This window comes from Pituophis catenifer, unplaced genomic scaffold (assembly GCF_029215685.1).
Source record: "Pituophis catenifer annectens isolate HBS135680 unplaced genomic scaffold, rPitCat1.0.hap2 SCAF_9, whole genome shotgun sequence".
NCBI classification, from domain to species: Eukaryota; Metazoa; Chordata; class Lepidosauria; order Squamata; family Colubridae; genus Pituophis; species Pituophis catenifer.
In genome coordinates, this window is record NW_027256889.1 from 6381102 (window position 1) to 6451791 (window position 70690).

The 70690-nt window shown below is 44.4% G+C and overlaps 4 protein-coding genes across 4 annotated transcripts in view; 3 read left to right on the forward strand and 1 right to left on the reverse strand.

The window, feature by feature from the left end:
• Positions 1-21859: 21859 nt before the first annotated feature.
• On the reverse strand, positions 21860-38420 carry LOC139321435 (heat shock cognate 71 kDa protein-like). Its single transcript, XM_070950142.1, has 9 exons — positions 38263-38420; positions 32068-32277; positions 28864-29069; positions 27495-27647; positions 25146-25701; positions 24030-24232; positions 23042-23240; positions 22662-22894; positions 21860-22383 (listed from the first exon to the last, which is right to left on the reverse strand). Exons 2-9 carry the CDS (start codon positions 32270-32272, stop codon positions 22192-22194), a joined length of 1947 nt encoding a protein of 648 aa, XP_070806243.1. The 5' UTR covers positions 32273-32277; positions 38263-38420; the 3' UTR covers positions 21860-22191.
• Positions 38421-51174: 12754 nt separating this feature from the next.
• Positions 51175-52623, forward strand: LOC139321182 (interferon-inducible GTPase 5-like). The gene has a single exon (XM_070949826.1). The coding sequence runs from the start codon at positions 51175-51177 to the stop codon at positions 52393-52395; it is 1221 nt and encodes a 406-aa protein (XP_070805927.1). The 3' UTR covers positions 52396-52623.
• Positions 52624-61280: 8657 nt separating this feature from the next.
• Positions 61281-66210, forward strand: LOC139321096 (phospholipase A2 inhibitor and Ly6/PLAUR domain-containing protein-like). The gene is made up of 5 exons (XM_070949713.1): positions 61281-61335; positions 62780-62884; positions 63509-63667; positions 64571-64711; positions 65996-66210. The coding sequence occupies exons 1-5, from the start codon at positions 61281-61283 to the stop codon at positions 66208-66210; spliced, it is 675 nt and encodes a 224-aa protein (XP_070805814.1).
• Positions 66211-70350: 4140 nt separating this feature from the next.
• LOC139321100 (phospholipase A2 inhibitor and Ly6/PLAUR domain-containing protein-like) overlaps positions 70351-70690 on the forward strand; it is a 4292-nt gene continuing 3952 nt past the window's right edge. The window contains exon 1 of the mRNA XM_070949716.1: positions 70351-70399. Within this exon, the coding sequence (XP_070805817.1) occupies positions 70351-70399 (49 nt within the window). The remainder of the gene's footprint in view (positions 70400-70690) is intronic.

Genomic DNA, 70690 nt, shown 5'->3' on the forward strand with positions numbered 1-70690 from the left:
TATATTTTCAATTTTCCAGTCAAGCCTACAGTTCTGGTATTTCTAAGTCAGGGGTGTCGAACTCACATCGTCACATGTATTGTGACTTTTCCCCCCCTTCACTAAACTGGGGGTGGGCGTGGCCAGAGTGTGATGCATCCGGCCCGCGGGCCATGAGTTTAACACTCCTGTTCTAGGTGGTTTCCTTTTCAAGTGCAAATCAGACCCAATCCTGCTTAGTTTCTGTAGTGGAATGTGTGAATGACCTTGGGGAGACAAGGGGAAGAAATGCAGCTGAGGAAACAATCAGTTAAGAGCCGGAGGAGCCCCCAGTGACTTAATGGTCAGAGAAAGAAAGAAGGAAGGACCTGCCCTTATAGATCAAGCAATTAAAAAGTCTGAAATACTTTCAGAAGTCAAGAACAAATTCTTCTTCCAACTCAGCTCCCCCAAATCTTGCAACAATACTGTTTTCCATCCCCACTCAATACAAAAAGAAAAAAGAAAAAAAGAAAGAAAAGGAAAAGGAAAGGAAAGTTAATTATCTGGTTCTTGTTAATTTCATCTTTTTTGCTTTCTTTCCTAGAAACTACTATTATTTATTTTATTTATTTATATTTAATAAGGGGAACTGCAAAGCTATGAAGGCGTCATTCCCCTTGTAAGACCTGAAGCGCAGAAGTTTGGAAAGACAAAGGGGAAGAGCTCCCTCTAATGGAGAAATGGAGCGACAGCCTCTTAAAAACAAAAATCCTCGCTTAGCAACAAACTAAAATGAAATTGAGTCAGAAAGCAATCAGTTTTGTTCTTCAGTTGTGGGGGAACAAAGCTGGAACACCAATATCTGAAGCTGCTTTCAAGCTGGCAGAGAATCTCCGTGGAATGCCAGCCAAGTTGAACTCAAACTAATATCTCATTTTCATACTTTCTACCCCCTAAGTCACAGTAGGGCAGGGGTGGGCAAATGTGGCTCTTTTACAACCTGTGGACTTCAACTCCCAGAATTCCTGAGACAGCTGTCTCAGGAATTCTGGGAGTTGAAGTCCACAGGTTGTAAAAGGGCCACATTTGCCCACCCCTGCAGTAGGGGAATAGAATTAGGTTTTTAGGTAAAAAAAGGAGCATAGAGCCCTTAGATGAGTTGAACAAATTGAGATAATACTAAAAATACCAACAATTAACATTTGCCTATCAAAGGTCCTTGGGAAGGACTTGATAGGATAAAAATGACAAATCCAGTTTAAATATCTGTCGACTGTGCGACGAACCCATAAGAATAAATAGTGCACAAAAGGAAGGCTGGACGAGCAGATACCAGATATCCCATAAATCAGACTTTCATAGGCATCTTTTAGAGGGGAGGAGGGGATAAATAAGGGCCTTGCAACATCACTCTGCAAACTATCTGACTTGAGAGTGAAAAAGTGAAAAAGCTGGAGATTTGGATTGTAACATTACCGCACAGGTTTGTCGTTTTCTCCAACATTGTGGTTTATACCAGATCCCTGTGTAGCCTTTCCCAATTTAATGCTCTTTGTACCTGAACTTCAATCCCCAGAATTCCTAGACAGCTCACTGAAAATTTGGGGAGTTGTACTTTAGTTCAAAACATCAGTTTGATCTAGTGGTAAAAGCACCAATCTAGAAATCAAGAGACTGGGAATTCTAGTCCTGCATTAGAAAGCTGGCTGGGTGACTTTGTGCCAATCACCAGGAGACGGTGAGTTCTAGTTCCACCTTAGGCATGAAAGCCGACTGGGTGACTTTGGGCCAATCACCAGGCGGCTGTGAGTTCTAGTCCCACTTTAGGCATAAAAGCTGGCTGATTGGCTTTGGGCCAAACACCAGGAGGCAGTGAGTTCTAGTCCGACCTTAGGTATGAAAGCTGACTGGGTGACTTTGGGCCAATCACCAGGAGGCAGTGAGTTCTAGTCCGACCTTAGGTATGAAAGCTGACTGGGTAACTTTCGGCCAAACACCAGGAGGCAGTGAGTTCTAGTTCCACCTTAGGCATGACAGCCGACTGGGTGACTTTGACCCAATCATCAGGCAGCTGTGAGTTCTAGTCCCACCTTAGGCATAAAAGCTGGCTGATTGGCTTTGGGCCAAACACTAGGAAGCAGTGAGTTCTAGTCCCACCTTAGGTATGAAAGCTGACTGGGTGACTTTGGCCAATCACCATTTCTACATCATCATTTCTACAATGTCCTGTGTCTTTCTTCTTTTGGGGAGAGGACCCCTCCCTGGCCCAGTTCGAAGGGTCACCCCTTCAGGACTCACCGAAGTAGGTCTCGTTGTTACAGCCATCCTCCGCACAAAAGTTTGCTTGGTATGAGAGAGTCACGAGATGCGAAGTCATGGAAAGAGATTTAAATGGATAGAGCTGTCGAGCGCAGCCTTTCCTCACAGTCTGGAATTCCAGAAAAGCTGAGGAAAAAAAAAAAAAGGAGGAGATGGAAAGATTATATTTTTTAGGCTGGGCAATCCACGACATGATCAGGATGAACAAAATTTGGGAGAGTGGAGGAGATATTCTCTAGATATACTGTTTTTTCCCCTCAATACTTCCTTCTGCCTCCCCACAACGTGAATGGGATTAGTTGGGTTTCCTTTTTTTATTTTGACAAATAGAACTCTTTTTTAAAAAAATGCTCTTCCTGTGTTTGGCTTTGGAAAACTGAATATCCTTTCCTGTAATGCAGAGGTCTCCAAACTTGAAGACTTGTGGACTTCAACTCCCAGAATTACCCAGCCAGCTGAGAGTTGAAGTCCACAAGTCTTCAAGTTGCCTGTGTCAATTCCAATGGATGCCCTAATTAAATCATGAGTCTTGAGCCAAACTTCAAAAGAAATCCAGTCATTTATTAGGAGATTCATGTCCGCAGTTCCCAAGTGAAGCCAGCTCTGACACTACATAATTTACGCTCCAATTATGACCGTTTTCCCCCTCCCCCCAGGGTGTGTCATCAATCACATTCCAACGGAGCAATTTCGCGGGTTGTAGAGGTCATTCCCATTCGACTACTGTAGGTATCCCTGGGATACAGCCTTGAGAGAGATAAGCATGGAATGTGCATTTGTTTTGGGCTGCTGTGCAGTTTCGCCAATTTCCCATCCCCCCCCTAGCCTATGGTAACTCGAGAGCAGGTCAGGGATGCTTTGCGAGTTGACAGCCAGGTTTGGAAATCCCTACTGTAATGGAATGTGAGAACGACCTTGGGAGACAGGCAAAGAGATGCTGCCAAGGGAACGGTCAGATAAGATACAGCATAGCCCACAACTGGACAGTGGGTGGGGCAAGAAGCTCAGAAAAGACCCTCCCTAATTCTAGGGCTGTAAAGGAAGCCGTGGGTGGAGGATTGTACTTTCAGACTTGACAGATTCTGCCAAGATAACTTTATAATAAAGTAGAACAAGCTTATCAGGTTGCGATTCCTGTCTGATATACCCTATGATGCCAAAGCAGTCTTGCCAGTCTGAAAATATAATTTACCCCCATGTACTGCTCAAGAAACTAGGGAGGGTTTCTTCTGAGCCACTTCCTCACCCACTATACAGCTGCAAGCTACGCTGTCTTTTATCTGACCATTCTCTTCCCTTTTCATTGCCCAGTCTCCCAAGGTCTTTCCCACATACCATTATACTTCCCTTGTTTCTTTGCTTCCTCTGTCCTCACTCCAGGAAATCCAAGGCTAAAACATTTGAAGAACAGTTGCAGGAACTGGGTATCTCTAGTTTAATGAAAAGAAGGACTAAAGGTGACATGATGGCAGTGTTACAATATTTCAGGGGCTGCCACAAAGAAGAGGGAGTCAACCTGTTCTCCAAAGCGCCTGAAGGCAGGACAAGAAGCAATGGGTGGATACTAATCAAGAAGAGAAGCAACCTAGAACGAATGAGGAATTTCCTAATAGAGAGAACAATTAATCAATGAAACGGCTTGCATTTAGAAGTTGTGGTTGCTCCATCCTTGGAGGCTTTTAAGAAGAGGCTGGACAGCCACTTGTCTGAAATGGTATAAGGTCTCCTGTTCGAGCAGGGGGGTGGACTAGAAGACCTCCAAGGTCCCTTCCAACTCTGTTACTCTGTATTCTGCACCACTGATTGCAGCATTTGCAAACAATGGATCCCACTAAAGTGACTTTTTCAACACAGCTGCCCATTGTTTCTCTATGTTCCATCCACCCATATTCTGACTTCCTTGCAGAAGACAAGAATTTTTTTTTTGTACAAAGAGAGGCACCTGCTGGTCAGGTCAAGAAGGTAGCCGTAACAGTACAATGTAAACTCTGCCTGTTTTGAAAAGCGGACAGAGTTTCGATCGTACCATTGTGGCCATCTTGATGTTTTTGGATCACACACTTCGGGCAATGCTTGTGACCAATGACACTTACACACATGTGCCTTTCGGACTGACGTTGTGCAGCTGGCTGAGGAGTCTTCGCAGGACACGTTCTCTCCAACACAATTGTATTCTCCGTGGCATGTGTTACACTGCAGGCAAAACACTGGGAAGAAAAGAAGAAAAATTAGTTACGACACCTTTAAGACTGTAGCACTTTACTCCCTTAAGACCTGTGTGGACTTCAACTCCCAGAATTCCCTAGCCAACTAGGGAATTCTGGGAGTTAAAGTCCACGTGTCTTGAAAGTTGCCAAGGTTGGACACTCCTTCCTTAAGATTTTTATAGCCCATCCAACTCAGAGAATATCCAAATCCTTAAATGAACCCAGGCACAGAGGCAACTGAAGGGAAGGGAGGGTAAAAAGCCTCTGTTATGCATTTATTTGACGCTGCAAAGAAAGAAATAATATGGATTGGATAAGAAAGAAGACAATAAATACAGAGTACAGTATATTAAAAATGTTCCATGTATTTTTAAATCTGTGCCCTGTGAGCTTGCGAGTCGCTTGACAGTAAGATGGGTGGCACATACATTTAATAAATAATATAAAAAAATAAATACAATTTCTATGCCTAAAGGGACTAGTTTTGCATGCACGATAAACCATGCAACAAAAGGATTTTAGAAAACCCAATTGCTATTAAAAGAACTTTTAACACCCAGTTTCAGGAGCCAGAAATGTGAAGCTGGATTCATCTTTACTTTCGCCTTTTCGATCTCTTCGGTATTCATCATCGTAGCTAATCATTCTGCTTCTGCAATTACATGGCACAGAACACTGAGGACTAGAAACTTCCTGTTGAGAGATTTTTAAATTTAAACCCAGAGTTTTAAGAGTCTTGGAAGGAGGGGGGCGAACCAAGAAGAAAGTCTGGTTTTGTGTCTAATTATTCTGTTTTCTTGTCAATTCCATGAGCTTGGAAGAAACTTCAGTGATGTTTACCTGAAATCTAAGGTAGCCTTTTGAAGGGTGGAGTTGTGTTGGGCTATTTATCTACTTTAGGCAGGTAGAAACATGTCTCCTCAGCTTCACTATTAGGCTATTTTATTATTGCCAATAAACCTATCCCTGTTCAGGGAACATACGAGACTGGATTGCATCTTGCAATAAACTGTTTATTGAGTTGTTGATTGAATAACTCCTAGTGTAAGTAACTTGCTAAGTCAGCAATCCAGGGTGAAATCCAGCAGGTTCTGACAGGTTCTGGAGAACCAGTAGCGGAAATTTTGAGCAGTTTGACGAACCGGCAAATACCACTCTGGCTGGCCCCAGAGTGAGGAGGGAATGGGGATTTTGCAATATCCTTTCCCCTGGAATGGGGTAGGAATGGAGATTTTGCAATATCCTTCCCCCAGGAGTGAGGAGGGAATGGGGATTTTGCAATATCCTTTCCCCTGGAGTGGGGTGGGAATGGAGATCTTGCAATATCCTTCCCCCAGGAGTGAGGAGGGAGTGGGGATTTTGCAATATCCTTCCCCCAGGAGTGAGGAGGGAGTGGGGATTTTGCAGTATCCTTCCCCCAGGAGTGAGGAGGGAATGAGGATTTTTGCAGTATCCTTTCCCCTGGAGTGGGGTGGGATTGGAGATCTTGCAATATCCTTCCCCTGCCACGCCCACCAAGCCACGCCCACAGAACCGGTAGTTTAAAAAAAAATGGATTTCACCACTGCTGCAATCCTGGATTTATATAATGCATTAATCCAAACTAATAAAGCGAGGTTACTGCAATACGTGAGTCTAATTTTTTTATTAAATGCAGAGAGGAGGTGACAAGAAAATACCAGGAAATCTCATAGAACTTGCTAACTCGCAAGCAAATAAAACATAGGAAGACTCAGCCCGATGGGCAACTCAGCCAATACAGGTAGTCCTCGACTTACGACCACAACTGAGCCCAACATTTCCATAGTTAAGCAAGAGAGTTCTTAAGTGACTTTTGCCCCATCTTACTTTCTTGCCACAGTTGTTAAGTGAGTCACTGCAGTTCTTAAGTCAGTAGCCCGGTTATTAAGTGAATCTAGTTTCCCCATTGACTTTGCTTGTCAGGAGGTCGCAAAAAAAGGATCAAGTGATCCCAGGACATGGCAACCGTCATAAATGTGAATCAGTTGCCAAGCATCCCAATTTTGATCATGCCACCATGGGGATGCGGAAAGGGTTGTAAGAGTGAAAAAACGGCTGTTAAATCAGGGTTTTTTTTCAGTCCCATTGTTGACTTTCAGTTCATCTTGACTTGGCTGCTTTCTATATTTGTTAGTTCCTGAGGCTGACCTGGATGTAACAGTTCCCACGTGCATTCAATTTTCCTATCAATTACTTTATTAAAAAACAGTTACTACCAACCTGCCTTCCACTGAGGACCTGTATACTGCATGAGTCAAAAAGAGGGCTGTGAAAATATCTACAGACCCCTCACATCCTGGACATAAACTGTCTCAACTCCTACCCTCAAAACGACGCTATAGAGCACTACACACCAGAATAACTAGACACAAGGACAGTTTTTTCCTGAACACCATCACTCTGCTTAACAACTAATTCCCTCAACACTGTCTTACTATTCACTAAGTCTGCATTACTACTACTATTAATCTTCTCATCGTTCCTATCACCCTTCTCCTCCCACTTATGACTGCATGACAGTTGCTTGTATCATTACGATTTATATTGATATTGATCGTTTCCTAGTATGATTCGACTGCTTATTTGTTCCCTATGACTATCATTAAGTGTTGTACCTTATGATTATTGATGAATGTATCTTGTCTTTTTATGTACACTGAGAGCATATGCACCAAAGATAAATTCCTTGTGTGTCCAATCACACTTGGCCAATAAAGAATTCTATTCTATTCTATTCTATTCTATTCTATTCTATTCTATTCTATTCTATTCTATTCTATTCTATTCTATTCTATTCTATTCTATTCTATTCTATTCTATTCTATTTCAATTCTACTCTACTCTACTCTACTCTACTCTACTCTACTCTACTCTACTCTACTCCATTCCATTCCATTCCACTCCACTCCACTCCACTCCACTCCACTCCACTCCACTCCACTCCACTTAATTCTAATTCTAATTCTAATTCTAATTCTAATTCTAATTCTAATTCTAATTCTGTCCAGCTGCCAGTGTTGACCACTAGCATGCAAATACAAGAAAACACCTTTATAAGGAAAGCTCATTTCCATTATAAATAAGGCGTGTTTTCTCACAAGTATGTCCCACTGAATTCAGCGGGGAATTGTCACAAGCTAGTGAACGGAGGTTGAGATCCGATATACACAAATAATCCCCGTTGGACCTTGACTGAACAGCCAATAATATATTCTATTATTTTGAGTAACATCAGAATGTTGTCCTATTTTTATTCCAGCTGTATTAAGTATTCTGAAACTCAACCGACTCTAGAAGCTACTTAACTTTTTAAAAAATTGGTCAAGGGCTTTTGAAAAAAAATGAAATATCTTACATATCAAGTTACTTATACGTTACAACTACCCTGAACTAAAACATATGGAAACTGTTTATAAAGGAATATAACTGTCTCTTCTCCCAATCACTTTCCAGATGACTTGTTCATTTTGCAACATAGATGGGAGGAAGCAGCTAAATTTATTTTTCACCTGTTAAAAGATAAAGATAGGTTTTCTTTATCTGCAGGCTGGACACAGTGTCTGACCACTGTTAGACAAGACAAAGCTTAATATTCATGTTAATATTAATAACATTAAAGGTAAAGGTTCCCTTCACACATATGTGCTAGTTATTTGCAACTTTAGGGGGCGGTGCTCATCTCTGTTTCTGAGCCAGCGCTGACCGAAGACGTCTCCGTGGTCATGTGGCTGGCATGACTAAATACCAAAGGCTCACGGAGCGCTCTTACCTTCCCACCAAAGGTGGTCCCTATTTTTCTACTTGCATTTTTTACATGCTTTCGAACTGCTAGGTTGGCAGAAGCTGGGACAAGTAACGGGAGCTCACCCCATTACGCAGCACTAGGGATTCGAACCGCTGAACTGCTGACCTTTTGATCGACAAGTTCAGCGTCTTAGCCACTGAGCCATCGTATCCCTAGTAATAACATTATTATATAATGATATGTTTTCTTTCAAACCTGTCAAACGTGTTGCAGATATTCTTGCCTTATTATTACAGTTTGCACGTGCTCAATAATTGCCCTGTTATTGTAACTGGATACAAGCAATGCATTGAGGTTTATCATGCTTCTTCCAAGTGTCCACAGATCTTGGGTTGGCCATCATCAACGGGGGGGTGGAACAGTCCTAACTGCTACAAACAATTATTAAGATGCAACGATCCATCAAATCTGTTGATTTTGCTTTGCACAATAAACACTTACCAGGTTTTATTTCTCAGTAAACTGAATTGGATTGCAGTCTACATTAGATGTCTATGGAGATTCTCAGTCATCCAGCTCATGGTCCAGTCTACAACACAGTCCCTTCAACAGTTCCAAGAAGGCTCCACACCCATTTACACCACTCAGGTGACCCTGAGGACACAGATAAACCTCCAGGTGGCCTTAACAGCTCACTAAAAGAATGCAAATGACCAGCTGTCTGCAAGGAGTATAAATCCTTCCATTCCCCACCATCGAGTCAGAGCTGAAGAAACTTCTTGAATGAGAAGTGAAACGTCTTCAAAGAAAAACCAGAAAGTCCCAGTTGCCTCTTGAAAAAGCACCTTTGGGATCTACACTAGGTGTTTCAACTGAAATATTCTCCAACAGTGGACTTCAGCCCTCAATACTCCAGAGCCAACTCAGCTGTCATTGTGAATTGAAATCTACATATGGAGGTTGGGAAAGAACGATCTATATCAATGCCTATGGAGATTCCCAGTCATCCAGGTCATGGTTGTCCCAAAGGTGCTTTTTCAAAATGCAATTGGGCTTTGTTTTTTCCTTGAAGATGTTTCACTTCAGCAGTTCCAAGAAGGCTCCACACCCATTGGCACTATTCAGGTTCTCTGGGGGCACAGATAAACCTCCAAGTGGCCGCAATGACTCCCAGAAAGAGCGCTAACAACCAGAGGACTGCAAGGAATATCAATCCTTCCATCCTCCACCATTCAGACAGAACTGAAGAAGCTTCTTGGATGGGAAGCGAAACATCTTCAAGGAAAAAACAAAGCACAGTTGCCTTTTGAAAAAGCATCTTTGGGACCTATCTTACATTGCTTGAAGGTAAAGTCCCTTCTGAAGCAAGACCTTTAGTTCTAATACTATGAATGTGTTAGAACAGTGTTTCTCAACCCTGACATCTTCAACGTGTGTGGATTTCAAGTTCCAGGAATTCCCAAGCTAGCATGCTGGATGGAGAATTCTGGGAGTTGAAATCCATGCATCTTAAAGGTACCAAGATCGAGAAGCGCTGTGTTAGAAAGCAGAATGGATGGGAAAATTAGAGGTGATAATAAAATTTCACTTCAGTGAAAATGTAACATGGATTCTAAGGCTCCTCCAGCATAGAACAGTTAAACATAATATAAGAAAAACCAAAAGAATTTTGATGAAGAGAAAGTTCTCCAGAAGAAAGTGGCATACCATTCCTTTTCCCCTAAGGCACAAATCGAAAACAAAAGTAAAGATTCTTCCATCAGAAAAAGAGCTACAGAACTTCCAAGGAAAGTAGAATAATTTTGACATTAATATGATTGAGCGGGTCCAGAGGTACTTCACAAGAAGAGTACTCCACTCCTCTACTCACAATAGAATTCCCTTATGCCACCAGGCTTGAAATTTTGGGCTTGGACAATCTGGAACTGCGGTATGATCTATGCACAGTACACAAAATTATCTGCTACAACATCTTACCTGTCAAAGACTTCTTCAGCTTCAACCTCAATAATACACAGGCGAACAATCGATACAAACTCAAGGTAAACCGCTCCAAACTCGATTGCAGAAAACACGACTTCAGCAACAGAGTGGTCAATGCCTGGAATGCTCTACCTGACTCTGTTGTTACAGCCTCAAACCCTCACAGCTTCAACCTCAAACTGTCTACCGTGGACCTCACCCCATTCCTAAGAGGTCCATAAAGGGGGCGTGCATAAGCGCACCAGCGTGCCTACCGACCCTGTCCTACTATCCTCATTTATCTGTACTTACTTCCCTTGTTTATGTTTATGCCTATACCTGCTATCTTGTACATGTTTGACAAATAAATAAATGAAATGAAATGAAATGAAATAAATAAATTTCACTTCAGTGAAAACGTAACATGGATTCTAAGGCTCCTACAGCATAGAACAGTTAAACATAATCTAAGAAAGACCAAAAGAGTTGTGATGAAGAGAAAGTTCTCCAGAAGAAAGTGGAGTACCATTTCTTTTCCCCCTAAGGCACAAATCGAAAACAAAAGTAAAGATTCTTCCATCAGGAAAAGAGCCACAGAACTTCCAAGGAAAAGTAGAATAATTCTGATAAGTTCAACAAAAGCAGAGTATTAGAGTTGGGATTGGTCCTTGAATACCAACAAAAAGGAGTCTATCAAGGTACTCAAGTCTTGTTTTACCTTGGCTGAGGAGGGTGAGTAGCAGTACCATTAGCAGGTTCTTAGCCATCTTAAGATGCCTCTCTAACTTCCCCGCTTTGTATCCTGCTCCTTGGACGTTGCCAGATGCCTGTCACTGCTTCTCATGAGCTTCTAAATATCGCTGGCTGAACATTCCTGTCTATATGGACCTGCCCAAAACCAAATACCTGTTTGGGTTTTTATTGGTCTCAGGCTAAGATCCTCCTCTGTCTGTCCCAACGAATGGCAAAGGGCAGTTTCACCTCTGGCACGTGAGCAGCCATCCCAGAGGATGCTCTGGAAGAGAGACCCACCCGGTATCAGGATGAGTCACAGCTGGAATTCGTCAGGAGCTCCTGAAAGCATCCCGAAGGACACAGGGGAAGATGAGCACATCAGGAATCCAACCCAGCTGGTTGGGATGAGAGGGAGGAGGAAAAGAGAGGGAGAAAGAGAACAACCATGGCAGGGAATGGGAGAGCAAGTAAGAAGAGAAAGGAATGACGAGTAAGTCTGGAAAGAATGCTTCACAGATAGTCCTTGAGTTTTGAACACCGTTGAGATCAGAAGTTCCATTGCAAAGTGAGACTTATTAGGCAAGATCACCTGCTAAAGGAGAGGAAAGGAAAGGAAAAATGCATTCCAGCATTTTATTTATTTATTTATTTATTTATTTATTTATTTATTTATTTATTTATTTATTTATTTATTTATTTATTGAATTTATATCCCGCCTTTCTCCCCGAAGGGACACAGGGCGGTGAACAGCCGAAAATTAAAATAACATACAATATAAAAGTTAAGATAACTAAAAATAAATGAAATTAATCGGCCTCCCAATTTAAAACCCCAAGCTATACAATTAAAAACTAACCCATAAAACCTATTCAGGCCAGGCCGGCTTGCTGAAATAAAAACGTCTTCGGGGCCTTACGGAAAGTGCGGAGATCCGGAATCAGCCGTATTCCGGGAGGTAGCTCGTTCCAGAAGGCGGGTGCTCCCACAGAGAAGGCTCTCCCCCTGGGAGCCGCCAGCCGACATTGCTTGACCGACGGCACCCTGAGGAGGCCCTCTCTGTGAGAGCGTATTGGCCGGTGGGAGGTTATCGGTAGCAGAAGGCGGTCTCGTAAATACCCTGGCCATAAGCCATGGAGCGCTTTAAAGGTGAGAACCAACACCTTGAAGCGCACCCGGAAGACCACCGGGAGCCAGTGCAGCTCGCGCAGGAGAGGTGTTATATGGGAGCGCCATGTCGCTCCCGTAATCACCCGCGCGGCCGCATTCTGGATGATGATGCATGACATAGATGGCCTCTTCGAGGTGCCATCTGGTTGCCAGGTAACATCACTCCTCCTCTCTCAAACCAGGCGTGAGAATGTCCTTGGTTCCCAAGAGAAAGTATTTTGTTTTGGCTACAAAACCCCAGCTATCTCTATTCCCCCCCCTCCCTATCCCTCAGCTCCAGTGTGGCAACACTGAAGTTTCAAAAATGGCCTCGGTCAGGTCAGCTTCAGGGTTGACAATTGTCACATCGAACGGTGACTAAATGAATGGCTGTCAATTAAGGACTACTATCTGAATGCTTAGATGGGTCCATTGCAAGCTAGCCACCTCTTATTCACATCACAGGCAAAGCTTGCTCAGTTTTAATCTGGGGTTTGGGTTGACTTGGTATCTTATGTAAACACGGGGTTAGTTTCTGGTTCAACATGTTGAGCAAACCGCGAGAAAGGATACCAATGTTGTATGTTGCAATGCAATACTCTTTCATCTCAAGCACTTTGAAATAGCAAATGCTGGACAGCATCCCAACAATCTGGCTCTTATATCACCCTAGTTCTGAAACCGGACTTTCTTAGCACCGTGAATTCAAACGTTTTAAGAAAAGCATGGGTTTTTTTTTTCAAAAAAGTTTTTTTATTTCTATTTCTCATAAACACATTTACATGTACAGTCATTTCCATCATTTTTCATTAATCTTTTCTTTTAACTTTCATTTTTCATTTTCACTTTTTCAGGGCTGCTCTTTTACCCTTTACCTTTACTCCAACCTTTCTTCTTCTCCTCCCCTTCTCTTCCTTCCTCTTTCTCCTCCTACTTCCTTTGTTCTTCCTCTCCTTCTCTTTCCTACTTCCCTTTCTCTTCCCCCACTCCTCTCTTCTTCCCCCCTTCTAACCTTCTCCTCTGCTCCTCTTTCTCCTCCCTTTTCTTCCTCTCCTTTTCCCTTTCTTCTTTCTCCTTTCCTCTTCTCTCCTCTCCCCTCTTCTCCTTTCCTCTCTCTCTACTCCTTCCCCTCTCTCCTGTTGTTTCCCTTTTCAGTTCAATCTAAAGTGATATTTGAGCAGCCCCGATTTTCTCATTCTCTTTATTCTCATTTCAATTTCTTATTCAATTATTATTTATTTATATTTCATCATTTGCGTACATTTTTATAATATCTCACTTTTTTCCCTTTTACCCCCGCTCCCCTTTCTCCTTTTACTTGACATCATCTGGGTATCTATTTTTCTAATTGTTTTCTCCCATCTATTCTCTATCTATTTTATCTCTATGTCCTTATTCATATTTTCCTTTCTAACCAATCATAAAATTTATCCCATGTCTTGAAGTACATCAACTCCTCTTTATCAAGGATGTTCTTGTAGCACAACCAGGTCTGGCAATCCCAGAAAATATGTAGCTGCTTTAAGGAGCTGCAGATAAGTGTGAGATGAGCACCTCAGGGCGCACCAAAGCACTTTTTGCCTTTAGCTTGACAGTGCTAAACACCCTGTTGTATGTTTACTAAAAGACTACTTTAAAGGTTTTGTTTGTGCAATTGCTTCTGGGAGCAGGGGACATCCCTAACTTAGGAGGCACCAGGAAATCTCTGGTGGCTTTAATGATGATTCAGTTTCCACTTCTTTAATTAATGCCTCTGTTCAGGTGATGGACAGATATATAAACACTGTCTGTCTTGCTAGATAGGGTTCCACAAGGGCAGATGTGTGAGTCAGCTGCAGAAATAGAGTTTGATATCAACTTAAATCAGACTTGGAGTTTAAAGCTAGAGGAGCTCAGATTTGCATACAGCCCCATATTTCCGGGATCGCCTTCTGATTGTTAGATTCTTTCTAACTGACAGGACAAAGGGCCTTCCCTTTAGGTATGTTTATCCTATCTGAGTTGCAAAAATCCAGGTAAGCATTAGATGGCAGGAAAGATCCCTTTCTTGGGAACTTGTGTTCGTCTGGATCTTTGCACCCTGGATTTAGAAACCTTGATCTGAGGATAGGAAACACATTGATCCCTATTGTACTATGAGCCCTAATAAACAGCATGCTCAAACCTGGCTAGTTGTTTCCAGGGGTGGGCTGCTAGGAGTTCGCAGGGGTTCGGGAGAACCTCTAGCTAAGATTCTGTGCAGTTCAGAGAACCCCCAACCCTCCCAGGAGTCCCCACACGGCCTGTTTTGGAAGCAGGTAAGTGCAGGGCATGGTCGGAGGCTTGGGGAGGGTGAAAAACGGGCCTACCAGAAGTTCAGGAAGCCTCCAGAGGGCCTCTGGAGCCTGGGGAGGCCATTTTCGCCCTCCCAGATGCTCAAGGAAAGCCTCCTGAACCCAGCTCTGCTCCAAAAGGCAGCTTGTTCTTTGGTTTTTAAGAGCCAATGATGGGCTTCCTCACCAGATGGTTGCCATGGAGGAGTTGGCCTTTGCCCAAAGTGGATATCAGGATTGATGGATTGAATCCTGTAGAACAACATTATAAGAGCCAAAATATAAGAGCCATCTGGGCTCTTATATTGTCGCTTATGGCTCCAGGAATGAGACAAGTCAATGCAGGATAAAAAGTTAATGGAGAAGGTCTATTAAGAAGTGGCAACGTAATTCACAGTTGGGGAGGTTGCCAGGAAATGGATCAGACGTTTATTTATTTTTATTAGTCTCGCACACCATTAAGTCAAGATGACTTCCTAAATACGTAACCATCTTCTGCCAAATACATTGTGCTCAGCACAATGATGGGAAGAAATGCAGATGGTCAAGTTCGAAGCCTTCTGGTCGTAAACAGCAAGATCTTCTAGTTCCAACCCCTTGCCTTATACTATTCCAGTATATTTGGTCTATTTTTCAAAACCTTCCAGTGATGGAGCATTCACAACTCTGGGAGGCAAGCTATACCATTGTCCTGTAGGAAGTTAGCACCCACCCCTCTCCTAGAAGAATGAAATATTTTAGGAAATATTTAATGTCAGCACTCCAAACTACATTTGTTCCAGTGCTGACATAAGGAGGAGAAGAGGGGGCAGCTGACAAGAGGATGCTTGACTCTTCACCTACTTATTTTCCCTGAAGATAATATCCCCTAGAAGATGGGAGGGGGGACATTCCTGGGAGCTGAAGTAGTAGATATGGGGAGAGTGATTTGGAAGATGGCCAATGAGACGCAGAGAATTGGGGAACGGAAAGGGAAGGTTTGGGGTCAGGAAGTCAGTGTTGGCTACGACGAGTCGGGGGGACAGATTGTCGTGCTTAATAAATGAAAGATTTCATCAAAGACTATTTGTTTGGAAATGCAATTTATTTGAGACGACACCGAAACCTAACAATTTAAAAGGCAGAATATTGTATTTCCCTGGATGAGAAATGGAGAAACATGTTTTAAAGGCAAAGCAGCTTTCTGCCTCCCCTCACCTTTGTCAATGGGCCATTAAGGCCTCAGCCAAGCTCACTCATTCCCCCCATCTTTGTCAATGGGCCATTATCTGCAACACAATAGGACCCATCTAGCAACAGAAACTTACCACATGGCACCTGGGAAGATTACATCAGCCAGCAAGGCTAGCTAAGACCCCCACCCCCTGGGTGTCTGACAACCAATCAGGATACTCTTCCTGTGCCCCAGGAAGTTCAAAGTTCAGAGAGGGCATAAAACCAAGGCACGCTCAGCAACTCAGCCCCCCCCCCCCTTTTTTTTTGCTCAGGAACTCAAACCATGTGATCCTGTCCATCATTAAACCATCTTTCCAAGCAGTCTCCATGTTTCCAGTGTCTTTTTCCCCACTTGGAACTGAACCCAGATGGGCATTTCTTCCAACAGTTTCTTCTACAACCTCTTCGGCCGAAAAAATGCTTTTAAAAGTAAAAAAAAAAAAGCCTGTGATGATCGCGCGGCTCAGCTGGGATCGTCAGAGGCTTTTAAAAGCATTTTTTCTACAACCTCTGACGTTGTAAAAAAATGCTTTTAAAAGCCTCTGACGATCCCAGCTGAGTTGCCTGATCATCAGAGGCTTTTAAAAGCATTGTTTTTAACAACCTCTCAGCCGAAGAGGTTGTAGAAAAAAGGCTTTTAAAAGTTAAAAAAAAAAATGTTGGCCACGCCCACCCAGTCACATTAAACCCCACCACCACCAAGTCACGCCCACAGAACCGGTAGTAAAAAAATTTTACATTTCACCACTGGACCTGTTGCTTTATTTACTGGCCCTTCACTTTGGGGGTTTCCCCTTCTGCCAGATTTCAGCAACCTCACAACTTCCCAGAAGGAAAACAAACGCATCGTTGGATGGCGATACAAGATCCTTTAATCTGACTCCAGTAGGTCTATGCTGCCAGGAAACGCTTTTAATAATAATAATAATAATAATAATAATAATAATAATAATAATGATAATAATAATAATAATAATAAAAAAAAAAACTATTAAAAAGAGAGAACTCTATCCGGGTAAAAGCCATTACATTCTCAGCAAACAATCAGCAACAACACTTATTACAAAGAGAGATTACATGCCGTGATCTCTAGACGCCAGGTTATTATTTTCTTAAGAAATTACCTGCAAGAGATGATTAAAAGAACACCATTCGAATGAGATATTTTGGTGTAAGGGTTTGCTGATTGGCTGGTTGCAACTCACACCCCTTTGGGAAATATTTGTGGGAATGTTACGTGGGAAGGGAATGTCCCATCTCATTCCTGCAGGCAGGATAAGCCAGGGAAGCGCGAACGATGGTATCATGAGATCTGAAAGGGAGGCTAATCCCTACTTTAACCCCTCTTGAATAGAGCTTTCGATGCCAACTTTCTATTGCTGGAACAGCTGCCTTCAAGGGAATTTTTTTATTTCCTTGCTGGAGGAAAGTTCAGGAGCCATGCGCTAATTCAGAGCATGCATGTGCCTTCCAGAGGCTGCCTTTAAATCTTTACAGGCTCTTTACAGGTAGTCCTCGACTTACAACAGTTCATTTAGTGACCATTCGGAAGTGATAACAGCACTGAAAAAATGTGACTTATGATGACCATTTTTCAACACTTAACGGCCGTCACAGCATCCCCATGGTCAACATGTGATAAAAATTCGGACGCTGGGCCACTGGCTCAAGGTTAGGGCGGTTGCAAAGCCCCAAGGTCATGCGATCCGCATTTGCGACCTTCTGACAAGCAAAGTCAGTGGGGAAGCCAGATTCACTGAGATCGTGGGTGGGCCTGCCTCCCAGCCCCAGCTCCAAGTTGTGCTATTTAGGCACATTTTTGAGGCTGGGAGCATGCATGGAAGGCATGCAAACGAGCAAAGGACATACGCAGAAGGCCGGGCGTATGTGAGGACAGCATGCACGCAGCGAATCAGCAAAGAGGTTGTAAAAAAATGCTTTCAAAAGGCTCTGACGATCCCAGCTGAGTTGCCTGATCAGCAGAGGCTTTTTTTCTTTTAAAAGCCTCTGACAATCCCAGCTGAGTTGCCTGATCGGCAGAGGCTTTTTTTCTTTTAAAAGCCTTTGACGATCCCAGCTGAGTTGCCTGATCGGCAGAGGCTTTTTTTCTTTTAAATGCCTCTGACGATCCAAGCTGAGTTGCCTGATCGGCAGAGGCTTTTTTTCTTTTAAATGCCTCTGACGACCCAAGCTGAGTTGCCTGATCGGCAGAGGCTTTTTTTCTTTTAAATGCCTCTGACGATCCAAGCTGAGTTGCCTGATCGGCAGAGGCTTTTTTTCTTTTAAATGCCTCTGACGACCCAAGCTGAGTTGCCTGATCGGCAGAGGCTTTTTTTCTTTTAAATGCCTGACGATCCCAGCTGAGCCGCACGATCATCAGAGGCTTTTTTTGGTTACTTTTAAAAGCATTTTTTGGCCTAAGAAGTTGTAGAAAAAATGCGATTAAAACTAAAAAAAAGAAGCCTCTGATGAGTGTGCGGCTCAGCTTGGCAATGGGGAGGGTGGGGGAGGGGGGGGCAGGGATTTTTGCTACCGAAATAGGATCAGAAAGATCTTATGCAAGAATGCTGATCTCTCAGACTAAAGTCACTAAAAATGTCATGAGGTCTAGTGACCTCGTAAGGGTTGAAATAGTTTAGGCATGAGAACTTGAGTTTGCAATGATTGCAAAATGGCAGTTTTTTCAGCACCCTTGAGCTGGCAAAGGCCTTATCTGAGTAGATTTCTTGCTTAAGAAGGCATTACAATATTGCATCTCTAACTTATATGTGTTATCTTTTGTCCTTTGACTTGGTAAGAAGGCCTTTATTGGCCTTGATTGCATAACAGTTGCCTTCTAGAACTTTTTTTTTTTTTTGATAAATTCCAGTTTATCAATGTTCCACTTAGACTTAATCGTCAAGGATGATTTGACACGATTGCTTAATTATCTTCTTCTCTGCATTCACAGTCGAGGACTACTTGTCCTTACTGTTTTGCTGTTTTTATTTTTTATAACATCGATTATGTTGCAAGCCGCCGAAAACCACGAGACTTCGAGATGTATAGCATATAAATTTAATAAAAAAAAATAAAAAAATAACTATCCAGTGATAATTCACAACATTATTTCAACTCTTTCTCTCTAGTATCCCTCTGACTATTTTGGTTTACAACTCCCAGTGGCTCCAGTAAAGCTAAATAGTTTAGTTCCATGTATTAAAATGTATATGTATTATCATAGAGCAGTGTTTCTCAACCTTGGAAGCTTGAAGATGGGTGGACTTCAACTCCCAGAATCCCCCAGCCGTTTAAACACATCTGTTTAAACATAGTGAAGTCAAGATGGCGGCCAGAGCCATGAAATCAAAGCCCTGTTCCTAAGCAACCCACTTGAAAAAGGGGCAGGGCATTGATCACATGGTTTCAGCCACCATCTTGACTCCCCCAGGCCCACCAGGCTGGCTCCTAATGTTAGAAATTATAATTTAGCAACTTCTGGAGGGCAAATACTCCCATTCTTGAGCTAATACACCACCAAGCTCCAACGTAAACAACCTACTCCAGTGATGGCTAACCTTTTCCGGACCGTGTCCAATGCGCATGCGGCTCTGTGCATGTGCCCCCCTGCACAAGCCCTTCCCCCAGCGCATGCATGCACGCCCCTCGCATGTGCCCTATCCCCGCACATGCACATGTACCCCCCATGCAGCCCGTGCATGCATGGCAGAGACCCGAAGACCATCAGGAGGCGTGCATGATGCACAACAGAGATGAAATGGGGCAACGGCTCACGTGTCATCAGAGAGTGTGCTGCAAGCCACCTCTGGCACCCATGCCATAGATTCGCCATCACGGACCTACTCCAAGCAAATTCTTGAACTTACCAGGTGTTTCAAAACAGAGATACGCATTTCGTATTTCTAAATACTCAGTTCTTGCTGCCGCCGTTTCATCTTTACGTAGGAGTTGGTGATGCTATTTTAAACTACCACCCGTGAGAAAGTCATCAGGTTTAGCTGGATGGTTAAGTAATGCACATAATCACTTGGTGACGATGTTTCCAAAATCTCTTTGCCCGTTGTTGGGTAACAATGAAAAACTAAGATGTCTGAATGACAAGGGATCACCACATAAACACATTTTAAGGAATATAAAGCCCTTTTAAGGGCCGGAGAGCTTTCTGCAGCAAGGGGAAATTAATGGGTCTATTTTAAGCTGTGTTGCCAAGATCTCTGGTAATAACATTGCCAAGGGCTGTTTGCAAAACCAACGTTGCTTCAGATTTTGCAACCAGTGTTCATCCTGAGTCAACTTTTCTGGTTTCTCCAGGCCAGCACCACCCATCGTAAGAGGAAACTCTTGTACCAAGCTGCCACTTTCACTCCTTGGTCTCCTTTTCACTCACGTCACTCTTTTAAATTAGCTTGGATTTCAAGAAGCAATAGGCACACTGTTTTGTGTAACCCACAGGTTTCACACAGCAAGCGCAGAGAAATAGGAATAGCACTCAATATTGCTTTACTCTCTTAAGTGGCTTAACAGTCGGCCTATTGCCCCCAACAGTTTGGGTCCTCATTTTACCCACCTCGGAAGGACGGAAGGCTGAGTCAACCTTGAGCCTGGTGAGATTTGAACTGCCAAACTGCAGGCAGCCGGCAGTCAGAAGAAATAGCTTGCAGTACTGCACTCTAACCACTGGGCCACCATGGCAAATGAAAAATTACGGACATCTGATCTTGAAAATTGCAGTTTTTGCAAGATCTGATCTGGGTCAAATCACTGGGACCAAATGTTTTTTCTTCCGAGCTTTTGGACTTATGCTGAAGACTCTCTTGACAAGAGAAGCTCCCCCGAGGATGGGCTCCAGCAGGAGTTCACAAGCTCAGAAGATTAAACCTCTGGTTTTGGTGACTAAACAAGATTGGTTCTTGCAACATTATCCTGCGACACGTATATTTGCCTTCATTACTGCCGTTTTTGATTTTAAAGGGCACATTCCTGATTTCTTAAGCCGGCAAAAGCACATTTGGCAATAGGAAAGTAGGACTAATGATGATGAAATTGCAAACGTCGGTACTGCTCTCTGCAACCTCTTCCACCAAGGTTTTATGTTGCCTGTTTTTTCTTCACTTTTGAGCCACCAGAAATTCTCTATTTCTCTATTGTCAATTCAGAAGCTCATTCAACGTGTAGCCAATGGCTTATTACTATCTCTTCCATGAGCTCTATGCTTAAATTTCCATCGTTTTATAAGGAACTGCAGTGCTTATAGTCCTTGACTTACAACTGAGTCCCAAATTTCCATTGCTAAGTGAGACATTTAAGAAAGTTTTGTCCCATTTTACAACTTTTCTTGCAAATTGTTAAGTGAAACACTAGTTTTTGTTTTTTTTAATTTGATTTATATGCCGTCCTTCTCTGGAGACTCAGGGCGGCTTACAATGCACTAAGCAATAGCCTTCATACTTTTGTATATTTATAGTCAGCTTATTGCCCCCACAACTGGGTCAATTTACCTACCTTAGAAAGGATGGAAGGCTGAGTCAACCTTGAGCCTGGCGAGATTCGAACCTGCAGTAATTGCAGGCAGCTGGCGTTAATAACAGGGTGCTTTAGACCACTGTACTACCAAGTTAATTTAGTAACCCGGTTAAGTGAATATGGCTTCCCCATTGACTTTGTTAGGTCACAAAAGGTGACCCTATGACCCCGGGACACCGCAACAGTCATAAATGAGTCAGTTGCCAAGCGTCTGAACTTTTGACCGTAGGGATGCTGCAATGCTCATGTGAAAAAGTCGCAAATCACTTTTTTCAGTCCTGTTGTAACTTCAAGTGGCCAATAAACTATTATAAGTTAGGAGATGTTGCCCATCATGGACTTTTCTTCCCTTGCAATAGCACTTAAGATTTATATACAGCTTCACAGTGCTTTATAATACACGGTTTAGTGTTAGCATATTGTCAACAATCTGGATCTTCATTTTACCAACCTCGGAAGGATGGAAGGCTGAGTCAACCTTGATCGAACTGCTGGCAGTGGGCAGAATTAAGACTGCAATACTGCATTCTAACCACTGCGCCCCCATGGCTCTTGTGGTTGCCAGAAGTCCTCCCTTCTGTCTCAGATAACGTCTAAATCTCGAGTGCAATTGCTTCACACCTCCCCTCACCGAACGGCCATTAGCTGGGTGTGTGCGTGCACGACACCTTGTCGTTTTCCAAAGACAAAACAAAACCACAGTGGCACAAAGTTGGTGGGTTGACCAAAGTGCAATAATTTATTCACATGAACATCATTTGGAAGTCTCAAATTTGGCAGTTAAGGAGAGAGGCTCTGTTAACGGAGTGGAGAAAGAAGGCGGGAAGGGGAAGAGAAAGAAGAAAGCAAAGTTAGGAAGCTGTGTGAAGGCAGAGAGAGAGAGAGAGAGAGACGGACACACAGAGACATCCTGAACAGGCCCGCAGGCAACAGCTGAAATGAAGCAGAACCAAACGATGGTTCTCCTTGGAAATATGTGTGGCGTTTCTTCTTTAGTCTTCACCCACCCGTCCCTCTTGCAGGGCCTTCAGAAGAGGCAGGAGCTTAATCCACCTCTTCGATGGTGGGACCAGAAGAGCCGCCTCCAGCTCCTCCCGCTCCGGGGAAGCCCCCAGGCATTCCACCGGGCATGCCGCCTGGCATCCCTCCGGCTCCTTGGTACAGCTTGGTAATGATAGGGTTGCAAACATTCTGCAGCTCTTTCTGCTGATGCTCATATTCTTCCTTTTCTGCCATCTGAGGAAGGAAAAACAGGATGAGAACAAATTGAATGCAAGCAAGCAGGAACTGAAAGTCTCGTTCTAACTTCTAACAAGAAATCGAACTTCAGGACTCAGAAAGATTTGTGCCAATCAATCAAGGAAGTGCCTGTTCAGTAATATGAAAAAGACTATTAAAGTATGACTATAAAGTCTGAGATCCTACAGCTCTGTGAAGAACTCCCATGGAAGCAATTGAACAGGAAAGATCTGATTTAACCAACACCCCCAGCCTTCCCTCCTCCCTTCACTAACCTGGTTCCTATCCAGCCAGGAAATGACCTCGTTGCATTTATCCAGGATCTTCTGCTTGTCCTCTGGAGACAGCTTGTCTTTCAGCTTCTCGTCTTCTGCTGTGCTCTTCATGTTGAAGGCCAGAGACTCCAAGGAGTTCTTGGCAGCTATCTTCTCCCTCTGGACCTCGTCCTCAGCTTTGTACTGTTCTGCTTCTTGGACCATGCGTTCAATCTCCTCTTTGCTAAGACGGCCTGGGGTGGAAAGGAAAAGAGGAGTTATCGGGAGATTTGAAGCCACACCAGGCTCGCTGTGTACGACCCTTTTCCAAAGCTGGTACCTTCTGGTTGGGCTGGGTTTCAATTTCTGAAACTGATTGGGTCCACGGACCAACACCTCACCTTTATCATTGGTGATGGTGATCTTGTTCTCCTTGCCCGTACTCTTGTCCACCGCAGACACGTTGAGGATACCATTGGCATCGATGTCAAAGGTCACTTCGATCTGGGGAACCCCCCGAGGAGCAGGCGGGATGCCCGTCAATTCAAACTTGCCCAGCAAATTATTGTCTTTGGTCATGGCACGCTCACCCTCATACACCTGTGGGCACAAAAGAGCAGGGTAGAAAGTCAAGCTTGAGACCCTTATTACCAACCCCCAGTTGATAAAAAGAAAACATTGTTGAATCTGGAGTTTGGTTTTAGGGATGGCATGAGTCTAAGCCTTCAACCCAGCACCTATTTTATGGCTTCCTTAACCAAGGTGACAAAAATGTGGCTTTTTGGAGAAGACTACCAATGCTGGGAAAGGTGCAAAGAAAGAGAAAAGGGCAACCAGCAGCCAAGTGGATAGATTGAGCAATACCACTTAAGACTTATATACCGCTTCATAGTGATTTTACAGCCTTCTCTAAGCGGCTTTACAGTGTCAGCCTTTTGCTCCCAACAATCTGGGTCCTCCTTTTAATGACCTCGGAAGGATGGAAGGCCGAGTCAACTTTTGAGTTGGCGAGAATCGAACTGACAAATTGCCGGCAGCCGACAGTCAGCAGAAATAGCCTGCAGTACTGCATTCAAACCACTGTGCCACCGCGGCTTAGTTAAAGTAGGGATGAAGGCACCATTGGAAGAGCTCAAAGACCATCTTAAGATTGTCATGGAGAAAGGTTAAGTGGCTGCTAAAAGTCAACAATGACTTGATGGCATGAAATCATTGTCACCATCACCCTTCTAACAAGAAGATGCCATCTGGAACCTCTTCAAAATCTTGGTGTGTCTTATAGCCCGAAAAATACGGTATGTCTTTTGTGATCTTTGGCTTCCTGACGATCAACCCTTATGTTCTTCTACCATTACCAGCCCCATCCTGCTACGATCCAACGCTGCTTACCTGAATAAGCACTCCAGGTTGGTTGTCGGAGTAAGTGGTGAAGGTCTGGGTCTGTTTGGTGGGGATGGTGGTGTTTCTCTTGATGAGGGCCGTCATCACCCCCCCTGCAGTCTCAATACCCAGGGAAAGAGGGGTGACATCCAAAAGCAGGAGGTCTTGCACATTTTCAGACTTGTCCCCACACAAGATGGCAGCCTGGACAGCTGGAAGAACAAAGCAGAGGAAAGTTGGTCAAGATTTAACCCTACATCCCCTAGAACAGTGTTTCTCAACCTTGGTAGCTTGAAGATGGGTGGACTTCAACTCCCAGAATCCTCCAGCCAGCTGGCTGGGGGATTCTGGGAGTTGAAGTCCACTCATCTTCAAGCTTCCAAGGTTGAGAAACACTGCCTTCGAACATCTAACTTGGATCTTTTCCTAGGAAGCCACAAATGCAAGGCAACTGGACTTTTGTTTTTCCTTGAAGATGTCTCGCTTGTCATCTAAGAAGCTTCTCCAGAACTGAAGAAGCTTCTTAGATAAGAAGCGAAACGTCTTCAAGACAAAACCAAGTCCAGTTGTTTTTTTGAAAAAGCATCTTTGGGACAACCATGACCTGGATGACTTGAGAATCTCCATGAATGTTCAACAAATCACTAGGTTTCTTCTCCATTTATACCAGGGATGTCCAGCCTTGACAACTTTCACCACCTGTGAACTTCCAATTCCCAACATAGCTGGTTGGGGGATTCTGGGAGTTGAAGTCCACACGTCTGAAAATTTGCCAAGATTGGGCCCGCCTCTTGGTTTACACCATACAACGGGTTTACCTACAATGAATAAAGCATGGCTTAACCAACCGTGCCTTCGTATATCATGAACAAGGTTGCCTCCTAAAATGGATGTTTCCCTGAACTCTATTGGTATTCTCCAGCCAAGACAGATGAGCCCATACACCTGACATAAACACGGGTCTACTACAAACTTTACAAGGGTCATTTTTTTAAAAATCTTCTCCATCAAGAGAACAATGAGGTCTTCCCACTTGTAACCAATCTTCTGAAGAACTTGCAGAAGATCCCCACTTCTGCGTTTCTTACTCCGTCACGACACCCTGCCAATTTCTATGACCCCTACCTGCTCCATAAGCCACCGCTTCGTCTGGGTTGATGCTCTTGTTGAGCTCCCGGCCATTGAAGAAATCCTGCAAAAGCTTCTGGATCTTGGGAATGCGGGTGGAGCCCCCCACCAGCACAATGTCGTGGACCTGGGCCTTGTCCAACTTGGCATCCCGCAAAGCCTTCTCCACGGGCTCCAGGGTGCCCCGGAAGAGGTCAGCATTCAGCTCCTCAAAGCGAGCCCGGGTGATGGAGGTGTAGAAGTCAATGCCCTCATAGAGGGAGTCAATTTCAATGGAAGCCTGGGTGGAGGAGCTGAGCGTGCGCTTGGCTCGCTCGCAAGCTGTGCGCAGCCGCCGGACGGCCCGCTTATTGTCCGTGATGTCCTTCTTGTGCTTGCGCTTGAACTCTGACACGAAGTGGTTCACCATGCGATTGTCAAAATCCTCGCCGCCCAGGTGAGTGTCTCCGGCGGTTGATTTCACTTCAAAGATGCCATCCTCAATTGTCAGAATGGATACATCAAAGGTGCCACCGCCCAGGTCAAAAATGAGGACGTTTCGCTCGCCACCCACCTGAAAAAGAAAAGAACCCGATTAATTGAAAACGGGAAACTGATTTTGCAAGCATATCCATATCCTATGACAAAGACCACCAATATGAAGTAGATTAAGATAAGACTCAAATGCTGGAGATAATTCTCCATGCTAGTACTTTGCAGGTACCTTGGTCTGCATCTTTAGCGGATTAATCTAGCAAATCAGGATCTGATTAAGTGCCAATAAACTCATCCTGCCATTAAAAAACCCAAACTTTAGTTGTTAGGACACTTGTCATGGCTGAAACATGGCTCACAGGGCAAACCTTGTTTGTAGGCAGTCAGACAAGAAGCAACGGAGGGAAGGAATGATTGGAATGTAAGGGAGATATGGGGAGGGGGACCAAAGGAATGCAAGTACGCCCACTGGAAACTTGCAACTATGTCAACATCTGAAGGTTAACCAGCTGGGAAAGTCAAATCCGTTACCCAAACAAAATGAACATAGTGGATTGGAGGAAATAAAGGACTGTGGGACAGCCCGGGAGGGGGGGACGGACTTTTAATTATGTTGTAGTTAGGCCGTGTGTAACTGACAGATGGGATGCCAAATTGTGATTTTAATATAGATAGAATTTTTATTGGCCAAGCGTGATTGGACACACAAGGAATTTGTCTTGGTGCATACGCTCTCAGTGTACATAAAAGAAAAGATACATTCGTCAAGAATCATAAGGTACAACACTTAATGATAGTCATAGGGAACAAATAAGCAATCAGGAAACCATATCAATATAAATCGTAAGGATACCAGCAACAAGGTTACAGTCATACAGTCGTTAAGTGGGAGGAGATGGGTGGTGGGAACAATGAGAAGATTAATAGTAATGCAGCCTTAGTGAATAGTTTGACAGTGTTGATGGAATTATTTGTTTAGCAGAATGATGGCGTTTGGGAAAAAACTGTCCTTGTGTCTAGTTGTTCTGGTGTGCAGTGCTCTATAGCGTCGTTTTGAGGGTAGGAGTTGAAACAGTTTATTTTACCTGTTATTTATTACTTTATTCTTCTAGCATTTTTAACTGGATAGTCCTTGAGTGTTTTCATTTGTTCTGGTCTGACTGTAATAAACTTGATTGGATTTGAATTATGCTGTTTGCGTGGGGACCTGTTAGAATTGGTTTTGATACTTCCTTATCCATGCCAGCCAGGGGTGCTATTCAGCAGGTTCTGGAGAACTGGTAGCGGAAATTTTGAGTAGTTCTGAGAACAAGCAAATACCATCTCTGGATGGCTCCAGAGTGGGGTGGAAATGGAGATTTTGTAAAATTCTTCCCCCAGGAGTGAGGAGGGAATGGGGATTTTGCAGTGTCCTTCCCATTCCACGCCCACCAAGCCACAGCCACAGAACCGGTAGTAAAAAAATTTGAATTCCAATCACCGATGCCAGCTCAGTACATTGTACTCTTGGAAAACGAAACTGCCCCAAGGAGTCTTGCCGAATGAACTTCGGGACAATTCCCAAAGAACCCCGCGAAACAGTTTCAAAAAAGGGAATTGAGAAGTTCTTAGCAGATCTCCTGAGATCTCCAGAAGATCTCCTGAGATCTCCAGAACTTCTCCAGAAGTTCCTTTCTGGACTCTCTATAAGAGTAATCAATCTCATATAGCAGTGTTTCTCAACCTTGGTAGCTTGAAGATGGGTGGACTTCAACTCCCAGAATCCCCCAGCCAGCGTTGCTGGCTGGGGGATTCTGGGAGTTGAAGTCCACCCATCTTCAAGCTACCAAGGTTGAGAAACACTGCCATATAGGAACAACATTGCATCTGTACCTTTTTATCCAGTCCATAAGCAATGGCTGCTGCCGTGGGTTCGTTGATGATGCGAAGAACATTGAGGCCCGCGATGGTGCCAGCGTCTTTGGTGGCTTGCCGCTGAGAGTCGTTGAAATAGGCCGGGACTGTGATTACTGCGTTTGTAATTGTCTGTGATGGAGGGAAGGAGAAATCAGGTCAGTGAAAAGTAACATGGTGCCTCTCTGCGTCACTTCAGATAAGGAAACGAACAGAATTTCACTATTAATGTCTTCATCCCATAAGTCAGGGGTGGGCAACTGTGGCCCTTTTATGACCTGTGGACTTCAACTCCCAGAATTCCTGAGACAGCTTGGCTTGGCTGTCTCAGGAATTCTGGGAGTTGAAGTCCACAGGTTGTAAAAGGGCCACAGTTGCCCACCCCTGCCATAAGCAGTTCCCACTTGCAAGCATTAAGATGCCAATTGGAACCTCCCTCGCTTCTCTTAAGTTAAATTTAAATTTAAAAATACGATCCAAAAGTTCCAAGATGTGGCATCTTTTATCCTTCAAAAACCTCTGCTTCTTCCCATCCTTCTTCCTGGGATAGAATACCCCGTTTCCCCTAAAATAAGACATCCCCTGATAATAAGCCCAATTGGGCTTTTGAGTGCATGCACTAAAATAAGCCCCCTCTGAAAATAAGCCCTCCCCGAAAATATTTCAACGCATGCGGAGCCGGTCCCCGCCATTTCCTCTGGTTTCCTCCGCACGCCCCCAAATAATAAGACCTCCCCGAAAATAAGGCCAACCGCTTATTTTGGGGTTCAAAAAAAAAAAAATAAATAAAAAAAAATAAGACAGGGTCTTATTTTCGGGAAAACACGGTATAATTTGCAACACGCCAGAGGCCAGTTCGTTCGTTTTTGAACCGATAAAAATTCCATTTTATCACGAGGGACGGAATATACAGGCAGCCTTTGACTTACGACCACAATTGAGCCCCAAATCTCTGTTGCTAAACAAGACAGTGGTGGATTTTGCCCCATTTTACAACCTTTCTTGCCACGGTTGTTAAGTGAATCACTGACGCGAACCTGGATTCCCCAGTGAGAGCTTGTGAGACGATTGCAAAAGGCGATCCCATGACCGGGGGACACTGCAACTGTCATAAATATGAGCCAGTTGCCTGCATTTTGATTACTTGAGAGACGTTGCAACGGTCGCAAGTGTGAAAAATGGTCATAATGCACCGCTTTCAGTGCCGTCGTAAGTTTGAACAGTCACTAAATGAACTGTTGTAAGCAGAGGACTACCTGAATACTGAATTAAATGTCTCCTCTACTTCGTTTCTCCTGCATGCCAGATACATACACAGCTTGAGAAGGCTCCCCTCGTTATCACTCACCTTGCCCAGGTAAGCTTCTCCAATTTCCTTCATCTTGGTCAGCACCATCGAGGAGACCTCTTCGGCGTAGAAGGACTTCTCCTCACCCTTATATTCTACTTGGACTTTGGGACGACCCCCGTCATTGATCACGTGGAAAGGCCAGTGCTTCATGTCGGAGTGTACTACTGGGTCATCGTAACGTCGGCCAATCAGGCGCTTGGCATCTGAGAACAGGGAAGATTCAAAACCCTGAAGGACTTTCTCAGAAAGACATACATAACCTACCTCAAAGAGCCAGAGTGTATCGAATGTTACGAGGCCCACGGTCCATCTTTTCTAGCAAGTGACCACCTTTAAAGCGCTCCATGGCTTAGGGCCGGGGTACTTACGAGACCGCCTTCTGCCACCAATAGCCTCCCACCGGCCAGTACGCTCGCACAGAGCGGGCCTCCTCAGGGTGCCGTCCGCCAGACAATGTCGGCTGACGACCCCCAGGGGGAGAGCCTTCTCTGTGGCGGCGCCCACCCTCTGGAACAACCTCCCCCCAGAGATACGTACAATAACAGACCTCCGGATTTTTCGTCGGGCCCTGAAAACCCATTTATTTCAACTAGCGGGGCTGGCTTGAGTTAATTTTAAATTGATTTTAAATTGGGTTATTTTAATTTACGGCCAATAATATTTAATTATTTTAAATTGTTTTTTAAATTTTGTATGTATTGTTTTTTACTCCAGCTGTTCACCGCCCTGAGTCCTATTCTGGAGAAGGGCGGTATAGAAATTTAAATAAATAAATAAAAATAAATAAAGTATGGGCAAGTTCCAAATTTGTATTTTAAGTCTGGTCTTTATGGCTTAAAGGTAAAGGTTCCCCTCGCACATATGTGCTAGTCGTTCCCGACTCTAGAGGGCGGTGCTCATCTCCGTTTCTAAGCCGAAGAGCCAGCGCTGTCCTAAGACATCTCCCTGGTCATACGGCTGGCACGACTCAACGCCAAAGGCGCACGGAAAGCTGTTCCCTTCCCACCAAAGGTGGTCCTTATTTTTTCTACTTGCATTTTTTCAATGTGCTTTTGAACTGCTAGGTTGGCAGAAGCTGGGACAAGTAACGGGAGCTCACCCCGTTACGAGGCACTAGGGATTCGAACCGCTGAACTGCCGACCTTTTGATCGACAAGCTCAACGTCTTAGCCACCGTGTCTTTTTTATGGCTGAGCCCTCCCCCGTTTGATTACACAACGAAAAGCAAACAAGACATCGAAAAGCTATCTCATCGTGCCAGTGGGGTGGCAATGTGGGAGACGTTGCATATCAAGAAGCGACAGGTTTGACTTCTTTGTCAGGGAAGTTGAAAGTTTTGAGCTCTTTCTGAGCTAACCTGTTTGCTGAATAAAGGAGGGAGGGAGGGAATATTTGGCTGTGAAGTTTTTCTTATCAGTGAAAGTCTCAGGGCTTTCGGTTCCCATCACAGAAATCACGTGCCACCCATCCAAGGTCAAGTCTTGCAGCTTCGTGACCACAGGGCATGAAGTCCTGGTGCCAGGTTTTAATAAAAAGCCTTTAAGCTGAGAACTTCTGCATCTGAATTTAACACTGTGGAAATTTGCTGTCCTTGTAGCATTGGCGTCTCTGCTGCTGTTATCTTAATAAGCTCTCAGGAGCTTCTTGATAAGAAAATATTTGTAGTTCAGGGTTGAACTGTTGGGTCCTTGGTGCTTCTCTAAGCTTGGTGGTTTTCTTGTAGACGTTTCATTGCTCAAGTAGGTAACATCACCAGTGCTATAAGGGAGCGAAGTTTGGTCTTTAGTGACTTTGTCAGTGTTGATGGGAGTGTACTTGTTGGTTCCCAATAGCCCAATCAAGGAACCAACTAATCCATTCCCAATACTGACAGGGCAATCCACTAGTATATAAAACGAGAGCAAATCCCACTCCCTTTCTAGCACTGATGATGTTACCGAGTATGGTAAGGAAATGTTTGCAAAAAAAAAAAAAAAACCCAACCAAGCTCAGAGAGCAGCAAAGACCCCCAATTTTATGAGAGATTTGGGTACCATCTTGTTTTGGTATGTGGTGGCAGCATAGTGGCCAGAATGCAGTATTGCAGGCTAACTCTGCTCACTGCCCGGAGTTCGATCCTGACAGGCTCAAGGTTGGCTCAGCCTTCCATTCTTCCGAGGTTGGGAAAAAGGAGGACCCAGATAGTTGTATATAAAACGCTTAGAGAATGCTGTAAAGTAGGGGGGTCTCCAACTTTGGCAACTTTTAAGACTTGTGGACTTCAACTCAATTCTGGAAGCTGAAGTCCACAAGTCTTAAAAGTTGCCATGGTTGGGAGACCCCCTGCTTGTAAAGCACTATGAAGTGCTATCGCTATGCATGCTTTTCACTCCGTTTGCTCGAGTTAGCAATAAAGCTCGCAATCTCTTCATTCGCTGCTCTGGATCAAAAAGAACCAATTTTCTGGACACCCAATCACTGTCTTGACCCTTGTCAAAACACGACTAATCCTTGCAAGAACTTCTCGTTACTTCTATAGCCATTCCCCAACTAGGGCCTAGCTATCTTCGAGACCGCCTGCTGCTACCGATGACCTCCCATCGACCCGTGCGCTCCCACAGAGAGGGCCTCCTCAGGGTGCCATCAGCCAAACAGTGTAGGCTGGTGACCCCCAGGGGGAGGGCCTTCTCTGTGGGGGCACCTACCCTCTGGAACCAGCTGCCCCCAGAGATAAGGAGAATCCAAGACCTCGGTGCCTTCCGCCGTGCCCTTAAAACTTTCTTTTTTCAGCAAGCCGGGCTGGCTTAAGAAGAAATTTTTAAATTTTTTAAATGTGTTTGTTTGGGCCAAAACTATTTAATTTGATTTTAATTCTACTTTTAAATTTTGTATGTATGTGTTTTATTGTTTGGCTGTGCACCGTCCTGAGTCCTTCAGGAGTAGGGCGGTATAGAAGGTTTGTGATTTTTAAATTTTTGGGCCAAATTTATATATATTTTAATTGTTCTTAATATTTGTAGTTCATGTTCTTAATTCTGGCTGTGCACCGCCCTGAGTCCTCAGGGAGAAGGGCGGTATATAAATTGAAAAATAAAATAAATAAATAAATAAATAAATAAAATAAAAAGTGGCCTCCCGATGTTTTGATTTTCATCTCCCCATAATTCCTGAGACCTCTGGCCTCAATCCCTGGCAGAACCAGGCTCAATCCCCCCCCCTTACCAAAGACGGTGTTGGTTGGATTCATGGCCACTTGGTTCTTGGCAGCATCACCAATGAGACGCTCTGTGTCCGTGAAAGCCACGTAGCTAGGCGTGGTGCGGTTGCCTTGGTCGTTGGCGATGATCTCCACCTTTCCATGCTGGAAAACCCCTACGCAGGAGTAGGTGGTCCCCAAATCAATGCCGACAGCTGGACCCTTGGACATTTTGCCTGCAAAAAGAGATACGCCACAGATTAAGACCTGGGTACTTGCGGGACCGCCTAGTACCACCAATAGCCTCCCACCGGCCGTATGCTCCCATAGAGAGGGGCTCCTCCGGGTGCCGTCGGCCAAACAATGCCGACTGGCGGCCCCCAGGGGGAGAGCCTTCTCTGTGGGGGCACCTACTATCTGGAACGAGCTCCCCCTGGAGATACGGAGGATCCCGGATCTGCGCACCTTCCGCCGCGCTCTGAAAACCTTATTTCACCAGGCAGGCCTGGCCTAATTTTTCTCCCTCTTTTATAAAAGATTTTTAATTTTTAAATATCTTTTAGTATTTTATATATTCAAATTTTAAAATCGGGTTTTAAATAGTTTGGGGTTTTAATTTGTTTGGGCCAAAACTATTTAATTTGATTTTAATTCTACTTTTAAATTTTGTATGTATGTGTTTTATTGTTTGGCTGTGCACCGCCCTGAGTCCTTCGGGAGTAGGGCGGTATAGAAATAAAATAAAATAAAATAAAATAAAATAAAATAAAATAAAATAATAAAATAAAATAAAATAAAATAAAATAAAATAAAATAAATAAAATTAACACAGAGGACGGAATTCTCAAAGAGCGCATTCAAGAGAGCACAGAGTGGTGCGATGGCCTAGAGGTGGAGCTGTCGCCTCACAATCAGGAGGCTGCGAGTTCGATCCTAAGTAGAGGCATATATTTCTCTCTCTGGGCACATTAAGAATATCTGTGCTGAAAAAAAAAAAAAAAAAACCTCCGCATTGGTAACAGGAAGGGCATCCGGCAAACACTCAGCTCCATTCAACTGCCCTGCAAGGGATTACGGGGTCATTCAAAGAAGATGATGAATTCTCAAGAGAACATTTCATTTCTCAGCCTGGGAACAAACAACAGTGGTCTGACTGCAGATGGAAGGAAGGTTAAGCGTGCTTTCGACATGCTCTGCAAAGCCCTTGTTTTGCAATCGGCTTTCTTGGAAGAAAGAAAGGAAGAAGCTTCAGTATCATTCCATGAACTTTTAGTACTTGATTGGTGTTTTCTAGGTAGAAAATACTATTCACTTAGTGTCAGGTTTCTCTTTGGCTTGAGTTTATAACAGAGGTCTTCAAACTTGGCAACTTTAAGACTTATGGACTATAGGTATAGCTGGCTGGAGAATTCTGGGAGTTGGAAGTCCACAAGTCTTAAAGCTGCGAGTTTGAAGACCTCTGGTTTATAAGGACTTCTTTTGGTAAGCCATCTTTTTCTTCTAGAAAAAGGAATGGCTAGGAAAAAAACCCCTATTTCAAGGCTTGTTCTACACCGCCTTTGCTAACTAGCAGACAATTTTATGGATTGTCACGAAGACTTGAAGAGAACAAGAAGCGTATATTTATGAAGATTCACTCCTGAGCAAGACAAAATAATCCCTTTTTTTGTAATTTAGGCCAAAATTAAGGGTTCATTTATATGGAGAAAAATAGCTCCCATTTATGTCTAGCTAGCTAGGGGCCTCTCATTCCAGGATAAACAATAGGCTAAGAAACTCAGTCTAGATGCAACATGGGCCAAGTCTCCAAGACGAGGGATAAGATATGGATTAAATATCTCACAAGTCTCACATTCTTTTAAAAAGCAGCCATTCAATTCTCCCATTTTCTCCTTGAATTCCAGAGAGCTCTTACAAATCCATGTTTTGTTATGGTGTAGCAAATGTATTGCATGCACTAAGTATTTTTATCGCCTTGCCCCCCCCTGCAGGAAATATTCGGAACTGCACATGATAGTCCTTGTCTTACTTAACTATACTGGTGATTGAGCTGAAAAAAAAAATTGGAAATCCTAAATAACATTGAAGAAGAAGAAAAAAAAAAACCCAGGAAAGCCACTGAAGCTTTTAATTTTAACTGTGCAAGAGTTTAAAATAGCCAAAAGAATTCTGCACATGCTCGCAATCCAGTGTCTTTCGAATTTGCTGGATGGGGAGAGGGGTGGGGGGGGGGGAAGAGAGCTCATTTAAATAAGCGAATTGCCTAGCTGTCCTTAAATTATTCCTGTATACCAAGTTTTAAAATAGCAAAGGAAGAAAATACTTTTCAAAATGCAATTGAAGAAAAAAGCAATTGCCAAACTTGTTAAAAGAGGAGGCTACAGATAGTTCTTTTTAAAGTATGATGTGTTTTTTAAAAATAATTTATTTTTTTCTTTAAAAACAAGAACAAAAAACTTTCCATTTTACAACAGTTCCATATCAGTGTATATCCACAATTTATATTCCCCCCCCATATTCATATTTGTGGTTCCCTTATTCCTTACATATTGTATATACTCATTATACAATTATATCAATATATTACTTTGCATACATTGTATATTTAATAACATTTTACTAATACTTCCTAATTTCTAGATCATCTCTAGATCTTGGTGGCGCAGCAGACTAAAGTGCTGTTAAGTAGCACCGGCTGCCTGCAATTACTGCAAGTTCAAATCTCACCAGGCTCAAGGTTGACTCAGCCTTCCATCCTTTCGAGGTAGGTAAAATGAGGACCCGGATTGTGGGGGCAATACGTGGACTTTGTATAAGAACACCGCTTGGGGGGTGGCCGAAAGCCCTACTTAAAGGTATATACAAAAGTATGAAAGCTATTGCTTAATGCATTGCAAGCCGCCCTGAGTCTCCGGAGAAGGGCGGCATATAAATCGAACCAATAAATAAAGTGTAAAGTGTTAGTTGAAAGGGTCGGCCCTGCCTTTCAAAAAAACCCAGCTGTCAAATAGTAGGTTTAGCAAGTGCAAAGATCTAACTTGCAGCTTCCAAGCAATGTTCCTCTGAGCGGGAAGCTGGTTTTAAAAAATGCTGTTGAGTTACCCAAGATAAGATATGAGAGGAAAGGGGGGGGGGAGGAAAAAACCCTCAAGAGTGACAGCCCCACCCAACTCAGCAGTGCCAGAGACCACACTTCCAAAAAAAATTAAAAAGACTTACGCCACTGACTTGGCTTCAGGCTCCCCCCCACCCCCAACCAAACCCGTTTCCAGAACAGGAAAGATTTTTCTAGAACTCCACCAAGTGGGCTGGCTTGGGGAATGCAGCTGCAGCAGTTCTGATCCGCTACAGAGCTCCCAAGCAAGTTGTCAATTGTAGAATTGTCTCCCAGACAATTCTACAATTTTATCTGAAGTACCCTGGGCTCCCCACAACCTGGTTCGAAAGGAAGAGAGAAAAAAAAAGCATTATTAATTCTGAAAACTAGACACCCCACCCCCCAAAAAGTGCTTTTTTTTTTTTTTAAAAAAAAAGGCAATTGGACTTTCTTGGGGGTTTTTTTCCCCTTTGAAAATGTTAAAAGAAGTTTTTTTTTCCCCTTTGAAAATGTCTTTTCATCCAAGAAGTTTCTTCTTTGGTTCTTGGGATAAGAAGTAAAACAAACCGCAAGAAAAGTCCAGTTGCTTTTTGGAGAGGGAAAAAAAAAGCACCTTTAAGACAACCATGTCCTTAAAATCTCCAGACTTTTCAACCCAACTAGATTTTCTTGTATTGCTGGCAAGTTTCTGGAAAGAAACCTGTGGATCTCTTGGTAGGTTTTTCATAACAACCCCCCCCCCCCCAAGGTTTAAACCAGAGGTCTTCAAACTTGGCAACTTTAAGACTTGCGGAATTCAACTCCCAGAATTCTCCAGCCAGCTATTCCACAAGTCTTACAGTTGCCAAGTTTTGAAGACCTCTGGTTTAAAGAAATAACCAATAAGACCGAATCCCCAGACCATTTTTCAAGACTTTTAAACTCAATTTTGGGACTTATCCTTGTTGTTTGTATCTCCAGAACTAGAGCCCTTGTTTCATCTGTCAGAGGAATTAAAGCCTTCTGGATTTTTGGTGGCTAAAAGTTGCAGCCAAAATCCTGGAATCCAGGGTGGGAAAAACCTTTAGATGCTAGAAAGAACCAAGTCCTCCTAACTTACTCTTTGATAAAAGTTAGTTTTAACCACTTCAAAGAGTCAGGGTGAAAAAAAAATGTATTTTCCTACAGTAGAATTGCTGCTCAGAATTTTGTGTGTGACCAATCCATACAGCTCAAAAGCAACAGGTTTGCTTCCAAAATAAAACCTTACCGTTAAGTTTCTCAAATTTTATTTTTGTAGGGAGAAGACCATAAGCCAGGTCTTCACCTCACCTCAAATCTTATAACATTTAAAAAAAAAAAAAAGTTAAGTCCAAACAACAGGCCGGACAGAGGCTTCCTTTTCCATTGATTCACACTTATCCCAGTGGAATTTTTTTTTCTGGTTTAAGTGCGTCATAAAAATAACCTTTAAGTAATACAGAAAGAATGAAGACAATTATTGCCTGCCATTCAGGCTCTGAACTTAAAAAACACAAGTCATCAATTCCAAAAAAGAGGCAAGACTTTAAGGGAAGCCTACAGCAATGAGAGGATAAGACAGTTACTATTTTTTTAAAAAAAACAATTTTTTCCTCCCCTCCAAGACAAATGGCACAACGTAATCCCTTTGCCTATTCACTTATGAATTAAAATATTGATTTCCAAGCAGCCTCCAAGCAGTTCCAGGCAAGTTTCATTTTATTTGCCACCAGGGCTGATCTTTCTGAATCACTCTGTATTAAAAAAAAATATGGATTTTTTTTTTTTAAAAAATGGTTTACAAGGAATGCAATCCACTTTCCAACTTTCTCCTCCCTTGTCACTTTCTGCGCTCAGTTCCAGCACCAAACTGACCTGGGGCAAACTAACCAAGATGCTTTTAACTCAAAATGACTTAAAAGAAGAAAAAAAAAGGGGGGGGGGGAAAGAGAGAGAGAGATGGGGGGGATTGTGGTTCAGGCTTGATCCAACTATCTTGGATACCAGCCCTTTTTTGGGTGGGGTGGGTTGGTGGGGGTGAGCTTCCCATAGGACAGAGACCAGACATTCTCGATGCTTCCTCTGCATTCTTCAGCAACAGGGTAGCCAAAGGGTTAAAGACTGCAAAGCAAAAATACCAACTGCGTGCAAAAAAAGGAAGAGAGGAAAAAATCCACTTTGCAACAAACCTTCTCTTCCCTTAAGGCTGCAAGCCAAAGACTCTCCCCCCCCATTCCTTTTTTTTTTCCCGGTGGGTGGGAATCTAGGGGGGCCCTACTACTTAGCCTATGTGGCACCCCCTCCCCATACTTTTCAAAGTCTCTGGAACAAACAGGCTGTATAGTTGGGATTCCGACGTGTCCAAAAAAAAACAAAACCGGGGAGTTTTCAGCCAAAGGTGTTTTTAAGGATCAACACGCGTTTAAGGCTCTCGCACCATCCCCACGTTCCGTGTCTCCCCCTCTTATCGCACAACGATCTTTAAAAACTCAGCCTAATCGGTAGAGGGGACACTACCGTGCCTTTTCTTCTTTTTTTTGCTTTCCGCTCCCAAACCCTTCGATTCCTTAAGACCGCAGGAAACGCGGGCACCCAAAACTCCTCCCTTGCCTGCATTCACACGACACACGCTTCTCCCGAAACCAACTTTAAGGCAAGATTTCCCCCCCTCCCCAAGCAAACGGGATTGGCTTCAGGAACCCCGGGACTCGCCCAACTTGTGCAAAGAAACCCAACCCAACCCGGAGTCGACAGCCTCGACTCAATGCAACTTGCAACAACTGCAAGTCGTGGGAATCAGATCCTGGCAGCCCAAGCGGAGCGAGCAAGCAAGCAAGCGGGCAGGCAAGGCGATTCCCCAAGCTCGAGCTGGCCAGTAAGTTAACCCGGGGACGGGAGCGCGCAGAAAAGCCCTCTACGCACCGCACTTTTTTGCACGAGCAGGGAAGAAACCCGTGCAAACAAAATAAATAAAATAAATTAAGAGGGGAGCAAAATCCCCGCGCCGGGCCACGACTCTTGCACGGTTCTTGGGAGCGGGAATGCAATGCAGAATTGCAGAATCCTCTGCAATTTTCTTCGCCTAGCAACGTCGCCCCCCTCCCCAAAAAAAACAACCAGGTACCTTTTTTGGTTGTTGTTGTTGTTGCTTCGTTTGCAATCGTTTCTCGCTGAGTTCAGCTTGCTTCTTTTGCAACCCGCCGTGCAAAACAAAAAAAAATTACAAACGCTCCTTCGGCGCACGCTTTTCTTGCACGCCCCTCCCCACTTTTAACTAACCCGACGGTCCGCCTCTCGCCCGACTTTATAGGCAAGAGAGTCCCCGCTCCCACCCCGCCCCTTCTAGTACATTCCCCCCCCCTCCCCGCCTTCCGACACTTTACAGAACCTTCTCGATTTGGCTGCTTTTGCAAAAGGCGCGCTCCCGCGGCCGCCGTTCCCCGGGCCCGGACGGGCACGAGCCTCGGCCTGGAAGGTTCAAGAAAGCTTGAGGAAGCGCGCGTTCCCGCGTTTCCGTTGCACGCGCGCGCGGGGGGGGAGGAGGAGGAGGAGGAGAGGGGGGAGACCCGCTTGTCGTCTCCAAATAAAGCTTCTCCCCGCTTGGAAACGTTTGCACCCCCCCCCCCGCGCCCTCCCTCCTTCCCTTCCTGGGAGCCCCTGACTTCACTTTCTAATTTTATTCTGGGGGAAGAAGGAGGGGATTGCAAAAGGAGGTCGAGGGCACGGGAAGCGTGTAGAAGGGCAAACGTGGAGCCTGTTGGTTCACACGACCTCTTTTTTTTTTTCTTCCCTCAGACCCATGAGAAACTGGGCAGGGGGGGTTAAGCAGCTGCTTTGCTTGGTTGTGGTTTATCTTTGCAAAGTTTTTTTGGGGGGTGGGGGTGAGGGGGTGAACCCAGCCTTCTTGGGGAATTTAGGATTGGGTGGAATAATTAATAAATAAATAAATAAATAATAATAATAATAATAATAATAATAATAATAATAATAATAATAATAATAATACTAAGGACTCAGGGCGGTGAGCAGCCAACAATAAAATACATACATACAAAATTTAAAAAATCAGAAATAAAATCGAATTAAATAGTTTGGCCCAGACAGATTAAAAAACCCCAATCAATTTAAAACAAATTAAACTTTGAATATTAAAAATATTAAAAATAATTTAAAAAGAGGGAGAAAGTTAGGCCAGGCCCGCCTGGTGGAATAAAAAGGTCTTAAGAGCGCAGCGGAAGGTGCGCAGATCCAGGATCCTCTGTATCTCCGGGAGGAGCTCGTTCCAGATAGTAGGTGCCCCCACAGAGAAGGTTCATGTATATGATGAAATGGTTTTAGTCTCTACTGGTGCAATCCGTAACAGAAATACAAGACAATGTATATAAGGTAAAAGTAAAGGTTCCCCTCGCACATCTGTGCTAGTAGTTCCTGACTCTAGGGGGCAGTGCTCAACTCCATTTCAAAGCCGAAGAGCCAGCACTGTCCGAAGACGTCTCCTTGGTCATGTGGCCGGCATGACTCAACGCCAAAGGCGCACGGAACGCTGTTCCCACCAAAGGTGATCCCTATTTTTCTACTTGCATTTTTTACATGCTTTCGAACTGCTAGGTTGGCAGAAGCTGGGACAAGTAACGGGAGCTCACCCCGTTACGCGGCACTAGGGATTCGAACTGCTGAACTGCTGACCTTTTGATCGACAAGCTCAGCGTCTTAGCCGCTGAGCCACCACATCCCTAAGACAACATATAGCAATATATATTTATATATATAGCAAAAGCATTTGGACTTAAATACTGGTTTTACAGCCCTCTCCAAGCAGTTTGCAGAGTCAGCCTATTGTCCCCCAACAATTTGGGTCCTCATTTTACCCATCTCGGAAGGATGGAAAGCTGAGTCTACCTTGAGCTGGTCAGGATTGAACTCCTGGCAGTGGGCAGAGTTGGTCTGCAATGCTGCATTCTAACCACTGTTCCACCACAGCTCTTATATCAATAGCACTTAAGACTTATATACCGCTTCACAGTGCTTTACAGCTCTCTCTAAGCGGTTTACAGAGTCTATTGCCCCCAACAATCTGGGTCCCCATTTTATCGACTTCGGAAGGATGGAAGTGAATGGATGACGTGAACCCTCAAATATCTGTGAATGCAATAACTTAAGGACCGAGTAGATATGGGTGCAATTTTTTGCTGGGTGTGTGGAGCCATGGGTTGTGTGTCTCTCCCCCCTTCCCGCCCCCAATTAGGGAATGCTGGGGTAGATGTTAGTTTGTAGTGTTGCAGGGGTTAGAATGAAGTATTGCGGCCTAACTCTGCTCGCAGCCTGGAGTTCGATCCTGACCGGCTGAAGATTAACTCAATCTTCCGTCCTTCTGCGGTCGGTAAAATGAGGACCCAAATGGTTGGAAGTGATATGCTGGCTCTAAATTGCTTAGAGAGGGCTGTAAAGCACTATAAAGTGATATATAAATGCTAATTTTTTTTTAATTTGATTTATATGCTGCACTTCTCCGGAGACTCAGGGCGGCTTACAATGCGTTAAGCAATAGCCTTCATACTTTTGTATATTTATACAAAGTCAGCTTATTGCCCCCACAAACAGGGTCCTCATTTAACCTACCTTAGAAAGGATGGAAGGCTGAGTCAACCTTGAGCCTGGTAAGATTCGAACCTGCAGTAATTGCAGGCAGCTGTGTTAATAACAGGGTGCCTTAGACCACTGTACTACCAAGGCTCTTGTGATCATCTTTCTCAAATGTGACATTAAGACAGGCAGACTTCGACTCCCAGAATTCCCCAGCCAGCCAAGCTGGCTGGGGAATTCTGGGAGTCGAAGTCCGCCTGTCTTAATATGGACAAGCTCAAGAAACCATGTTATATGGTGAGGCCACCCAAGTAGTATTCTGGGGCCAGATAAAAGGAAGGAGCACATTTGACTCTTGCGTGTTATGGTGTGGTAGTATTGTTTATAAGTGTTGGCAGACGTGCAGAGCGGTGCCCGAAGTTGGTATTCAGGCAAATCAACAATGGTGTCCTTGGCACATCTTGTTATATAAGACTACAGTTCCTGTCCCTCGCCCCAATTCCTGCCAACCTAGTAATTTGAAAACAGGGGAATGTGAGTAGATAAAATAGGTACAACTTCTATGAGAAGCGGACGACACTCTGTGATGTCATGCTGGCCACATGACCGCAGAAATGTCTTTGGACAGCGCTGACTCAATGGCCTTGAAACAGAGATGAGCATCGTCCCTGATAATCAGCAACGACCAGCGCAGTAAAATCCACAGGGACCCCTCTACCTTTTATCCCCTCCCCTAAATCTATTCTACAGCAGGGGTATCAAACTCAAGGCCCGCGGGCTAGATTCGGCTCCTGGGGTGCTTTGTGGGGCCTGCCTGAAAATAGCAAAGGACCAGCCCACGGTGCCTCTGGCAGACAAACGGGGCACAGGGGGCCACATGTGGCTCTACACCCCGTTTTCAGCCTGGACGGCCTCCTGCAGCACTTTGCTGGCCAAAACGGGGTGCGGAGAGGGGCCGCGTGCAGCCCCCCGTGCTCTGTTTTCGGCCTACATTGCCTCTTGCACCTCTTTGCCGGCCAAAACAGCGGCAGGGGGGGCATGCACAGCCCTCCCGTGCCCTGTTTTTGGCCTGAATCAGTGGTGGTTTGCTACCGTTTCGCCCTGGATCAGGCGAACTGGTAGCGGCAGTAGTGGGAGGTTCCACCCACCCAGCTGGATGTCACTGCACATGTGCAGAAGCTTCTGCGCATGTGAGTGCGTGCCGACGAGCGAATCGGTGTGACCAAAATTGAAACCCACTACTGGCCTGGATGGCCTCCTGCAGCACTCTGCCGGCCAAAACAGCGGCGGCGGGGGGGGCACGCACAGACCTCCCGTGCCCTGTTTTTGGCCTGAATCAGTGGTGGGTTGTAGTGGGAGGCTCCGCCCACCCAGCTGGATGTCACTGTACATGCGCAGAAGCTTCTGCGCATGTGAGTGCGTGCCGACGAGCGAATCGGTGTGACCAAAATTGAAACCCACTACTGGCCTGGATGGCCTCCTGAAGCACTCTGCCGGCCAAAACGGGGCATGTTTTGGCCGGCTGGAAAAATGCTTCGAGGCTGCCCAGGCCAAAAATGAGGTGCGGGGGGCCGGTGCACTCCCGCCCCGGTGCTGTTTTGGCTAGCAGAGTGCTACAGGGGGCGTCCATCCAATCTTGGACCCCCCCTTCCCCGGCCGGCCCGCAATGGAGAACTACAATGCTGATCTGGCCCTCGAAGAAATCCAATTTGACGCCCCTGTTCCACAGTATTGACTTTTGTTCCAAGGATGGAAACATCCAAGGGCCAAACTGCATCATTCACACTGCTAAAAAAAGGGAGCAGCCGAAATTGGCAGCTGTTCTTTGGAAAAGCCAGCCATCTGAGGCCCCGATTTGGCACACGAGCCTCTCTTCCGCAAAAGGCTCTGAACTGGCTTCCTGAAGCAAAGTCCTGTTTACAACAAGCAACATTTTGGACCTGGTGGATGTGATTTTACTCCAATCTTGCTCGCGGGTTTAAACGTATAAAACCTGCATTGTACAGAACATCCCAAAGACGCTGGCCGTTTAGAAAATGGCCGGTGAAGACCAGTGTCCTCAATTAACCCCTCTCGACCTTTTCAGCCTGTGGAAGCCGATCTCGGCTAGGAAAACTTTACACCTCTCTGGAGAGATTCCCTCTCTTGTTCTTTCAACAGCGGCAAAAGCTTTCTTGAATATAGCAATAGCACTTAGACTTATATACCGCTTTACAGCCCTCTCTAAGCGGTTTACAGTCATTGCCCCCAACAATCTGGGTCCTCATTTTACCGACCTCAGAAGGATGGAAGGATGAATTAACCTTGAGCCTGGTGAGATTCGAACTGCCAAATTGCAGGCAACTGGCCGTCAGCAGAAGTAGCCTGCAGTACTGCGTTCTAACCACTGCGCCACCGTGTTTGTATGTAGGTCTTTGGTTATTCGGGTTTTCTCCCGCATAAAATTGCATGAGTCACTTTTTTCACTGTTGTAACTTCGAACAAGTCACTAAACAAACCGTTGACAGTCGACGCTGGGAAGGTTGGCAATGGCGGCCAAAATGGCGACCTTGGGTACTGCAACCTTCATAAATACATATATAAAATATATATATATGTTTTCGCGGGTATTTGTATGTAAGTCTTTGGTTATTCGGGAAGGAAGAAACAGCTGCGATCTCACATTGCTCCTAGAAGCACGAAGCCGAAAACACCAGCCTGAAGATGACGAATGAGACTTCGTCGAAACGTCGCCAAGACACTTCCAATTTTACGCGGGAGAAAACCCGAATAACCAAAGACCTACATATACATATATATATATGTTGCAGGAAACAGTTAAGTGGTTTTTACTAATTCTAGTATTTCAGTATATCTATTTCCTTACAGCAGGATAAAAATAAACATTCACTTGATACACAAGACTCTTGGGTATACCTGAAGCTTTAAATAAGTCAACCCTGTCCCCGAAATCGCTGCTAGATTGTAATAGGGATTTTGCAGTTGTTTAGCGTGGGAAGTTTTCTTTATGACAAGTTCAATAAAGCCCTGCTAAAATATATGCCGCCCTCCACCCCCCCATTGCAATTCTCGACTGGTGCTTTGAAACCCATATTGCGAGTATTACAAAGCCCATCTTGCGTGGCCCTCCGTTTTTAACAGTTCCTCCAATCGATTTTTGAACCCTGGTGAATCTATGGGACAACCCAAGTCTGGCACAATTTAATAAAAGACACAACAACCCCGTTGCACGCTCACTTGGGAATTAAAAAAAAAACTCACTTTTGTACCGACGTGCATCGTAGAGATGCTCGCCTAGAAAATCAATCGCTGGGAACAGCTAAGCCCTTTGGATCTGTCGCTCCCCGCGGGCTAGCCAATAGGAGCGCGAGACGGCCGTCCCGCCTCCCAACGGAACGTTCCCGAGTTTGTAGTCTTCACCCACGCAAGCGTCAGGGAGAGGCTGCTCGCCCCGCCCCTTCGTTCTTGCGTTGAGTTGCTTTGTAGCGCAAGCCCGGTAACCATGGAGACGGAAAGGGGAGGGCTCTTTGGGCGCAGGGCTGGCCCGACCTTCTTCAACCTGGCGCCCTCCAAGTTCATTTGAGTTTTATAATAAATAGAGGTTGCGTTAATTCCGAAATAAGATTGCGCCCGATGAGATTCCCCGCCTCCCGAGGCCAGCCAAGTTGTCGGGGGGGGGGGGGACGGACGGAGGAACGGGGTTCAAAGCAGCACTTTTTTTCACGTGCAAACTCAACAGCCGCATTCCCACGAAGTTTGTTTGAACTTGGGTTTCCCTGATGTCTGGCTTGCCAGGGGTGGGGGGGCTTCGGTTAACCCTTACGATTCCGGAGAATCACCCGAGCATAGGTTAAAAAAAATGCATTCGTCGGCTTCGGCATCACGTGTGCACGCGGTCAATAATCCGTGTCTGAAGATGAGACGGGAGCGCCGATCCTGCATGTAAATGAATGAGCAAGAAGGGGGGGAAAAAGAGGCTTCAAAATCTTGGCAAGACTTCCCAAAACTTGTAAAAAAAAATCAGTTTGGGGGAAGGCTACGCATTTCAGCCTTTTTCATTTATGGGGTCCTGGAAGACACCCTATCCACTGGGGTGCAAGTCTTGGGGAGGGGTGGTAACCCTAAGGAACCCCAAATGTCAAGGAAACTTCAATCACAGCCATTCTCCAGGTGGGGAATCTCCGTTTCTTAGCCCAGGCTGCCCCACAAGTCTCCTGTAGGGGAAAAAGGAGTTGGGGGGTGGGTGGGCAGCCTGCAACCTTTTCATCCCTGAAGATAAGCGGACTCTTAAAATGCAACAACTGCATGTAAAAAATACTGAGTGAGATGGCGTTAGAAGAAGAAGATTTTTTTTTGGAGAATCTCCATAGACAGAATAAGCAGATCTTTTGGAGAATCTCCATAGACAGTTAGAAGCAGCAGATTTTTGGAGGGAGAGAATCTCCATAGACAGTTAGAATAAGCAGATTTTTTTTGGGAGAATCTCCATAGACAGTTAGAATAAGCAGAGTTTTTGGAGAATCTCCATAGACAGTTAGAATAAGCAGATTTTTTTGGGAGGAGAATCTCCATAGACAGTTAGAATAAGCAGAATTTTGGAGAATCTCCACAGACAGTTAGAAGAAGCAGAGTTTTTGGAGAATCTCCATAGATAGTTAGAAGAAGCAGATTTTTTTGGGAGGAGAATCTCCACAGACAGTTAGAAGAAGCAGAGTTTTTGGAGAATCTCCATAGATAGTTAGAAGAAGCAGATTTTTTTGGGAGGAGAATCTCCACAGACAGTTAGAAGAAGCAGAGTTTTTGGAGAATCTCCATAGATAGTTAGAAGAAGCAGATTTTTTTGGGAGGAGAATCTCCATAGACAGTTAGAATAAGCAGAATTTTAGAGAATCTCCACAGACAGTTAGAAGAAGCAGATTTTTTTGGGAGAATCTCCATAGACAGTTAGAAGAAGCAGGGTTTTTTTTGGAGAATCTCCATAGATCGTGTTAGAAGAAGCAGATTTTTTTTTTTTTTGCAAACAACCTTGGAAGCCAGCGCGGCGTTTGCAATGTTCTCTCACCTGGTGCGTGGATCCCTTAAAGCGCGTGCATCGCCTTTGCAAAATGGGAAGGATCGACCTGAATCGAATAAATCGGAACATCTGCAAAAACCCTTCCCCACCAGGACGAAGAAACGGAGCCCCTCCAGATTTAAACCTACCCCCCCACACACACCTGACTCCGTTTAGGATGCCGTGCAAGCTTGCGCCTTTGGGGAACTCGGAAAGCTACGCCTCCTTTCCGGCTCGGCAGCGCCTCCGCCTTCTCTCGAGAGTCAGGTTTCTGTTTCTTTTCCCTTCCATCCGAGCGAAAGGCCCGCCATCTCCGGCTTCGTTTCGCGGGAGGGAAGAAATCCTCTTCGATCCCAGAAAGAGAAGCCTGGTGCTTTCGGATTCCTGGAGACCGAGGAGCCCCCCCCCGAAGGATCGCGCGCATCTCCTTAATTCACGGCTCCTTGCAAAACCGAAGGCGGTTGGAAGGATCCTTTGCGAGGGGATTGGTGGGCTTGGATCCTCCCTGCTGGTGAAGTAAGTCGGCGACGAGTAGGTAGCCCTCAGTTTACAACCGTTTCGTTTAATGACCGTTCAGAGTGACAAAGGCGCCGAAAAAGGGGGACTCAACGAGGGGGTCCTTGGTGCTCCCTGAGCTTGCTTGTTTTCTTGCAGACTTTTCATTATACGCCGCTCAAAAAAAATAAAGGGAACACAAGCAGAAGATATCCGAGATCTGAATGAATGAAATAGATATTCTTTATTGGCCGAGTGTGATTAGAACACATAAGGAATTTGTTTCTGGTGCCTAAGCTCTCAATGTGAATACAACAATAGTGATAAGCAACAAAGTTACAGTCCTAAGAAGATAAGGAGATGGGTAATAGGGAAGAGGAGAATAAAGAGGGGAATTCTGCATTTTTTAAGATAGTTTGACAGTGTTGTGGGAATTAGTTGTTTAGCAGAGTGATGGCATGGGGGGAAAAACTGTCCTTGTGTCTATAGTAGTGGGCAAAATTGTGGAAACCTTTTGGGAAAAGTGTATTTTCTAAAACTAGCTAATAACACCGCTTTTTTTTTTTGGAGTAGTACCATAAAATTACATATCAATGGAAAGTTAATTTAATCAAGAATGTAATGCAATAACTTTCATGAAGGATTTGCTATTAGAATAGCAGTTACAGTATAAAGAAGAAAAGTGAAACACGTAGAAAAAATGAGTCATGCAAAAATTATCACCATCGAAAAAATGAGATATATAAAAATTATCACCGTATCAGTTAATCCTTAGTTGGGTTACCTTTAGCATGAATGATGGCCTTACAACGTCTTCCCATGGAGTAAACCAAGTCTTTGAGTTCTGCAGCTGTTCTAATGTGAAACCAAGATTGAACGATTGTTTCTATTAACTGGGTTTTATTGCTGGGTCGCTTCTGACTAACAAGTTTCTTTAGTCGGCTCCATAGATTTTCAATTGGGTTACGCCAGGTCCGCCCCCCCCACCTTCTACACCATTTCTGATAAGTGGCTATCCAGTCTCTTTGAAAGCCTCTAGTGATGAAGCATCTAAAACTTCTGAAGGCAACTTCTGTTCCATGGGTTGATTGTTCTCACTGTCAGAAAATTTCTCCTTATTTTTAGGTTGTATCTCTCCTTGTTCAGTTTCCATCCATTATTCTTTGTCTGGTCTTTGGGTGCTTTGGAGAATAGCTTGACCCCTTCCTCTCTGTGGCAGCCCCTCAAATATTGGAAGATGCCATCATGTCTCCCCTGGTCTGTCTCTTCACTAGACTAGCCACACCCAGTTCCTGTAACCATTCATCCTATGTTTTAGCCTCTAGTCCCCTAATCATCCTGGTTGCTCTTCTCTGCACTCTTTCTAGGGTCTCAACATCTTTTTTATAGTGTAGTGACCACACTATATGATGTCACGTGCTTTCTGGGGTAGGACAGGGTGAGCTGTAGTGGGTGAGTGCAGAGATGCTTGCCGAGGATTTGCTGCTGCTGATTTTCAGTTCATGTTTTTAAATTGTCGTGTGCACAATGTTCTTTTGCTGGGATTGGCGTTTTTGTGCGCCGGTGATCCATGGTTTGGGTTGTTCTTTCAGGGTAGAAAAAAAAGGAGCACAACCGCTTCCTTCTCTTGTTGCTTTTTTAGGGAGACCATGGGTGTGCCCTGTGAACGGGAGTGTGGATTCTAAACTGAGTAGCCGTAGGAGGAAAATGTCTGTGGGTTTAAGAGCTGGTGGAATTTGAACAAAAGCAGCAGTCACTTAGAGAAACAGTGGGCAGAGGTTTGCAGGCCTGAAAGAAAAATAAAAGTTTGATGGACAGAAATGCACTTTGACGCAGCCTTTGTGTGGACATTAGTTAGGATCAAATATATGTTACATTACATTAGGATCAAATACGTGTTAGGAAGAGATTTGGTTTTTTAAGAGTTAAATGAGGCGACTGCTGGTGTGATATCCAGCAGGTTCTAACAGGTTCTGGAGAACCAGTAGCAGAAATTTTGAGCAGTTCAGAGAACTGTGGGAACTTTCAGAGTCGGCTTTCACCAGTTGTGCCAATACGATGCATCCAATAAATTGCTCTTTGAGGAATCTGCCTACCTCGGAGTTTGGCTTTCGGTGGGTGCATTACCTGGAACGCTGACAGTCGCCCAGTGGTGAAATCCAAATTTTTTTTACTACCGGTTCTGTGAGCGTGGCTTGGTGGGCGTGGTGTGGTTTGGTGGGCATGGTGTGGCTTGGTGGGCGTGGCAGGGGAAGGATACTGCCAAATCCCCATTCTCTCCCCACTCCCGGGGAAGGATATTGCAAAATCTCCATTTCCACCCCACTCTAGGGCCAGCTGGAGGTAGTATCTGCCAGTTTTCACCCAGTTAAAAATGAAAGTTCCCCCTTTCCCACAAGTCCTCTGTCACATTGTTCCAATAGAGGTGCTGGCTGGTTACAGGGTTGATACAAATCGATGTTTTTTTTAAAATAAAAAAAAATTGGATTTTTAAAATTCAAATCGGATTTTTAAAAATTTAAATTGGATATTTTTTATTTTTATCAAATTTTTATCAAATACCAATCAGCTTTTTTCTTATTTTCCTCCCCAAAAACTCAGGTGTGTTTTATACTCCGAAAAATACAGTAGGTCCATCAGACCTTTGTACGGTTGGTAATAAGTCAAGGACTAGCTTCATACAAAAAGGACTCAATAAACTATTGAGATGGGATCATCACCTTGGCAATTGATCCCAGTCTTATCTAGATAGGAAACCAATCTGATCTAGATAGGAAATTCTCTTCTGAACAGCTTTAATTGATTGCTCACCTATTATTATCTTGAAGGAAGTAAGATGTAATGGGCTATTCAGTCTACAGTAGTGGCCAAAATTGTGGAAAACCTTTTGGGAAAAGTGTATTTTCTAAAACTAGCTAATAACACCACTTTTTTTTGGAGTAGTACCATAAAATTATATATCAATGGAAAGTTAATCAAGAATGTAATGCAATAACTTTTATGAAGGATTTGCTATTAGAGTAGCACTTACAATATAAAGAACAAAAGTGAAACATGTAGAGAAAACGAGAGATACAAAAATTATCACCATGTCAGTTAATACTTAGTAGGGTAACCTTTAGCATGAATTATGGCCTTACAACGTCTTCCCATGGAGCGAACCAAGTCTTTGAGTTCTGCAGCTGTTCTAATGTGAAACCAAGATTGAAGGATTGCTTCTATTCACTGGGTTTTATTGCTGGGTCGCTTCCGACTAACAAGTTTCTTTAGTCGGCTCCGTAGATTGTCAATTGGGTGAAGGTCTGGGCTATTCCCAGGCCATTCCAGCAGTGGAATAGGATTATGTTGAAACTACCCCCAAAAAAGTGGTGTTATTAACCATCAAACCTCAAAAATAAACTTTTCCCAAAAGGTTTCCACGATTTTGGCCACTACTGTAGTGGTTGAGGCACCACGCTAGAAAGCTAGGAGACTGTGAATTCAAATCCTGTGGCTGTGGCTTCCGGCGTCCCGGTATAGTCAGCTGGTACCATCACTGACAATAGGGGATGAGATCTTGCTCCCCACAGAGAGGGCCCGCAACTTGGGTGTCCTCCTGGATTCACGGTTATCTTTAGAAGATCATTTGACGGCCGTGGCCAGGGGTGCCTTTTATCAGGTTCGCCTGATCCGCCAGTTGCGTCCCTTTCTGGATCGGGACGCCTTGCGCACGGTCACTCATGCCCTAGTTACCTCCCGTATGGACTACTGTAATGCTCTCTACATGGGGCTCCCCTTGAAAAGCACCCGGAGGCTCCAACTGGTCCAGAACGTAGCCGCGCGGGTGATTATGGGCGCAGCTCATTACGCCCATGTAACACCTCTCCTACGCGAGCTGCACTGGCTCCCGGTGGTCTTCCGGGTGCGATTCAAGGTGTTAGTTATCACCTTTAAAGCGCTCCATGGCTTAGGACCTGGGTACCTACGAGACCGTCTTTTGCCACCAATAGCCTCCCACCGACCAGTTCGTTCTCACAGGGAGGGACTACTCAGGGTACCGTCAGTCAAATTATGTCGACTGGCGACTCCCAGGGGGAGGGCCTTCTCTGTGGGGGCTCCAACCCTTTGGAATGAACTGCCCCCGGAGATACGGAATATCCCTGATCTCCGTGCTTTTCGCCGTGCCCTCAAGACCCTGATGTTCCAACAGGCAGGGGTAAACATACAAACATGCAAATGATTTTTTAAATGTTATCTAATTCTGGGTTTTATTTAATTGACCAAACTAAGTAACAATTTTAATTAGCAATTTTATGATGTTTGTGTGTCTATATTTTTCTTGACTGTACACCGCCTTGAGTCCTACGGGAGAAAGGCGGTATAGAAATATAATAAATAAATAAATAAATCCAGTTTAGCCATGAAAGCCAGCTGAGTAATCTTGGGCCAGTCCCTTTCTGATAGGGTTGTTGTTGTGGGAAAAATAAGAGGAGAAGGTGTGTTGAATATGTTTGCCACCTTGAGTTATTTGTAAGGTGTAGAGACGGTGCTTGAAATCAGCAGTGCATGACTAAAGCTCCCCTGCAGAGGGAGCTGTTGCCCATTCTACATTTTGCAAATATATTGCATATATAGAAAGAAGAGCATTGCGGTAACCTAGTGGTGAAGATGCTCTGATCCCACTCAGAAGGTTGAGAGTTCAATCCTAAATTGCAACAGATATTTCACTCCTAAGGCACAAAGAAAATATATCTGCTGTGAACTCCATGTAGGTGTCAGGAAGGGCATCTGGCCAGTAAACGTTCAGCTCCGTCCACTGACCCCGACTCTATTCCAAATAGGAATTACAAGTGAGGGTTTTTTTTAAATAGCTTGTACAGAAGGCAACTTAATTTCTTTATTTTCTTCTACAGCTGAGCTTCTACCATGGACATCCAGGAGGTGGACCTCAGAGAGATGGCTTCTGTCATCCAGTCGAAAGTCGTTGTGGAGGTGTCCTCTCAAGTCCAGTCACTCCTGGATTCTCTAGAAACCACCACGCTGGACATCGCAGTGACGGGCGAAGGTGGGGCTGGCAAGTCCACCTTCATCAATGCCATGTTGGGGTTCAGTGATGATGACTTCCGTGCGGCCAAAACCGGCGTGGTTGAGACAACCGCTTCACCCACCTCTTATCATCACCCTCATCTGCCCCGTGTTCGGCTTTGGGACCTGCCAGGCATTGGTACCCCTGCCTTCCAAGCCCGAAAATATCTGCAGCTGGTGAGATTTGAGAGATACGATTTCTTCATCATCGTCACATCCGAGCGTTTCCGAGAGAATCACGCTGAGCTGGCTAGGGCTGTGGCTGCCATGGGCAAACGCTTCTACTTTGTCCGTTCCAAAGTAGACCAGGATCTGCGGGCTTCCCAACAACGAAGGCCAACCTTGTTCCAGGAAGATCAAGTGCTGCAGCAAATAGAGGCAGACTGTTCCCGCCAGCTGAAGAAGGAAGGTCTGGAGAACCCCAAAGTCTTCTTGATCTCCAGCTTCCATTTGCATAGATTTGATTTCCACCGCTTGCAGGATACTCTGGCTGAGGAGCTGGAAGGTCACAAGAGACACACTCTGCTGCTTTCCTTCCCGTCTGTCACCGCCGCAGCTGTGCAGAAGAAGAAGAGTTCGCTGCGCCAGCACATCTGGAAGACGGCGCTGCTGGCATGTATCATTTCAGCCCTGCCTGGCCATCCGTTCCACCTCAACGTCCCCGTGCTCGTCAATACTCTCAAGAACTACCAGCAGCATTTCGGCTTGGATGATGCATCTTTGGAGACCTTGGCCGCCACGGTCTCAAAGCCCTCTTGCGAATTGAAAAACCAAGTGCGTTCGACCTTCGTGAGAGACCTTTCGGGGGATGCTGTCCAGGGGTTTTTGAGGCAAGCTGCTATCTGTGGGCAGGTGATGGTCACGGTGCTGAAGAGCAAAGTGCCCGTTTTCAACAACTTGGTGGCAGGGGCTGTCTCGTTTGTGGCGGCCTATTATTTGCTGCACACAGCTCTGGATAGCTTTGCAGAAGATGCTCAGCGGGTCTTGGAAAGAGCGTACGGCTTGGAGACAGAGGTCCAGGGCTCCTTGAGCTATCCTTCACCGGGCTTCATCTGTGAATGAAGATGATCAAGAGCGCCACCCAAAATTGCTTGGAGATGGACAAGTGTGCGTTTTCTCCCTCTCTTGTATCAGTGTTGCTTCTTGTTTTCTCCAATTGGTCAAACCGGCCAGGAGAACCTAGCCAGGGTTGCTGTCTGCTGCCTTATCCTATGAAGAGAACCCCTCTGCCCCCCCCAAAGGTTATTGAGATAAGCCTTCAAAGGGTGACATTGCATAATGGGAAGATTCTTTGCATTTCTTTAGATGTAGCAGATTGGGTGATTGGGAGGTGTTTTACTGTTTTTCATATAATAAATTGGTTCTTGGAATCTTTTATATAGCAGCAATCTTTTTGAAATGATAAATGCTCTGAAATCTCTTGATGTCTCATTCATTTATTTTATACATACCGTACTTTTCGGAGTATCAGACGCACTTTCCCCCCCCCCTAAAAGAGGGTGGAAGTGTTGGTGCGTCTTATACACCGAATACAGCCATTTTTGGCCTCCCGAAACCCTGCCCTACATGTCCCATTTTCACCAAAAACAAGCCCATTTGTCGCAAAAACTGGGCCTGCAGAATGTTTGGGAGGCCTGCAGAGTGCTCCTGGGGCCTGGGGAGGGCAAAAACGTGACATGTGGGGGGTTTGGGAGGCCAAAAATGGGCCCATTTTTTTCAAAAAAGGAGATTGCAGAGGGTTTGGAAGGCCTGCAGAGTGCTCCTGGAGGCCGAGGAGGGCCTCCAGGAGCTCTCTGTTTTTCTTGTTTACCTATTCAAAATCTTGGTGCATCTTATACTCCAGTGTGTCTTATAGTCTGAAAAATACAGGAATATTTATAGACCATTCTTACGATCCTTACCTCCTTGCCTGCTTTCAGTATAACGGTAATAAAAGCCACCCATGCTGGAGTTATTAATCAAGCAAGACACCCTTTGAAGAAGACATTCATACAATTGCTATTTGCACGAATGGCTTAAAAGTAAATCACCGTGGAGCAATTGTGGAAGTTAACAAAGTGTGCATATTTGCAGACAACAAGTACACTGTTTTGATGTACTCTTGCGTTTAAACACAAATGTTCAAATTTATGAGTTCAGGAGTTTTTCTAATGTGAGTTGGTGAGGGTAGAATTTCTCAGTGAGGGCTGAACGTATCTACAAAGCATTAAAGGTTACAACAATTAGAGGAAAAACGATTGTAATCTTGAACATGTTTCAGTACAGGTAGTCCTGGATTACAACATTTATGTTGCTAAGCAAGACAATTGTTCAGTGACTTTGTCCCACTTTATGATTTTTGCACAGTTCTTAAGCAAACCACTGCAGTTGTTAAGTGAATCTTCTGGTCATCAAACGAATCTGGCTTCCCCCACTGACTTGTTTGTTGGAAGCCAGTTGGAAAGGTTACAAATAATGATCACATAACCCAGGAACAGGGCAACTGTTCCTAAATATATACCAGTTGCTAAGCACCCAAATTTTGATTATTGTAGTTTTTGGAGTATAAGACACACCTTAGTTTTTGGGGAGGAAAATAAGAAAAAAGCTGATTGGCAGGTGGATCAGCCTCCCGGAATACCCCCAATCAGCTGTTCCCAGAGGTGAATTTTAGCAACAGGTTCCTTGGTTGTGAGCTCTGTGCCTTGCTTTTTTTTGCTTTTTTTTCTGCCTCTGAAAGCCTCCGAAACAGAGCTTCAGAAAAAAAGCCTCTGAAGCTCTGTTTGGAGGCTTCTTTTCTGAAGCTTCTTTTCTGAAGCTTCTTTTCTGATGCTTTTTTCAGCCTCTGAAACCACCGTTTGAGAAGCTGGATGGGGCTACATTCGGAGTATAAGACGCACCCAGATTTTTACCCTCTTTTTTTGGGGAAAAAAGGTGTGTTTTATACTCCGAAAAATACAGAATGTGGTCATGGATAAGCTGCAACGGTCATAAGTGTGAAAACCAGTCGTAAGTCACTTTTTTTTTAGCGCCGCTGTATTTTCAAACGGTCACTAAATGAATGGTTGTCAGTTGAGACTACCTGTATCCCATTTTTAATGCACTTTGGTTATTAACAAAAAAATATAAATATAAATGAATATTCCAGTAAAAAATTGAAGGAGCCTTGGTAGTACAGTGGTTTAATGCACCCTGTTATTAACACAGCTGCCTGCAATTTCTGCAGGTTCGAATCTTACCAGGCTCAAGGTTGACTCAGCCTTCCATCCTTTCTAAGGTAGGTTAAATGAGGACCCAGTTTATGGGGGCAATAAGCTGACTTTGTATAAATATACAAAAGAATGAAGGCTATTGCTTAACGCATTGTAAGCCGCCCTGAGTCTCCGGAGAAGGGCGGCATATAAATCAAATTAAAAAAAAAAAATGTATTGTTCCCTTCAGCCTCCACTAGATGGCAGACTAGATTATTCTCCAGTGCAAAACATGGAATTATCCCAAGAGGATTGTGGCACTCGCTGGTCATTTGACTCATACCAAGGTTTAAACTGGATCTTCAAAGAGGTTTAAGAATTTTATTTCTAAGTTTTTTATTTTTATTTTTTACTTTTTTTTTTTTTATATAAAAATGTCAAATCAATGCGTGAACAGTGTGGCAGTGTGGAATTTTATTTCTAACAAAAAGGAAGCTATTAATTCAGGAGGTGCATTAAAAGGGCTTCCAATCATATTGAAATGCTGCCAGTCATCTTAACTTAAAGAGCCTTGGTGGCGCAGCGGACTAAAACTGCTGTTAAAGTAGCACTTAGCTGCCAGCTGCAATTACTGTGAGTTCAATTCTCACCAGGCTCAAGGTTGACTCAGCCTTCCATCCTTCCGAGGTAGGTAAAATGAGGACCCGGTTTGTGGGGGCAATAAGCTGACTTTGTATAAAAAAAACCACCATTTGGGGGGCCCGAAAGCCCTACTAAGCAGGTATATACAAAAGTATGAAGGCTATTGCTTAAAGCATTGTAAGCCGCCCTGAGTCTCCGGAGAAGGGCGGCATATAAATCAAACTAATAACTAACTAACTAACTAACTAACTAACTAACTAACTAACTAACTAAATAAATAAATAAATAAATAAATAAATAAATAAAGTTTAGGAATTCTGATTTTGGATGAATTCACCGTTAGCATATAATGCTGGCAGGGTTCCTTCCTAAAGTTTCAACCAACAAACTTGGAATAAAAGCTGCACTCATCCCGTGGTTTGAGAAACCAAATCAAATAAAGTAAGAACAAAATATTTCCTTCACAAGCAACAGGAAGAGTACATTGGCGTTAAGGCCTGGAAATGGATGGGGAAATCGTATCTGCTTACGGAGATGCGCATGAATGGCTTGTGAATATGGCCTCCAAATTTCTCAGAAAATGGTCACCAAACAACAAGTTTCATAAAGGCAGAAGAGGGAACTCAACCAATGGCTGACAGGAAGGCCATACCGCTAATATTCCATTCAAATCATTTGGAAATGGAATCAAATATAGTTTTGGACCTTGCCTCCTAATTATTTCCGGTGTGGAGTCTAGAGGTCTGCTGATAAATGCAAAATAAGTCAATATATTAACTGCAATTATGCAAACTATGCCCTGTTCCTTTTTTTTTAATGCATTGCAGTTCCCATTCTGACCAAAACAACAACAACACACACATACCCACAAACATACACACCAAAGGTGGGTTTCAGCAGATTCTGACCAGTTCTGGAGAACCGGTAGTGGAAATTTTGAGTAGTTCGGAGAACCCGTAGTAAAAATTCTGACTGGCCCCGCCCCATCTATTCTCTGCCTCCCGAGTCCCAGCTGATTGGGAGGAAACGGGGATTTTGCAGTAACCTTCCTCTGGAGTGGGGTGGGAATGGAGATTTTACAGTATCCTTCCCCTACCATGCCCATTGAGCCACACCCACCAAGCCACACCCACAAAACCAGTAGGAATTTTTTTTTGAAACCCACCACTGATACACCCCTGCAAACAATCCAAGATCCAGCCATGTTTGCTGTTGAAAATGTCTCCATCCCACTTCGAAACGGAATATAAATTCCTTCCCAGTGGCTCAGAACCTTGTGAGAAAATTCCATTGTCTAATTTTTATTTTTTTTTGGGGGGGGAGGAAGGAGTCGGCCCATTTACCACATTCAACAGTTGAATAAGGTGCATCTGGGTGAAAAGAAGAAAGTAGCTTAATCATTAACCTGCAAACAGGTGGGGCAGAAACAAATCTTCCCCATGCAACTGAAAGTTCAGGGAGGATTCATAAAAAACGAGGGATTGTCTTACTCTGCTTGGAAAAAGCTGGATAAATTGCTCTCCAGATGGCCTACCTCCATAAGACCATTAATTTAAGAGACACAGTTTACCTAACTGGGCTGAGGATTTGGCCATTTCTGAGCGATGATTGTAATGCAATGAATAGTTCCTATAATATAGAATATAGAATAACAGAGTTGGAAGGGACCTTGGAGATCTTCTAGTCCAACCCCCTGCTTAGGCAGGAAACTCTACACCACTTCAGACAAATGGTTATCCAACATCTTCTTAAACATTTCCAGTGTTAGAGCATTCGCAACTTTTGGAGGCAAGTTGTTTCACTGATTAATTGTTCTAACTGTCAGGAAATTTCTCCTCAGTTCTAGGTTGCTTCTCTCCTTGATTAGTTTCCACCCATTGCTTCTTGTCCTGCCTTCAGGTGCTTTGGAGAATAGCTTGACTCCTTCTTTGTGGCAGCCCCGGAGATATTGGAACACTGCTATCATGTCTCCCCTAGTCCTTCTTTTCATTAAACTACAGTAGACATACCCAGTTCCAGCAACCATTCATCGTATGTTTTAGCCTCCAGTCCCCTCATCATCTGACTCTGTAAACCACTTAGAGAGGGCTGTAAAAGCACTATGAAGCGGTATATAAATCTATGTGCTATTGCTATTGCTAACCCATTCCCATATCCTGAATAGTTGAAGATATGATTACATGGGAAAAAGGAACCCGAGATTACTCGCAGCTGATAATAAAAATACTATAAATAAATCAATAGAAGTAATGCATTACTGCCAAGTTTCAGCTCCAGTTGGGAGTTTAGCTGATTTATAACTGCCTTTTTATGCCACCTTTTATCAGGGTGAAACTACAGTACTTCCCCTATGTTACACAAGATTTCACAATCTTTTGTGGGGCAAAGGATGATTTTTATCTAACATTCCGTTGGGGAGAAAGGAGTTAGAATGTGGACTGTCCAAATGAGTCATATCTCTATATTGCTGGGTTTTTAAATACATGCCCGTGGAAGCAACACACATGACAAAAGCAGCTGTAGGAACTTCAACAAGCAGGATAACTGGCAAAGTTGTGCCCGTGGCCTTCTTCAAGATGACCTCATTTCCAGCTGGAAGTTGGAAAGAGCAGGTGAGGAGGCCTTGATGTCCTTCCTGGTAAAGTCACCAGAACTTTTCACCCTTCAGAGATTCACGAAGTTTTAATGCAGGGGTCTGCAACCTTAAACACTCAAAGAGCCATTTGGACCCATTTCCCACAGAAAAGAAAACACCACAAAACCCTTCTCGTGCCTTACTATTTCTTGAGCGGCCACAAAACTAGTATATGTAGTTGAATGAAACATTTCGTTTTCTTCTGAAACTTGTTTCTTTTCTTGGATTTATTCATAGTTGGTTTACCGGAGGTTGAAAAGCTCAATAAATCACGTATCGGCGGGTGTCGCACATTGGCAGTCGCGACGCATATTTTGAGTGACAGGGAGCCACAGAAGAGGGGTGAAAGAGCCACATGCGGCTCCAGAGCCGCAGGTTGCTGACCCCTGTTCTAAAGGAACTCGAATTGCCAAAATCAAATTGCTGTGTTCGCAGGACATTGCAGCCCTCAAAGAAACAATATTCTGCTTGTACAATAATCTGGTTTATGCTGGAAAGTCTAGGACAGTGATGGCTAACCTTTTTGGCACCGAGTGCCCAAAGTGTGCCCGTGCGCACCCATAATGCAATGCGCATGCGACCCCCCCCATCTGCCCCACCCGCCGCACATGCACGCACGACCCCCTGGGGGTCCCCTGATCCCCGTGCATGCGTGTGCATCTTCTGCATGCACCCCGCCCCCCACGCATGCACGGCAGTGACCCGAAAACCTGGCCAGCGGGAGGCACGCATGCATCCGCAGTGGAGCTGAGCTGGGGCAATGGCTCGTGTGCCCACAGAGAGGCCCCTGCATCAGGTTCTCCTGATTGTTGAGGAACATTCATTACGGGGAGTTCTTGACTTAAAATCCTTTGTCAATGGCCGTTTGAAATTATATTGCCACTGGAAAAAGTGACTTATGTCCATTTTTCACACTTACGATATCACAACAACCCAAGGATACTTCTACAAAGCAGTAGCTATTGTTTTGCAAGAATCCAATCTGGGTCGGTCACTGGGACCAGACGTTTTGTCTTCCGAGCTTTCCGACTCATGCTGGAGCCCATCCTCAGGGAATTTCTCTCTCAGCAGAATGTGTGAAACGCTCCAGCATGAGTCCGAAAGCTCGGAAGACAAAACCTCTGGTCCTGGTGACCGACCCAGATTGGATCCTGCACAGGGGTGGGCTTCAAAAATTTTAGCAAGGGGTTCTCTGCCCGGTTGCTGGGTGTGTGTGGCCATGGTGTGCGTGGCCTAGTTGGCCTCCTGCACCATGGGGGAGGGGGGCGTTTTTGCCCTCCCCGGGCTCTGGAGGCTTTCCTCAAGCCTCTGGGAGGGCATAAATGGCCTCCCCAGGCTCTGGAGGCCCTCTGGAGGCCATAACTTCCGGTAGGCCTTTTTTTTGCCCTCCCTGAGTCTCTGCGCACACCCTGCACTTACCTGCATCCAAAACGGACCATGTGGGGACTCCTGGGATGGGTGGGGCAGGGTGGGCAGGGCCAGCCAGGAGTAGTATTTGGGGGTTCTCCGAACTGCACAGAATCTTAGCTAGAGGTTCTCCCGAACCTCTGTGAACCCCTAGCAGCCCACCCCTGATCCTGCAACATTATTCTGGGGACCCGTATATTTGCCTTCATGCGTGAGAACTATTGTTTTGTTTGGAACAAGAAATGGCAAAGTCTAAACACATTTGTATGTTATCAGGAACTAATTTGGCATGTTATTAGTTGGGGAATAATTTTCCTAAGCAAATCCATCATCGGGTCTATAAAAAGGGAAAAGAGAGGGCTTGAACTGGAATGAGTCGCGTCTTTCGGATCTCAGATTTGTAGGTAAGTTGTGATGAATTTCTCTCGTTTGTTAGCATAAATGGTAGACATCCACTCTCTTGTGTTATTTCTTTTCTCTCCTTGTTTCTGTTTCCCACATCCAGATTAGTGTTATTTCAAAAGCTGCCAAATTATTTTGTAGGTGGATTTCTAAATGGTTAGAGATAAATTTGTAAATTTCCCTGTGGGATTTTATTTATTTATTTATTTATTTATTTATTTATTTATTTATTTATTTATTTATTTATTTATTTAATTCACTTTATATACCGCCCTTCTCCTACTCAGGAGGGTGCCCAGCCAGAACTAAAACACATAGCAATACAAACTTTAAAATTTTTAAAAGAATTACATGACTTTGGCCCAAAATTTAAAACATTCAAACTAAAACCCATTGACAATTTAAAAAGCTAAAAAAAAAAAAAAGGGGGGGGGGGTTTCCACGCCAGCCCTGCTTGATGGAAAAGAAAAGTTTTTAGGGCACGGCGAAAGGCCCGGAGTTCCGATATCCTTCGTATCTCCGGGGGCAAATCGTTCCCGAGGGCAGGAGCTGCCACAGAGAAGGCCCTCCCCCTGGGGGTCGCCAGCCGACATTACCTGGCTGATGGCACCCTGAGGAGTCCCTCTCTGTGGGAGCGTACTGGTCGGTGGGAGGCTATCGGCGGCAGAAGGCGGTCCCGCAAATACCCAGGTCCTATGCCATGGAGCGCTTTAAAGGTGGTAACCAACACCTTGAAGCGCACCTGGAAGACCACTGGAAGCCAATGCAGCTCACGCAGGAGAGGTGTCACATGGTTTTCAAACTTGAACTGGTCCAGGTTTAAATAAATGAGGGAAGACAGCGCAAAGTGAATTCAATCGGTTTGCATACTTCTACCCGAACAATAGAAAATGTAAAACTCGGACAGACAACTTATTTAAAATATGTGGCAATTCCCCACCCTTCTTTATTGAAAGTTCTTGGACCTCAACACTCACAATTGGACTCTTTAAACTTGGAAGCTCTCTTTGACATTTTACGCTAGCCAGAAATTATTCAACCAGCCCGGCTTACCATGTGGCAAGACTGGGCGAGATAATAAATTTTACAAATAAACAAACCATCCGTCCATCATACAATAGCACTCATCTGCCCTGAGGCCAACCCCGACTTTTATTCTCCCAGTGATTGTGAAATGATGTGGCACATTTTAGAGGCCAGTTTTAATTCAAGGGTGACTTAGTTATCATTCCTCTTGCACATCTTCGTTTTACAACCAAAGCGAAGTGAAACCATACGGTTTTGAAGATGAAAGTCCTGACTTTTTTTTTTTATTTTTATTTTTTTTAATTTGATTTATATGCCGCCCTTCTCCGGAGACTCAGGGCGGCTTACAAGGCGTTAAGCAATAGCCTTCATACTTTTGTATATTTTTATGCAAAGTCAGCTTATTGCCCCCACAAACTGGGTCCTCATTTCACCTACCCTTAGAAAGGATGGAAGGCTGAGTCAACCTTGAGCCTTGGAGAGATTCGAACCAGCAGAAATTGCAGGCAGCTGTGTTAATAACAGGGTGCATTAACCACTGTACCATCAAGGCTCATATGACTTGAAGCCAATGGGTGAAATATTTGTTTCTTCACGCAACAGAAAACATTCCCCATTGGAGCTGCTGTTGAGTCCAGCTTTGTTTGTTCTCCCCCCAAGAAACCATGAAGAGAGATTTGATCCTGTGCCTTATTTCTATTCTCCTCCCTTGGGTCCTCGGTGAGTCCTTTCAACCCTGAATTTTTGGGTTTGTGCTAGATGTGTGAATTCCTGGGCAGAGGGTTACAAATGGATTACAGGCAGGGGTGAAATCCAGCAGGTTCTGGCAGGTTCTGGAGAACCGGTAGTGGAAATTTTGAGTAATTCGGAGAACCAGTAAAAACCACCTCTGACTGGCCCCGCCCCCATCTATTGTCTGCCTCCCGAGTCCCAGCTGATCGGGAGGAAATGGGGATTTTGCAGTATCCTTCTCCTGGAGTGGGGAGGGAATGGGGATTTTGCAGTATCCTTCCCCTGCCACACCCACCAAGCCAATCCCACCAAGCTACCCCTATCAAGCCACACCCACATAACCGGTTGTAAAAAAAATTTGAATTCTACCACCTGATTACAGGCATCAAGTAAATGCAGTTCTAGCGTACACCCTTCATTTAGGGATCATTCGAAGTTGCAAAGGCACTGAAAAATGTGACTTAGACATCCAATCCTTGCACCTACGGCTGTCCCAGCCTCCCTGCAGTCACATGATCAAATCTGGGGTGCATGCATTTGTGAACGTTGCAGCATCCCAGGGTAAACTGATCCCCATTTGTGACCTTCCCAGATGATTTCCGACAAACGATCAATGGGGGGTCATTGGATTGACTGAATGACCAGGCGATTCGCTTAATAACTGCAGTAGTTTGGTTAAGAACCGTGGCTAAAAAAAAAGGGGTGGTGGGGACAGCCACAATTCACTTAATAACTGCTTTGCATAGCAGTGGAAATTCTGCTCTTAATTGTGGTCGTAAGTTGAGGATTGCCTCTGCTCAGTGGTGGGTTTCAATTTTTTTTGACTACCGGTTCTGTGGGCATGGCTTGGTGGGTGTGGCTTGGTGGGCATGGCATGGGAAGGAAACTGTCAAATCTCCATTCCCTCCCCCTTCCAAGGGAAGGTTACTGCAAAATCTCCATTTCCTCCCGATCAGCTGGGACTCAGGAGGCAGAAAATAGATGGGGGCGGGGCCTGTCAGAGGTGGATATTTACCGGTTCTCCAGAACTGGTCAGAAACTGTTGAAACCCACCTCTGTCTCTGCTGTTCTTTTGTTTCTTGCTGTAGAACCAGCACCTCATATATGTAGGCAAACACCAGGAGAGGAAGAAGGAAAGAAAAAATTAGCGGGGAAGTTATCAGAGCTGCCCTCTTGAATGGACATTTCCAATTTAACAGATTAACAGATTAAGAGGTTTGGAAGGGACCTTGTAGGTCATCTCGTCCAACCCCCGCCCCCCACCGCCTAAGCAGGAGACCCTACAGCATTTATGACAGATGGCAGTCCAGTCTCTTCTTGAAAGCTTCCAGTGGTCCAAAGATCAAGGCCTGTTTGGGTTTATAGCAGAGAAGCATCTCAATTTCCACCCCCCACCCCCAATAACATACATTTTCTCTCTCTCTCTCTCCAGGAGCAGTCAATGTAACCTGTGTTTCATGTCCTCTTGGAAGCACCAAATGTGGAGCTAATTGCACAGATCTTGCTTGTGTTACTTTGGCAGAAGTCAATACACTGGGTAAGAGTGCTGGGTCTCATCGGATGCCATGCATAGAGCCAGTTTGGTGCAGTGGTTAAGGTGCTGGCCTAAAAACCCATAAATTCTAGCCCTGTCTTAAATTGGCTGGAGGACTTTGGGCCAATCACCAGGAGACGGTGAGTTCTAGTCCCGCCTTAGGCATGAAAGCTGGTTGGGTGAGTTTGAGCCAATCACCAGCAGACGGTGAGTTCTAATCCTGATTTAGACATGAGAGTCCACTAGGACAGGGGTCTCCAACCTTGGCAATTTTAAGCCTGGTGGATTTCAGCTCCCAGAATTCCCCAGCCAGCTGGCTGGGGAATTCTGGGAGTTAAAGTCCACCAGGCTTAAAGTTGCCATGGTTGGAGACCCCTGCACTAGGAAACTTTGGGCCAATCGATCTCTTTTAGCTGAACTCACAGGGTGGTTGTGGGGAAAATAGGAGTAGGAAATAGTATGTCCACTGCCCTGAGTTACTTATAAAGTAATAAAGTTGGGATGAAACTCAAATAAATAAAGAATACTCAGTGGAATCTTTAGCTAAGAAGGGTTGAGGTGGTCTTTTACCAAATCCAATGGGATAGCTCTGTTCTTCTCTATCTGCTTTTCATTCATTCTTCCCAGGTGGAAGTGTCAGTCCCAGTGGATCATACAAAGGATGCATTGACCCAAAGTATTGTAGACCTCTGGCCTTCACCTTGACCACAGCTGCTGGACGTCACATCCAAAGCAATATGGCTTGTTGCTCAACAAATATGTGCAATGAAGGGTTAAGTCTAAGTGGTGGGTATTTCCTGGGCTTGGGAACTGTTCCTTTAAAAAAAGAATTATTTTGTTTAAAAGAGGAAACTATAATGTAAGAATTCTATTCTATTCTGGAGGGGTTCTGGGTGTATTCCAGCATACCTCTGGAACGCCTTGAGCAATTTCAACCAAACTTGGTACACAGATGACTTACTATCTGGAAAAAAATACTGTGGGGGTAAGACACCCCTAGCTCCCTAGGTGTGTGTGTGTGTGTGTGTGTGTGTGTGTGTGTGTTTCAGCATAATTTTGGAATGCCTGGGCTGCTGAAATGAAATCACAGTACTTTTGACGGTGACAGTGTGCATTTTGGATTCAAGTTCTGTTAAGATACAGCCTGTTGTGCCTTAAAATGGCTTCTACTGTACAGCACAATGGAGTTGCCATGGTAATGGCTTCATAGTACTCCATAAGGGGGCTCCCTTTGGTAAGGCAGATTGGGATAAATAAATACCCGGGCAACGCTGGGTTATCAGCTAGTCCTATTTAAAAGTGTAAGGGAAAAATATATTTTTGAAGCCAATAGTTGACTTAGTGGTACAGGATGCTTATCCCTCACGGTATCTAAGGCAATGGGGGAATCCAAATTTTTTTACTACCAGTTCTGTGGGCGTGACTTGATGGGTGTGGTGTGGTGTGGCTTGGTGGGCGTGGCTTGGTGGGCTTGGCAGGGGAAGGATACTGCAAAATCTCCATTCCCACCCCACTCTGGGGCCAGCCAGAGGTGGTATTTGCCGGTTCTCCGAACTACTCAAAATTTCCGCTACCAGTTCTCCAGAACCTGTCAGAACCTGCTGGATTTCACTCTTGCTGTACCCCCAACAGATCCCTTGATATTCTTTGTCACTTGGATGCTAAGATGAAATCTATCTTGCTTTACAGTTCCCCCAGTTGGTACTTTGGGAAACGGGGTGTCTTGCCCAGCCTGTGAAAGCTACAATCAGAAGGAGTGTGAAATCAAAAGTCACATTGCCTGCAACGGAACTCAGGAGAAATGCATTACTCTCGCAGGAGAATCTATTGGTATTTCTTCAATTATTTCATCACCCATCCACCCCTTCCCCCAATACACTGGCTAGAATCACACCATGATCCTTAAAGCATGGCTGGCTCAGGAATTCTGGGAGTTAAGGTCCACCATGCAATCCTACAATGCATTTTCTGACAGTGACAACAATCAATCAATGGAACAGTTTGCCTACGGAGGTTGTGGGAGCTTCATCCCTGGAGGCTTTCAAGAAGAGACTGGACTGCCATTTGTCAAAAATGGTGTAGGGTCACCTGCTTGGGTGGGGGGTTGGACTAGATGACCTATAAAGTCCCTTCCAATTTTGTTAATCTGTAAAAGGGCCATAGTTTCCCACCCTCGTTGTAGGGTAAAATGAAAGAACCTACTTAGGAAGTTCAGTGTTGTTTGATTTGCACATGCAAGACAATACTCCGGAGTTGAACTTGCATGCGTGAACCAGCTCCGATTCCACAATTCCCCATGCAAAAGTGATTCTGGATCGCGACGCCTTGCGCACGGTCACTCACGCCCTTGTCACCTCCCGACTACTGGACTATTGCAATGCTCTCTACATGGGGCTCCCCTTGAAAAGCACCCGGAGGCTCCAACTGGTCCAGAATGCGGCCGCGCAGGTGGTTATGGGCGCAACTCGTTGTGCCCACGTGACACCCCTCCTGCGCGAGCTGCACTGGCTCCCAGTGGTCTTCCGGGTGCGATTCAAGGTGTTGTTTACCACCTTTAAAGCGCTCCATGGCATTGGACCAGGGTACCTTCGAGACCGTCTTCTGCCACCAGTAGCCTCCCACCGGCCAGTCCGCTCCCATAGAGAGGGTCTTCTCAGGGTGCCATCGGACAAATTATGTCGGCTGGCGACACCCAGGGGGAAGGCCTTCTCTGTGGGAGTCCCTGCCCTGTGGAATGAACTGCCCCCAGAAATGCGTAAGATCTCCGACCTCCATGTATTTCGCTGTGCCCTCAAAACCTTGTTGTTCCGCCAGGCCGGGCTATCAATGTAAAGATTTTAATTGGTTTTAAATGTGGGATTTTAAATTTGGGGGTTTTATAATTGAGCCAATTATTTAATAATTTTAGTTATTTTTAAATTTTGTCTGTCTTTGTGCTTTTAATCAGGCTGTACACCGCCCTGAGTCCTTCGGGAGAAGGGCGGTATAGAAATAAAATAATAATAATAATAATAATAATAATAATAATAATAATAATAATAATAATAATAATAATAATAATAATAATATTCCCATGTTTGCACAAATTAGCTCTGCTTATTTTTCTCGTTGCAGAAAAATCTACAAATCAATCCTTTGCCATCAAGGGCTGTGCAACCCCGAATGCTTGCAGCTTGCTACAGAATGACCTGGTGCCATTTGGGGGGAAGATATATAAGCTGAGTGTGAAAGCAGTTTGCACTGACAGGGGTGTGTGGGGTGTGATTTCTTCCTCAGCCGTCATTTTTTCATCCCTTGCTGGAGTCCTCTTCGTCCAGAACCTCTCGTGATGTCATCTGGTTCCTCCTCTGTGCTTGATAAAAAGGCCAACGTCCAGAATTGCAAATAAAATTTTCAGGTTTTTTTCATCCATGAGGTCTACTAGTCTTTCAAACAAAGTGGGAGAAGGAATGAAGGCATTTATTTAAACAATAATACTTGGTCTCTATAATTCTCCAGTCACCACATTCTCTCTTTTATTCTCTTTTTCTTACAAATACATTTCCTAATTTCCCCTATCCTTCGTTGGATTAGTAGTGTCCTCTTGATTATTCTATAAAACAATATTCTACAAAAATTTGGGGAAAATACACAGGATTTCTGACATGGATCTCAAATCATCTTAATACAATTATTCTCCAGTCTTCAAGGACTACCAGTAAATGATTGAAGAATAATCAATCACTTAGCAACATAAAGGTTATGAGGAATCTACCTTGGATAAAACCTTTAGAAATATTTTCTAGGTGAGATTGGTAGCATAGAAATCAAATAAGGAAATAAGTATTTTTAAATTGAGGTCTCCTCTTCAAAACTTACTGGATGGGTTTCCCTAACATGCCACGCTAGATATGGGGTGGGATTAATATGTTATACAACCACCAAAACCTAATTTGATCAGGGGAAACTTTTAATCCTGGGATAATTTCAGCCAGTTGTGTCATATGAGCACTAAACCATAGTCCAGAATGGAGCAATTTCCAATGTTACACAGTAATTTTCCAAGAAGGAAGAAACTTAGAAAATCATGTGGAACATAGTTTGAGGAGGCTACTAAGATCCTTACTATCTCCTCTTACAATAATACTTTCAGAGAAGACAGAATTAAATTGGATGGAAAGAATAGAATAGAATAGAATAGAATAGAATAGAATAGAATAGAATAGAATAGAATGGAATGGAATGGAATGGAATGGAATGGAGTGGAGTGGAGTGGAGTGGAGTGGAGTGGAGTGGAGTGGAGTGGAGTGGAGTGGAGTAGAATGGAATGGAATAGAATAGAATAGGATAGGATAGGATAGGATAGAATAGAATAGAATAGAATAGAATAGAATAGAATAGAATAGAATAGAATAGAATAGAATAGAATAGAATAGAATTCTTTATTGGCCAAGTGTGATTGGACACACAAGGAAGTTGGCATAACTTTGGAGACAAACAATGAACAAATAATATAATCATAAGATACCGATAGGAGAAGATAGTAGAAAAGATTAGAAGGATAATAGTAATACAGGTATACTACATTGGTAAATATCCTTAGACATAAGACAGTACTGTAGGTATTCAACAGAGTAATGAATTAGGTATTCAACAGAGTAATGATATGAGGGGGAAAAAACTGTCTTTGTGTCTAGTTGTTTTGGCATGCAATGCCCTATAGAAGCATTCTGAGGGGAGGGGTTGAAACAGTTTATGTCCAATATGTGAACTATTAGTCTAAACTAAGATAAATTCTCAGTCATCCCGTAATCAAAAAGCAATCATTGCACTTTCTGGAAATTACCTAATGACGAAATATGCCAGGAATACACGAGAGTTCCTGAATCAAAAACTACATTTGAGGAAGGATCTGTGACACCCGTCATTTCCTCTTCGGGCCTGAGATTCATCCGTTGATAATGCTCAAATCTGCTCACTTCTCAGTTTTTGAGCATTTTGACTTTGACCTCATATAAAGCCTCCCAAGATAGGTGGATTTCTAAAGGATTTAATGGTGGGCTTTCATCCACATCTTCCCCCTTTCAAAGGGCAAATGTTATCTCATAACTCCTCCCAAATGACAGCTTACCTACACAAATCACTACAGTTAGTTCCTTATTGGCATGGGTGCACCAGAGTCAAGTTGGTTATGGAACGAGATGGGATGGGTGTTTTGGGTGGCAGGAAGGAAACCTGAGGCTCTGGAACCAATCAGCTGCTCATACTGTCAAGTTGTCTAGGTTTAAGGCTGGGGATCTGGAGTCAAAGATGAGTGATGCAGGAATCCCAAGTTGGTGTCAGATGGGTACAACTTGATTCTGGAACTTGCTTTATGACCACAGAAATAACAGTCAACGAAGAGTGGACACAGAACTCTGACCTACCCTGTGGTTGGTGGAACAAGCCACTGCTGTCATAATTGTGTTAGCCAATAATATTTCCCCCCACTTCTAATAGAGTGTGTTATTTACCTTAACCTAAGAAAGACAGTGATAAGAAGAATTAAGAGAAATATCTTTCAGCACCGAAATGTAAACGAGCTCCTAGAGAACATTTAACTGGTGGCATGCAATGGGTATATAACTTTGGATCAGTAATGGCTTGCATGGTTCCATATCTGATGCCCAAATTATTGAAAGAAGTTCATGTAACCGACATCCTTAACCAGAGTATGCTGGTTTAGGAGTAAATCCCAAAGAATTCAATTGGTCTGACTTTCAGGTAAGCAGGGTTAAATCCTAAACATTGTGAATAGTGGTTGTGTCACTCACCTCCTAATAATAGGGGACATAAGTAAAGTTTCTCCTTGCACATATGTGTTAGTTGTTCCCGAATCTAGGGAATGGTGCTTATCTCTGTTTCAAAGCCGAAGAGCCAGTGCTGCCCGAAGACGTCTCCGTGGTCATGTGGCCGGCATGACTAAACGCCAAAGGTGCACGGAACACTGTTCCCTTCCCACCAAAGGTGGTCCCTATTTTTCTACTTGCATTTTTTACGTGCTTTCGAACTGCTAGGTTGGCAGAAGCTGGGACAAGGAACAGGAGCTCACCCCGTTACGCGGCACTAGGGATTCGAACTGCTGAACTGCTGACCTTTTGATTGAAATACTCAGCATCTTAGCCACTGAGTCACCGTGTCTCTAATAGGGGACATACCTGGTTGATAAGACTATGGGAAAGACGTATCTTAAATCTGTAGGCTAGGGGTGTCAAACTCAAGGCGTGCAGGCTGGATCCAGTCCATGCGGTGCTTAGCTCTCGCCTGTGGGGCCGCCCTGGAAACAGCAAAGGACCAGCCCACAGTGCTTCTGCCAGCAAAAACGGAGTTTGGGAGGGCCCTGCTTGGGCCCCGTTTTTGCTGGCAGAGGGCTAGCAAAACAAACTGAAAGCAAACCAAACCAAAAGGAGAAATGTTTCCCCTTTTGCATTTGAGCATCCAAGAAGGGACAGGAAAGGAGAAAGGGAAAGAGGAAAGACAAAGAAAAAGATGGGAAGATGGGAAGAGAGCAAGGAAGGAAAAAGAAGGAAGGAGGGGAAAGAAGAAGAAAGGAGAAGGAAGAGGGAAGGAAAAAGAAGAAAAGGAAGGAAGGAAGGAAGGAAGGAAGGAAGGAAGGAAGGAAGGAAGGAAGGAAGGAAGGAAGGAAGAGAAGTCCCACCTTAGCACTTGGCCACCAGCAGACGGCAAGGCTCCTCTGGAGCAGGGGTTTCCAACTTTGACAACTTTAAGACTTGTGGACTTCAACTTCCAGAACTCTGGGACTTGAAGTCCACAAATCTTAAAATTGCCAAGGTTGGAGACCCCTGCTCTGGAGGACAAGGGTTTGGTGCTCTCCCTGGTCTCGCCTTCCTCTGTTGGAGACAACGGATCCCCCCCACAGGTGCCCCCGACACCAGTGATATTGAGTTGGCCTTGCCCACCCCGGCCATGCCCTCCCAGCTCCCCTGAGGTCAAACTCAACCCTGATGCGGTCTTCAATGAAATCGAGTTTGACGCTCCCGTTGTAGGCCATGTAGGGCTTGACGGTGGCAACCAAAACCTTGAGTTTCACTGGAAACAAGCTTGCAATCTACACAGCTTCCCCAGCAGCAGTGCGACATGGCCACAACCTCACAACTGCCCCACGAGATATGGGCAACTGCATTTTACACCCACTGAAGTTTCCAAATGATCTCCAAGCGCTCTTCTACGCAAAGCAAAGTTTTAGCGGTCCATGCAAGAGACAACAAGTGCACGAGTGAATCTTCTTTAGAATATCCTTCAGTATGATAATGGTCCGCAAGTTCAGGTTGAGTTTTAGCAAGTGATGGATTTTACAAGTGGGGCTTTGAATCTGCCTTTTCCCTTGATATCCTTTCCAACCCAGGAAGTTTCCTCTGCTAGAAGATTCCAGATGTTGATGCAGTTGCCACCTCAACTCCAGCCTTCCATTCTCTCCGGTTCTGAAGAGAATGGATATATTGCTGATTTACTACCTCTTTGATTTTCTGCTGGCTATTGGTAAGTTACCAGGGATTGATTCATAGTACAGACATAGTACATAGTACAGACATAGTACATAGTACAGACGTACATAGTACAGACGTACATAGTACTCCAGACGTGGAGCACGTCTTAAGCAGTATCTCTTTCTCTTAAGTTATATCAGTGGTGGATTTCAAATTTTTTTTACTACTGGTTCTGTGGGTGTGGCTTGGTGGGCGTAGCATGGCTTGGTGGGCATGGCAGAGGAAGGGTACTGTAAAAACTCCATTCCCACCGCACTCCAAGGGAAGTATACTGTAAAATCTC

What these genes read in the sequence shown, in the direction of transcription:
- LOC139321435 (XM_070950142.1), bottom strand. Translation starts at nt 32,272, where the DNA reads ATGTCCAAGGGTCCAGCTGTCGGCATTGATTTGGGGACCACCTACTCC. An exon ending in GAGAAGCTTACCTGGGCAAG is followed by an intron (nt 27,648 to 28,863) that starts GTGAGTGATAAC and finishes CCTCCATCACAG; the next exon opens with ACAATTACAAACGCAGTAAT. An exon ending in AACCTGGAGTGCTTATTCAG is followed by an intron (nt 23,241 to 24,029) that starts GTAAGCAGCGTT and finishes TTGTGCCCACAG; the next exon opens with GTGTATGAGGGTGAGCGTGC.
- LOC139321096 (XM_070949713.1), top strand. Translation starts at nt 61,281, where the DNA reads ATGAAGAGAGATTTGATCCTGTGCCTTATTTCTATTCTCCTCCCTTGG. An exon ending in TGAAGGGTTAAGTCTAAGTG is followed by an intron (nt 63,668 to 64,570) that starts GTGGGTATTTCC and finishes CTTGCTTTACAG; the next exon opens with TTCCCCCAGTTGGTACTTTG. An exon ending in TCTCGCAGGAGAATCTATTG is followed by an intron (nt 64,712 to 65,995) that starts GTATTTCTTCAA and finishes TTCTCGTTGCAG; the next exon opens with AAAAATCTACAAATCAATCC.
- LOC139321182 (XM_070949826.1), top strand. Translation starts at nt 51,175, where the DNA reads ATGGACATCCAGGAGGTGGACCTCAGAGAGATGGCTTCTGTCATCCAG.